The 72,089-nt window shown below is 44.9% G+C and overlaps 1 protein-coding gene across 1 annotated transcript; it reads left to right on the top strand.

The window, feature by feature from the left end:
• The first annotated feature begins 28,846 nt into the window (after window positions 1–28,846).
• Window positions 28,847–65,457, top strand: MKI67 (marker of proliferation Ki-67). Its single transcript, XM_073595733.1, has 20 exons — window positions 28,847–29,005; window positions 36,003–36,111; window positions 36,789–36,867; window positions 38,746–38,861; window positions 39,977–40,040; window positions 40,140–40,167; window positions 40,255–41,088; window positions 42,304–42,542; window positions 42,636–44,937; window positions 45,705–45,829; window positions 45,907–46,075; window positions 46,696–46,824; window positions 48,051–48,814; window positions 49,791–49,833; window positions 51,346–51,429; window positions 52,360–52,503; window positions 53,937–56,894; window positions 58,968–59,204; window positions 60,760–62,115; window positions 63,356–65,457. The coding sequence occupies exons 2-20, from the start codon at window positions 36,020–36,022 to the stop codon at window positions 63,463–63,465; spliced, it is 9,873 nt and encodes a 3,290-aa protein (XP_073451834.1). The 5' UTR covers window positions 28,847–29,005; window positions 36,003–36,019; the 3' UTR covers window positions 63,466–65,457.
• The last annotated feature ends 6,632 nt before the right edge of the window (window positions 65,458–72,089 follow it).

Raw genomic sequence — 72,089 nt, 5'->3', positions numbered from 1 at the left:
TTAAGCCTTGTACACACGGGTCAAATGTCAGGAGACATCGGCCGGTTAAAAAAAAAAAGCCGACATTCGGCCCGTGTGTATGTTGGTCTGTCTGACAGGAGCTGGCCATTTGGCTGGCTTCTGTTGGACGAGCAGGCTGAAAGACCAGCAGCTGACTGACTCCTGATCAACGCTCTCAGCCAATGGCGGAGAGTGCTGATTGGAGTGTTCTGGCAGGGAGATCACTGCACTAACTTTGCGTAGTTAATAAAGTGGCTCCGATCGGAGCTGAAAGTTAAACGCATAGTGTGGATAGATAGATAAAATATCATTTAGAATGAGAATTTTTAGGAAAAGTCTTAGGAAAATTTGCAGAACATTTTTGGACTTTACTGAATGATAATCACATACATGTTAGAAATGTATTCGTTTGAGAAACATTTTCCATCCTGCTCCTTCGAATGTTCTCATCACTATGGTCAAAAATGAACTTCAGTTTGACCCCACTAATGATTAGAAAATCAAACTTTCTGAGAACATTCTTTTCCTAAGAATTTTCGTGCAAAAGTCTACCCATCTATGGTCAGCTTTATCTTCACGTTCAATGATAATGGTAAACAGGACAAATAGAGAGGGTGAATCTCCCTAACGGGGCCACAGACAGCAATAAAAAAACCTAATTGGTTTTCTAATCCTTCTCCACTCTATCCAAAATGTAAACATTTTTTTTTACCTTCAGTTATACTTTAAAGCTCACCATAGATGGACAGATTTCCCTCAATCAAGCCCCTGGACTGAACAAGAGAAAATCAATTCCCCCATCCACTATAGCTGGCCATACTAGAAGAATTTAATTGGACAACGGTTTCAGAAACATTTGTTTTATTTTGAATTGTTATGCCCCGTACACACGGTCAGATTTTCCGACGGAAAATGTTCGATGGGAGCTTGTTGTCGGAAATTCCGACCATGTGTAGGCTCTATCGGACATTTCCATCGGAATTTCCGTCACACAAAATTTGAGATCTGGATCTCAAATTTTCCGACAACAAAATCCGTTGTCGTAAATTCCGATCGTGTGCACACAATTCCACGCATGCTCGGAATCAAGCAGAGGAGCCACACTTGCTATTGAACTTAATTTTTCTCGGCTCGACGTATGCGTTGTACGCCACCGCATTCTTGACGTTCGGAATTTCCGACAAGATTTGTGTGACCGTGTTGTATGCAAGACAAGTTTGAGCCAACATCCGTCAGAAAAAATCCATGGATTTTGTTGTCGGAATGTCCCATCGTCTGTACGGGGCATTAGTGAGGTCAAATCAACCCCCATTATTTGAAGGAACAGGGTGGATTTTTTTTCTAAAACAAATTCCTAACAGTGCATGTGGTTTTTGTTCAGAAAATTATATTCATTACAAAATTTAATCTTATAATCCAACAAAATTTTGAAGTACTTTTGAATGATACTTGTCAACATCATTAAATGTATTGAGAATTTTTGGATGGATGTTTGTACAAATATTCGAGCAAACATTCATTAGAAAAAACAGCTTTATACACATATGTATAAATTTAATGACCAGATTTCCTTCAATCAACCTGTGGGCTAAACAAGAGAAAAAATGAAAATTTCTTATCAAATACTAATTTTCCTTTCCTTATAGGCTCCATGGCAGCATATGTGTGGGTTAACCCCGCCTCCATAACTACCCTATAGGACACCTCTCCCATAAATCTTTGCTTTGGGCTACCAGCCATGTTCCGTAACTAGCCTACTCCAGGCATTGAGAGGGGACTCCTGCTGCCATGGAGCCTATCAGGAAAGGAAAATTACAGTAAGTATTTGATGGGAAATTTTCAGTTTTCCTTACAGGCTCCATGGCAGCATACGTGTGGGAAATAACTCGCCATACACACCCGGTTGAGCAAAGAAACCAAATTTATTGAACACCGTCAACTGACAGTACTTGCAAACCAAATTAACAGATGATAAGGCAGCTGGTTCAACACAGTAGTGAGACACAAATGTGTTGATAGAAGACCAGGAAGCCGCTCTACAGATTATTTCGGAGCGACATGAGAAGGTGCCCAAGAGGTCAAGATACTCCGAGTTGAGTGTGCTGTCACTGCTTCTGGAGGAGCCAAGCCCTTTGCTTTATAAACCCTTTGAATGGTCTGTACGATCCATGCAATGGATCTAACCGAAGCCTGCATCCCTTTGTTTTTACCGTGGAGAAGGATGAAAAGAAAATCCGATTGTCTAAAGGGAGCCGTGACTTTCAGGTATTGTTTCAGAGTGTGCCCCACATCAAGGGCATGGACATCTTGAATTTCCGTTGACCTAAAGATGGGAAGCACAATTTCTTGATTTTCATGGAAAATTGTGGTCACTTTAGGGTTTGACCCCAGCATGGGACTTAACACAGCTCTTTCTGGATAAAAAGTTAGAAAAGGCTCCTTCGAACCTAGGTTTCTGATTTCAGACACTCTTTTGCTGAAGCAACAGCCACCAGGAAGGTGGTCTTGAGTGTAAGATCTTTCACTGAGAGAGGCTTGTCGTGATCTGCTCCGAGCTTAGAAAGGAAATCCAGAACAAGAGGGAGGTCCCACTTGGAGACCCTTGGCTTCCTCTGAGGCCTAAGCCTGATAACACATTTAAAGAACTGGCGAACAAGGGAGTGATTGGCCCACTCCTGTGAATGCCGAGATGGCCGATACTTGTACCTGAAGTGAGCTCACTGCTAGGGACAGGTCTAGACCTGATTGTAGGAAGCTAAGAATGTCCTGGACTGCTGGAGCGTTACAAGGGTTAGGCCTGTAAGACATGTGGTCTGTGAACCTGGTCCATATAAGTTCATAGACCCTGTTGATGCTTTTCCTTCTGGCATTAAGGAGGCTCGGAATGGCCTCTTCTGGACAAGCTAGAGCCTCATGCCTTCCCCTCTCAAGAACCAAACCCTGAGGTGCAGGTGAGAAGGACAGGGGTGCAGACTGCAGAGTTGTGCCCTGAGATAGTAGATCCAGCCTGATTGGCAGGGGAGTTGACTGAAAGGAAGGGAAACAGACACAGATCAAAGATAAAAACCAATACAACATATACAAGCACTGCTGCCATGGAAGGCGATGTCCATCTTACCCCTCCACCTACGATCGCTTAAGCCAAAGAGAAATCCCATATACACACCGGACTTTATGGCAGAAAATGGCCGCCTGCTCACAGCTAGGCAATCAGGCCTGTACTCGCTCGCCTGCTGAAGGCCAGGCTTCCAGCTCTTCAGTGCTACTTTGCGTATACACTTCATACCCTGCTTAACAGTCAAGGTGTGACACCATGTCGCTCGGCTGATCCTGATCGCAGGGGAGTCATCTTCAGGTAGGAGAACCAACGACTTGGTCCTATGGAGGAGGACAGAAAAGGAACACGGCTGGTAGCCCAGAGCAAGATTTATGAGAGATAGGATAGTTATGGAGCAGGGGCTAACCCACATGTATGCTGCAATGGGAGCCTCTCAGGAAATAATAGAATTCCCCGTACCAACATAAAGCCTGGTATACACAAGAGACTATCGGATAAATGATCGTCTTTTTTTTTTTTTGCATGCTAGTCCCCATATAGAAAATAAAGAGGTTAATAAAGTTACGAAAATTCTTGTATGACAGAATAAAAATTTGGAAGTGAGGTAATTTATTGTAGTGTATTTTTTGGATGAAAACTGTACTGATTAAAGAAAATCGTACGAGATTTTTTTCCGTGCTTGTCCTTTTGGTTAAATTTCAGACGAACTGTCGTGATCGTCTCTCAAACGCTGTGTACTAATGATCAAATTATCATACCAACGCTTCGAAAATGGTAATCATGGTTGTTGTTTTTTTACTGCCAGTGACAGGAGAATTTGATGGAGCAGGATGGAAATCTTGAACAAACAAATTTCTGTGTTTGTTTTATTTTTTGGAAAGTTACAATCATTCAAAAATGTAACGTTAAAGTAGAACTAAATACTACCACGATTTGCCTTCACATATGCTGTTGCAATGTGCAATGCCCGTTGATACTTCTTATCTACATAATCAGTCAACAGTTACTAGCTACATCAGTTATTTATGGTTTGGCTTTGGCCGCAATTGGTACGCCACTTGCCGTTTTGATCATTGGTACATATATAGTTTTACTGCCATGCCTTTTATCTCATTACATGCTATCTCATTGTTATTTCCTGATATGCTGAACATCATTTTTCGACTGTTTGGCTAATCTCAGCACCTTTTTGTCATGGAATGTGAGAGGTCTGGGTACCCCCCCACAGGCGTTCCCAAGTGTTTAACACGATACTTAAATCCAATGCTCACCTGATATGTCTTCAGGAGACGCATTTGACTCCCTGAACACATTGATCACTTCAAGAAGCCTTGGCTGCAGTGGACAGGCCATTCCTGTTATTCCTCTTATTCTAGGGGGTATCAGTATTGGTGCACTGCTCGTTCTCATGGGAGTGTGTGAAGGTTCAGGCAGACCCCATGGGAGGTATGTCTTTATCCGGGCACAGCTACATGCACTCCCATTTGTGATTATGGGTATTTACAACCCCCCTCCTGCTAACTACAGGTGGTTAAAGAGGGGATGGTTTTTGCTGCAAAGTATCCAGAAGCCTATGTTTTATGTTTAGGTGATTTCAACTGCTCTTGGACCCGGTCATAGATAGACATGGTGACCCTCCGGCCACGCCGTCCCAGACATTGTCTGCTTTTGGTTCCTTGGTCTCTGAGTTCGGTTGGAGTGACTTATGGCAGGTTTCCAATCCCAATACCAGGGCATATTCATGGTCCATCCCCAGCAGAGGCCGTCTCTCGAGAATTGATTCGGCATTAGGTAATGATAAGTTTCTCACCAAATTGTCCTCTATCACATATCGGCCTAGGGGAGTGTCGGACCATTTGCCTTTGTCACTGTCGAATGATACTGGGGCTACTGGAATCCGCAGACCCTGGCGGGTTCAGCCCTTTTGGCTGTCCCTGATCGGGTCCAATGACAGGATACCAGAGGCATACCTTTCCGATTTGATATTCTCCACATTAACTCAGGAACAGGGGGAGGACTTAGATGCAGATATCACGGAAAAATGAGGTTCGGGAAGCAGTAGCGTCTATGGCTAAGGGAAAGGCCACGGGTTCCGATGGTCTACCCTTGGAAATATATTGCAGATACCTGGACACTCTTGCCGCGGTTCTGGCACAGGTCTATTCTACAGTATTTCGAGAGGGGAGACTGCCACCATCTATGTACTCTGCCACCGTGGTCCGTATTCCTAAACCTGAGAAGGACCCGGCTGATTGTGCATCATATCGGCCAATTTCTTTATTGATTATTGACTATAAAATACGAACAAAGATTCTGGCCAAACGCCTCAATGCAGTTGTTCTTAGTATAATTCATCCAGACCAAACTGGCTTTATGCCAGGAAAGTCTACCTCCATTAACATATGTTGGACGCAACTAACAGCTCAACTTAGAAAATTTCTGCCTGAGTCTTGTGCGCTGGCTTTGCTAGACACCGCAAAAGCCTTCGACTTAATAGAATAGCCCTTTCTTATGGCTGTGTTGCACTCATTTGGCACTAAATCAACAATGGGTCACTATACTTTATAGGGATTCCACGTCTAACCTTTTAGTCAATGGTCTCTTATCCCCATCTATACAGCTTCGAAGAGGTACCAGGCAGGGGTGCCCTCTGTCTCCGCTGTTGTTTGCAGTTGCTATTGAGATGCTGGCACTGAGATTTCGGCAGTCTCCTCTCTTTAAAGACATCACTATGGGTGAGAGAGTAGACACTATAGGACTATACGCAGAAGACATTATTTTATATCTGCAGGATACCTCTGCCTCATTAGGCATAGCAATGCAAATCATAGACAAATTTGGCACGTATTCGGGCCTTAAAATTACTGGCAGAAGTCAGCCCCGATGTCCTTTTCTTTGCAGGCCCTTCCATGCAGTGATCCTCCATGCTCTCTTAAGGTAGTGACCTTGTTTAAATATTTGGGAATCATCATTACCCTGTCTCCTTCAGAGGCTTCCCAAGCGAATCTGGACCCTCTGGTTACCATGATTAAAGCTAAACTTACTGTTTGGGCCAAACTTCCCCTGTCTGTGGCAGGTAGGATTAATCTCATTAAGATGATTCTTCTGCCCAAGTGTCTGTACGTGACTTCTCACATGCCTACCTCAGTACCTAAATCATTTTTTAAAACCCTGGACAAGGTACTTACATGGTTGCCAACCTCCCGTAGCATTTTTTACTGACAAAACATGGAAAATTTACTGGCAACTAGGGATGAGCTTCGAGTTCGAGTCGAACTCATGTTCGACTCGAACATTGGCTGTTCGCAAGTTCACCGAACAGCGAACAATTTGGGGTGTTCGCGGCAAATTCGAATGCCGCGGAACACCCTTTAAAAGTCTATGGGAGAAATCAAAAGTGCTAATTTTAAAGACTAATATGCAAGTTATTGTCATAAAAAGTGTTTGGGGACCTGGGTCCTGCCCCAGGGGACATGGATCAATGCAAAAAAAAGTTTTAAAAACGGCCGTTTTTTCAGGAGCAGTGATTTTAATAATGCTTAAAGTCAATCAATAAAAGTGTAATATCCCTTTAAATTTCGTACCTGGGGGGTGTCTATAGTGTGTCTGTAAAGGGGCGCATGTTTCCTGTGTTTAGAACAGTCTGACAGCAAAATGACATTTTGAAGGAAAAAACTCATTTAAAACTACCCGCGGCTATTGCATTGCCGACAATACACATAGAAGTTCATTGATAAAAACGGCATGGGAATTCCCCAAAGGGGAACCCCAAACCAAAATTAAAAAAAAAATATGACGTGGGAGTCCTCCTAAATTCCATACCAGGCCCTTCAGGTCTGGTATGGATATTAAGGGGAACCCCGGCCAAAATTAAAAAAAAAAAATGACGTGGGGTTCCCCCTAAATTCCATACCAGACCCTTCAGGTCTGGTATGGATTTTAAGGGGAACCCCGCGCCAAAAAAAAAAAAAAAAAACGGCGTGGGGTCCCCCCAAAAATCCATACCAGACCCTTATCCGAGCACGCAACCTGGCAGGCCGCAGGAAAAGAGGGGGGGACGAGAGTGCGGCCCCCCCTCCCTCCTGAACCGTACCAGGCCACATGCCCTCAACATTGGGAGGGTGCTTTGGGGTAGCCCCCCAAAACACCTTGTCCCCATGTTGACGAGGACAAGGGCCTCATCCCCACAACCCTAGCCGGTGGTTGTGGGGGTCTGCGGGCGGGGGGCTTATCGGAATCTGGAAGCCCCCTTTAACAAGGTGACCCCCAGATCCCGGCCCCCCCCCTGTGTGAAATGGTAAGGGGGTACATAAGTACCCCTACCATTTCACGAAAAAAGTGTCAAAAATGTTAAAAATGACAAGAGACAGTTTTTGACAATTCCTTTATTTAAATGCTTCTTCTTTCTTCTATCTTCCTTCATCTTCTGGTTCTTCTGGTTCTTCTGGCTCTTCTGGTTCTTCCTCCGGCGTTCTCGTCCAGCATCTCCTCCGCGGCGTCTTCTATCTTCTTCTCCTCGGGCCGCTCCGCACCCATGGCATAGGGGGGAGGCTCCCGCTCTTCTCTTCTTCTTTTCTTCTCTTCTGTTCTTCTTCATTTTCTTCTCCGGGCCGCTCCGCAATCCATGCTGGCATGGAGGGAGGCTCCCGCTGTGTGACGGCGCTCCTCGTCTGACAGTTCTTAAATAACGGGGGGCGGGGCCACTCGGTGACCCCGCCCCCCTCTGACGCACGGTGACTTGACGGGACTTCCCTGTGGCATTCCCCGTGACGTCACAGGGAAGACGTCACAGGGAAGATGAACTTCTATGTGTATTGTCGGCAATGCAATAGCCGCGGGTAGTTTTAAATGAGTTTTTTCCTTCAAAATGTCATTTTGCTGTCAGACTGTTCTAAACACAGGAAACATGCGCCCCTTTACAGGCATACTATAGACACCCCCCAGGTACGAAATTTAAAGGGATATTACACTTTTATTGTTTGACTTTAAGCATTATTAAAATCACTGCTCCTGAAAAAACGGCCGTTTTTAAAACTTTTTTTTGCATTGATCCATGTCCCCTGGGGCAGGACCCAGGTCCCCAAACACTTTTTATGACAATAACTTGCATATAAGCCTTTAAAATTAGCACTTTTGATTATTCATGTTCGTGTCCCATAGACTTTAACGGTGTTCGCATGTTCGAACGAACTTTTTTCCTGTTCGCATGTTCTGGTGCGAACTGAACAGGGGGGTGTTCGGCTCATCCCTACTGGCAACCTGAGAAATTACAGAACTCCTATTTAAAACTAGCACAGTGAATATTTGAACAGTATAAACATGATATGGAAACACCAGCTTTACCTATAACAAAGTAATTTGCTTGATTTACACTTACAAAGTCAACACAGCATGAAATTATCAGCCCCTGATATTTACTGGCAGTTGTAAAAAGAGAATCACAGATTTTTATAAACTGTCAGTAAATTTACAGGCGGTTGGCAACCCTGGCTACTTATCACCTTTATTTGGGCCACTCATAGGCGGAAACTTAAATTCTACACTCTGCAGCGCCCTAAGGCTGATGCTGGCATGGCATTGCCTAACTTATACTATTATTATTTGGATGGGCAGCTACCCCATCTGACAGACTGGTTGGGACCGCCTACGCTTACGGTGGTTGAGTCATATCTCGCCTATCTCCTTAAAATCAAACATCTGTTGATAGCACTGGAGGCACCTATGGCCACACTGGGGGAAAGACATATAAAATATTGACATTGGCCTGTACGGTGTGGAGGCAGACCAAGAAAATTTCAAATCAGTATTTTTAGTATGAACTTAACCACTTGATACCCTCGCTATAGCCGAAAGACGGCTACGTGGGCTTAGATTGCTGGGAGGGCGTACATAAATGTCCTCCTGTGCTTGTGCTGCCCGCGCGCCCCCTTTGGCCACGCTCTGCGATCACCAAGTCCTTGGGACTCGGCTGATCACAGATCGGAGTAAAGGGCTGATCCCGGCCCTTAACCACATGATCAGCTGCCAGCCAATGACAGCTGATCACATGATAAAAACAGAAGCCGATATCCAGCTTTTTTTTCCTCATGCTTACAGCCGATTACTGGCTTGTGTAAACGGGACATCAGTCCCACACACTGACAGCCAATGCTGCTAAGCGGTGCCACCTACCAGTGCCCACTAGTGCCACCTACCAGTGCCCATCAGTACTGCTAACCAGTGTCTACCAGTGCCACCTATCAGTGCTGCCAATCAGTTGCCATCAGTGCATCATCATAAGTGCCACCTATCAGTGCTGCCTATCAGTGTTTATTAGTGCCACCTATCAGTGCCCATCAGTACCGCCTTATCAGTGCCTATCAGTGAAGGAGAACATTTTTTTAACAAACTGAAAACAGTTTTTTTTTCAAAATTTTCGGTCTTTTTTTTGTTTAGCAAACTATATAAAAACCAGTGGTGATTAAATACCACCAAAAGAAATCCCTATTTGTATGAAAAAAATGATAAAAATGTAATTTGGGTACAGCGTTGCATGACCGCGCAATTGTCATTCAAAGTGTGAGAGCGCTGAAAGCTGAAAATTGGCCTGGGCAGGAAGGGGGTGTATGTGCCCAGTAAGCATGTGGGTAATGTGGAACTTTAGTCAGAAAATTAAGTCCTGCTAGATCCGTTCAGGCCAGCCCCTTTTTGCAGGTATAGCTATGTAAAACATTACAAATAAGTGTCTATACTGTTTATAATCCAGTAATACACTGTCTCACCCTGCTCTGCACATGCTCAGTTGCGCCCTATTTTTAGGCATTTCTGAGTTTGTAGAGACCGATCTGCTGAGTGCCACCTACTAGTGCCCATCAGTGCCGTCTCATCATTGCCTCCTTATCAGTACCCACCAGTGCCACCTCATCAGTGCAGCCTATCAGTGCCCAGCAGTGCTGCCTCATCAGTGCCACCTATCAGTGCCTATCAATGCCACCTATCAGTGCCCATCTGTGCCTCCTTATCAGTGCTCACCAGTGCCACCTCATTAGTGCAGCCTATCAGTGGACATCAGTGCCCATAGGTGCATCTATATCAGTGCTGCCTCATCAGTGCCACCTATCAGTGCCCATCAATGCCACCTACCAGTGCCCATCAGTGCAGCCTCATTGGTGCTTCCTTATCAGTGCCCACCAGTGCAGCTTATCATTGCCAACCAGTGCCGCCTCATCAGTGCAGCCTCAGTGACCGTCAGTGCCTCCTATCAATGCCCATCAGTGCTGCCACATCAGTTCCACCTATCAGTGCCCATCAATGCCACCTATCAGTGCCCACAAGTGCTGCCTCATCAGTGCCACCTATCAGTGCAGCCTCATCGGTGCTTCCTTATCAATGCCCACCAGTGCAGCCTATCAGTGCCTCCTTATGATTGCCCACCAGTGAAGCCTCATCAGTGCAGCCTATGAGTGCCCATCAGTGCAGCCTATGAGTGCCCATCAGTGCTGCCTATCAGTGCAGTCTCATCATTGCCTCCTTATCAGTACCCACCAGTGCCACCTCATCAGTGCAGCCTATCAGTAACCATCAGTGCTTCCTCATCAATGACACCTATCAGTACAGCCTCATCAGTGCCTCTTTATCAGTGCCCACCAGTGCCGCCTCATCAGTGCAACCTTTCAGTGCAGCCTATTAGTGCCCATCAGTGAAGGAGAAAAATTACCTGTTTGCAAAATTTTCTAGCAAACAATGAAAAGGTTTTTTTGGTTTTGTTTTTAAATTGTTGAACTTTTCTCGTTTATTTAGCAAAAAAATAAAAACCCAATGGTGATTAAATACCACCAAAAGAAAGCTCTATTTGTGTGAAAAGAAAAATGATACAAATGTAGATTGGGTACAGAGTTGCATGACCGCGTAATTGTCATTCTTTTTTTTTTTTTAATTATTATTAAATTTTTATTAAATTTGACATGTCCATTAAAACAACCTTCATAACATATATTTATATTTATCACAAAAAGTCAACACATCTTTATCTACTTCCCAATCCCCCCCCCCACACACACACACACACAAAAAAAAAGGGAAACTTTCCCCCCTCCCTCCTCCAAATATCTTATATTAAATGTGTTCCCAATTCATCCAAACCAAGGAGAAAAAAAACAAAAAAAAATTTTAAGAGGCTTCTATGTCCATTTCACTCTTAACACCCAAAACACTCAACATAACACCCAAAAAAAAAAAAAAAAAAAGACAAGGCTTCTATAAGCCATAATCCACCCCTTACCTATCTATAGTGAATATGCACCTCATCTTCCTTTAACCATATCTACTCCTTCTACCCCCCACCCTATATATCCATCGTCCTTTACCCTTCCCCCCTATGTGCTCTGTCCCCTCTTCCCATTATTAAATCCCACCTTCCTCAACATCAAGTGCATCACTCCTTCCCCCTACCTATATCCCTTAGAGAAATGGAAGAAAGAGGGGGAAAGGGAGGTGAAAGGGAAAAAAAAAAGCCCTCTCCTCCTTCCCCCCAGGGGCAACCGCATCCGAGCCCAGACACCACATGGCTTTATATATTATTACTCTACACGATCTCCATAGAGCATTGTTCCCAGCTTGCCCATATTGCCCTGAATTTTTCCTTTCTATCTTTAATTGCATGTACCCATCTTTCAGCCTCCACTATTAAATTGACCTCTCTCTTCCAGTCCAACAGAGTTGGACTTCTATCCTGTTTCCATAGCCTGGGTATTAACAATTTGGCTGCATTTAATAGATGTGGAGTAATACTTTTCTTATATGATCTAATAGACATTGGTGTCCAATGAAATAGAAAATTTAAGGGCGTTAATGCCATGGGTCGAGAGGGCAACCACTCTACCCATGGAGTGATCACTTCCCAAAATACCTTAATCCTGGGGCAGGACCACCATAGATGGAGAAAGGTACCCTTTTGCCCACACCCCCTCCAGCACCTAGCATCTGCGGTTGGGTACATTTGTGCCAGCTTTACTGGAGTCCGATACCACCTGGCTAGAAATTTATATAACACCTCCTGAATCTGTGAACTTATAGATGTAGAGTGTGTTAGGTCAATAATCTTTTTAATTTGTGCCCTAGAGAACTCCTGCTTTAACTCCCCTTCCCATTTTCTAATGAAAAAGGGAACTGTTTTATTTTGTGTCCCAAGGACCAGTCTATACATTTGCGACAGCAAATGTCTAACACTTGATATATGTACACACATAGATTTAAATACAGTAAGGGAGTTTAATGGCCTCATTAATGGTTTCAGCTTATTGAAAAAACACACCAATTGATGGTATCTCCACTCCAGCATAGGGACCTTTCCCAGCCTTAATGCCAAATCCGGGAGCGGGGCTAGCATTTCATGTGGGGCAAATTTGCCACATGTCGTGTCTCCATCCCTCTCCCATGCTCCCACCTCTTCTCCCGGAGGGAACCATGGGTACCCCTCCAATGAGGTCGGGGTGATATCCGGGGGGGCATAATCTCCCAGTTGATTTAATTTATCCCAGGTCGCCAAGGTACTTTGAGTTAAAGGTGATGACCATTTTGAAAGACCTCTATCTACACTTGGGATCCAAGGAATTCCCGTCAACTTCTTACCTGCCATTATCTGTTCTAAAGAGACCCATATTTTATTTGAGGAGTCATGGCACCAGTTGAAAATCCTCACCAAAGACATTGCCCTATAATATAAGACTACGTCTGGTAGTCACATTCCTCCTTCAGATTTACCTCTGCATAGAATGTCATGGGCCAATCTGGGCCGTTTCTCATTCCATATAAATGATATAAAAGCCTTCCGTATAGTTTTGAAAAAGCTCTGTAGGAGTATAATTGGCACTGTGTGTAGAGTGTAAATTATTTTAGGCAGTATACTCATCTTTATAGCACTCACCCTTCCAAACCATGTTAAAAACTGGCCCTTCCATTTCTGCAAGTCTCCTGTTATACCTGTCACTAAAGAGCCATAGTTTAATTCATACAAAAGTTTGGGATCTGATGTAATAATTATTCCCAAGTATACCAATGAATTTCTATTCCAGATGAACGTATAGGAGCCCTGAAAAATAGTCGCCATTGCTGGAGGTGCATGGCTGGGTAGAAGTATCGACGTCTCAAAATTGATTTTGAAATTGGATAAAATTCCAAATTTATGTACCTCTGTCATCAGGGCCGGTAATGTTGTCTGAGGGGAAGAGAGGTAAAATAATAAGTCTTTGGCATACGCCGAAACTTTATGTTCATCAGGTCCAATACGTATCCCCAAGATTTCAGTATTTTTTCTCACTCTACAAGTAAAGGGCTCCAGTGTTATAGCAAACAGCAACGGAGACAATGGACACCCTTGTCTCGTACCGTTGCGTATTTGAAAATAGTCGGATAATGTGCCATTCACCTTCACTCTCGCTCTCGGTGTCACATATAATGCCGATATCCAACCCATTATGTGATCACTCAGACCCATCCCCCTCAACACTTCAATCATAAACAAACGTGAACTTGCATTGCGCATGCGCGCTTTTAAATTAAACAGCAGTGGAGTCATTTTGCTGTCTAAGTGACGGTTTTTATTGTTACTGCATATTTGCACTTTACATGCGACCTCTGTAGTGCTTTTGGAAGCATTAGGAAGCATTTGGAATTTTAAATAAAACATTTTTTTGGTTCTCTGCACTATTGGAGTCCCCTTTTTTTTTCCTCTATGGTTCATCCCTGCTGGATTACTGGCCATTGGAGTTTTTCCTGGAACCAAGGATTTTCCCCTGAGTGTCTTCTGCTATTGCTGGGAAGCTGACATTGAAGGTGACCAGAGGGACATCGGTTGCGGTTCCAATAGGATATCAACACTGACCTGCTGTGCCTGTTTTGACCCCCCTGAATAAGGGCGGTCGCAGGCTTTCTGGTAAGCCTTCATTCTCTCTGGTGGTGGGCAGCACTATCGATTGGTCTATTGGATTTTCTTTGCACTTTACTTTGGACTAATTTTTCAAATTAGTTATTATTGCTTGGACTTTATCATAAGTTTTTGAGCACATCATTATTTGATGAAAGTCTACTCACTGGTGGTCTATGGATTGTTTATAATAATTTTTTGGTTGTTAATTATCATTAATATCACTATTTTGTTATTTCATTCACTCAGATTTATGTCCAGCACTACACTGATTATTATCTACTTCAATCATAAATGCCCAGTTCACCCTGTCAAAAGCCTTTTCGGCATCCATTGACAATGTCACTCTCTGGGCTTTATCAGGGTCGTGTTGCATCCAATGAAGGATGTGTAAGGCCCGGATGGTGTTATCCCTAGCCTCACGGCCCTTCATAAAGCCCGTTTGATCAGGGTGAACAAGCTTCACTATATGGTCCTGTAATCTAAGAGCCAAAATTTTGGCTAACAACTTAGTGTCAGAATTTAACAGGGAGATGGGTCTGTAGTTGGCGCAGTGTTGGGGGTCTTTCCCTGGTTTAGGGAGTATCGTGATATATGCCAGTAGAACTTCTGGGAGTAATGGATTTGAAGCATTGATCGAGTTGAAATAACTACATATTGGGACCCCTAATCTAGAAATAAATTTCTTATAATATAAATTCGTAAACCCAGGGCCGTCTTTACTATTGATTGGGCCCTGGGCAAAAAAAATTCTTGGGCCCCCCCCATGCAAATTGTCTCTCCACCCCAACATTCGAAAAAACAAAACAAACACGTAAACGTATGTATTGCATTGTATTCTGCTTGTACTGTCTGCCCTCATGTTGTAAAGCGCTGCACAAACTGTTGGCGCTATATAAATCCTGTATAATAATGATGGGGGGAAGAGATAGAGAAGTCCAGGATGATGGGTGGGGGGGGAGATATGGGAGTCCAGGATGATTGGGGGGGGGGGGGGGGATGGGGGAGTTCAAGATAATGGGGGAAGGGGGGAGATAGGAGTCCAGGATGACACACAGGGATTGGGGGTGTGTACTTTGAGGTGTTTGTATCATACAGGGCACAGAAAAAAATCAGCACAAGGGGCAGTACTTGCATATCCTCCTCCCTCCCGCAAGGTAACTATCTATTGGTCACCTCTGCACATCACTTTGCTTACCTCTGCTTCCTCATCCACAGCTCACTTCTGTATTCCCTGTCTATCTCTGTCCCCCCCCATACACAGCTCACCTCTGTACCCCTCTATCCACAGCTCACCTCTGTACCCCTCTATCCACAGCTCACTTCTGTATCCCCTGTCTACCTCTGCCCCCCCCCCATCCACAGCTCACTTCTGTATCCCCCATCCACCTCTGTACCCCCCCCCCATGTCCACCTCTATATCTTTCCGTCCACCTTTGTACCCCACATCCACCTCTGTGTTCTGCTCTTTACCCCCATCCACGTTCACTTCTATATCTTTCCGTCCACCTCTGTACCCCCCCATGTCCACCTTTGTACCCCCTATCCACCTCTGTAGTACCCCCCATCCATGTTCACCTCTGTACCCCCCCACCGCCTCTGTTCACCTCCGTACCCCCATGTCCATCTCTGTACCCCCCCATGTCCACCTCTGTACCCCCATGTCCATCTCTGTACCCCCCATGTCCACCTCTGTACCCCCCATGTCCACCTCTGTACCCCCCTATGTCCACCTCTGTACCCCCCCATGTCCACCTCCGTACCCCCATGTCCATCTCTGTACCCCCCATGTCCATTTCTGTACCCCCAATGTCCACCTCTGTACCCCCAATGTCCATCTCTGTACCCCCCATGTCCATCTCTGTACCCTCCATGTCCACCTCTGTACCCCACATGTCCATCTCTGTAACCCCCATGTCCACCTCTGTACCCCCCATGTCCACCTCTGTACCCCCCATGTCCATCTCTGTAACCCCCATGTCCATCTCTGTACCCCCATGTCCACCTCTGTACCCCCCATGTCCATCTCTGTACCCTCCATGTCCACCTCTGTACCCCCCATGTCCACCTCTGTAACCCCCATGTCCACCTCTGTACCCCCCATGTCCACCTCTGTACCCCCCCATGTCCACCTCTGTAACCCCCATGTCCACCTCTGTACCCCCCATGTCCATCTCTGTACCCCCATGTCCATCTCTGTAACCCCCATGTCCACCTCTGTACCCCCCATGTCCATCTCTGTACCCCCATGTCCATCTCTGTACCCCCCCCATGTCCATCTCTGTAACCCCCATGTCCACCTCTGTACCCCCCATGTCCATCTCTGTACCCCCCATGTCCATCTCTGTACCCTCCATGTCCACCTCTGTACCCCACATGTCCATCTCTGTAACCCCCATGTCCACCTCTGTACCCCCCCCATGTCCATCTCTGTAACCCCCATGTCCACCTCTGTACCCCCCATGTCCATCTCTGTACCCTCCATGTCCACCTCTGTACCCCCCATGTCCATCTCTGTAACCCCCATGTCCACCTCTGTACCCCCCATGTCCACCTCTGTACCCCCCATGTCCATCTCTGTACCCTCCATGTCCACCTCTGTACCCCCCATGTCCACCTCTGTACCCCCCATGTCCATCTCTGTACCCTCCATGTCCACCTCTGTACCCCCCATGTCCATCTCTGTAACCCCCATGTCCACCTCTGTACCCCCCATGTCCACCTCTGTACCCCCCCATGTCCACCTCTGTAACCCCCATGTCCACCTCTGTACCCCCCATGTCCATCTCTGTACCCCCATGTCCATCTCTGTAACCCCCATGTCCACCTCTGTACCCCCCATGTCCATCTCTGTACCCCCATGTCCATCTCTGTACCCCCCCCATGTCCATCTCTGTAACCCCCATGTCCACCTCTGTACCCCCCATGTCCATCTCTGTACCCCCCATGTCCATCTCTGTACCCTCCATGTCCACCTCTGTACCCCACATGTCCATCTCTGTAACCCCCATGTCCACCTCTGTACCCCCCCCATGTCCATCTCTGTAACCCCCATGTCCACCTCTGTACCCCCCATGTCCATCTCTGTACCCTCCATGTCCACCTCTGTACCCCCCATGTCCATCTCTGTAACCCCCATGTCCACCTCTGTACCCCCCATGTCCACCTCTGTACCCCCCATGTCCATCTCTGTACCCTCCATGTCCACCTCTGTACCCCCCATGTCCACCTCTGTACCCCCCATGTCCATCTCTGTACCCTCCATGTCCACCTCTGTACCCCCCATGTCCATCTCTGTAACCCCCATGTCCACCTCTGTACCCCCCATGTCCATCTCTGTACCCCCCATGTCCACCTCTGTACCCCCCATGTCCACCTCTGTACCCCCATGTCCATCTCTGTACCCCCCATGTCCATCTCTGTACCCCCCATGTCCATCTCTGTACCCCCATGTCCATCTCTGTACCCTCCATGTCCACCTCTGTACCCTCCATGTCCATCTCTGTACCCCCCATGTCCATCTCTGTACCCCCCATGTCCACCTCTGTACCCCCCATGTCCACCTCTGTACCCCCCCATGTCCATCTCTGTACCCCCCCCATGTCCATCTCTGTACCCTCCATGTCCACCTCTGTACCCTCCATGTCCATCTCTGTACCCCCATGTCCATCTCTGTACCCCCCATGTCCATCTCTGTACCCTCCATGTCCACCTCTGTACCCCCATGTCCACCTCTGTACCCCCCCATGTCCACCTCTGTAACCCCCATGTCCACCTCTGTAACCCCCATGTCCACCTCTGTACCCCACATGTCCATCTCTGTACCCCCATGTCCACCTCTGTACCCCCCATGTCCACCTCTGTACCCCCCATGTCCACCTCTGTACCCCCCATGTCCATCTCTGTACCCCCATGTCCACCTCTGTACCCCCCATGTCCACCTCTGTACCCCCCATGTCCATCTCTGTACCCCCCATGTCCACCTCTGTACCCCCCATGTCCACCTCTGTACCCCCCATGTCCATCTCTGTACCCCCCATGTCCATCTCTGTACCCCCCATGTCCACCTCTGTACCCCCCATGTCCATCTCTGTACCCCCATGTCCATCTTTGCACAAATGAATCCTCTTCCCCTTCTCTTCACCTTGTTCTTTCTTACCTGATCACACGGCGGTGCAACGAACACACACAGTCCCAGCCTATCAGACCCAGCACACAGCCAGAAAACTTCACTCGGCTGTGTGCTACACAGGTCTGCCAGGCGGGGGTGGGGGCGGGAGGAACACAGAGCGCCGCTCTCGCTCTGTCATTTACTAGGGTCCGCAGCTCCTGACGGAGGGAGAAGCGGGACGAGCGGGCTCAAACACATGAAGCCCGCAGCTGTCCCGCTCTCCTGTATAATGAATGTAGCCGCTTGGGAGAGCAGGGGGGATCGGCTCCCCCCGCTACTCCGCAAAAACTGCGGGCAGCGCAGGGCTTAAGTGGCAGCTGCTTTGGGCCCCACAGCAATGACAGGGCCCAGGGCAGCTGCCCCTTTTGCCCTGCGTTAAAGACGGCCCTGCGTAAACCCATCAGGCCCTGGGCTTTTACCTATCGACAGGTTCGATATTGCCTTGTTTATTTCAATAATGGAAATTGGTCTATCTATTTCCTCAATTACCATGGATGGCAGCGAGGGCAGCTGAATCTTCTATGTATTCTCTAATCTCCAATTTCTGCTGTTCCTCTCTGCCATTCAAGGAACCAGCCTGAATGTTGTATAGAGCCCCATAAAATTTATGGAACTCTGCCACTATTGCCTGAGTTTCCATTATCTTTTTATTATGAACTATTAGATTATGAACATGTCTGGAGTCTTGTTGTTTTTTCAGTTGTCTGGCTAAAAACCGACCACCTTTATTCCCTTGTTCGTAGGACCGATGAGCATAAAATCCATATTTATTTTTAGTTTTCTGATCCATACACTGCACCAACTTGCACCGCAGGATCTCCAGTTGCTGAACATCTGCTGGATCTAAGTGTCTTTTATGTTTAATCTCCAACTCATTAATCTCTTCCAGCAGATCTACTATCTCTTTTTGTTTTTCTTTTTTGATCCGCGACCCGTATTCGCCCCTAATCACTGATTTATGGGCTTCCCATACAGCCTGCTCAGATACTTCTCCAGGCACATTCATTTCAAAATATGTTTTAATCTTATGAGACAATGCCTCCACTACTCTGTTATCATCCAGTAATGATTCATTTAGCCACCAAGTCCTTTCTAGGTGGCCTGCAGAAACTGGTGGAAAGGTCACAGTTATAGGGGCATGGCCTGAAATTGTTATTGATTCTATAGTGAATGAGCGAATCCTTTCCAGGTAAAACTGGTCCACTAGGAAAAGGTCTAGACAAGAATAGGTGCCATGTACTTTAGAATAATAGCTATAGTCTTTATTCCCATTATGTGTCGCTCGCCATCCATCCACCAGATGCAAGGAGTGCAAATGTTGTTTTAGATGTTTTAACGCTTTGAAAGATATAGGGGTTTTACCTGTTGACGTATCTTTACTTGGGTCTAAGGTAAGATTAAAATCCCCTCCCAGAATCAAAAATCCCTCTCTGAACAAAAGCTACAGAGTTCTTACAAGGAATTTGACCGTTCCTGTATTTGGCGCGTAAATTGAGGCAAATGTATAACAATAACCATGCAACCTTCCCTTTACAAAAAAAAAGCGGCCTTCTGGGTCCGTTTGTGAGGCTATTAAAACCATCGGGCATGTCCTTTCCAAAGATTATTGTCACCCCCCTTGCCCTTGCAATGGGGGATGGTGCATGGTACCACTGATTAAACAAATGTAATGGCAAATTTGGAACTGACTCTTTTACAAAAAAACCCTGGGAATCTATCTCCCCATCCCTGAGGAGCCTACATTGGCTAACCATAAAGGATCGGATCACATTCAAGACCCTCTGCCTCACCCACAAATGCCTACATGGAAACGTGCCTCAATACCTATGCGAGAAAATAAAATGCTACATACCTAATCGCAGTGTTCGATCAACCGACCAAAACCTCCTCCACGTTCCCAAATCCCGCTACCAATCGAAGGGAGAACGAAGATTTGCAGTCCAAGGGCCACGGGTATGGAATACTCTACCGACCAATAGGGATGAGCCGAACACCCCCCGGTTCGGTTCGCACCAGAACCCGCGAACGGACCGAAAGTTCGCACGAACGTTAGAACCCCATTGACGTCTATGGGACTCGAACGTTCGAAATCAAAAGTGCTCATTTTAAAGGCTAATTTGCATGGTATTGTCCTAAAAAGGGTTTGGGGACCCGGGTCCTACCCCAGGGGACATGTATCAATGCAAAAAAAACTTTTAAAAACGGCCGTTTTTTCGGGAGCAGTGATTTTAATGATGCTTAAAGTAAAAAAAAAAAAGTGAAATATTCCTTTAAATATCGTACCTGGGGGGTGTCTATAGTATGCCTGTAAAGTGACGCGTGTTTCCCATGTTTAGAACAGTCCCTGCACCAAATGTCATTTTTAAAGGAAAAAATCTCATTTAAAACTGCTTGCGGGTTTAATGTCATGTCGGGTCATGGCAATATGGATGAAAATCAGTGAGACAAACGGCATGGGTACCCCCCAGTCCATTACCAGTCCCTTTGGGTCTTGTATGGATATTAAGGGGAACCCCGCACCCAAATTAAAATAAGGAAAGGTGTGGGGCCACCAGGCCCTATATACTCTGAACAGCAGTATACAGGCGGTGCAAACAAGACAGGGACTGTAGGTTTGTTGTTAAGTAGAATCTGTTTGTAATTTTGAACATTTTTAACGTGTTTAGCTCCAGCCAAAAAATCTTTTCTAAGCTTTTTGGAAAACATAGGGAAGGGTTATCACCCCTGTGACATTTGTTTTGCTGTCTTTCCTCCTCTTCAGAAGATTTCACCTCACTTTTTTGTCCCAATGAAAAATGTTTTTTGAAAATTTGGGTTTTTTTGTGGAACAAGGATTGGAAAGCATCAGTGGAAAGGAGAACTTGTTTTCCCATATTAACTCTTACAGGAGAGAATTTCCCTTCCTAGGGGTAGATTTCATCTCACTTCCTGTTGTCTCCTTCCGTTTACAAGTAGGAGTCGTTTGTAAGTTAGATGTTTGAAAGTAGGGTCCTGCCCTATATACTCAGCAGAAATTTGGGCCTTAGGTGTTGCTGTGGCCACAACACTGTAAGCCCTCACAGGGCCCTGCTGTGAAATATTAGATCAAGAATTGTAATTACATGCCCCTGTTGAACAGGAGCTGAAAAATTAGGCCTTAGGCACTGGTGCTGGTGCCACAACACTGCAACCCCTCACAGACACTCTAGTTGGAACGCAGGAACGAGCCCTGCTGCAAATTATTGCTTCAAAAATTGTAATTACACGCCCCTGTTAGACAGGGGCAGAAAAATTGGGCCTTAGGCACTGGTGCTGGTGCCACAACACTGCAACCCCTCACAGACACTCTAGTTGGAACGCAGGAACGAGCCCTGCTGCAAAGTATTGCATCAAAAATTGTAATTACACGCCCCTGTTAGACAGGGGCAGAAAAATTGGGCCCTAGGCACTGGTGCTGGTGCCACAACACTGCAACCCCTCACAGACACTCTAGTTGGAATGCAGGAACGAGCCCTGCTGCAAAGTATTACATCAAAAATTGTAATTACACGCCCCTGTTAAACAGGGGCTGAAAAATTGTGCCTTAGGCACTGGTGGTGGCGCCCAGAACCAAAAATGTTCTTACAAGCTATCAGCGTGATGATTGAGGAGGAAGAGGATAATTACTCAGGGATAGTCACTCAGCATCAGCATAGGCAGTCTTTGAAGGGATCTGAGATTTCAAAAAAAATTATTCGGTTACATCAGCATCAGGTGCTTGGTAGCTGGTGGTGATCCAAGACTCATTCATTTTTATGAAGGTCAGCCGATCGACCGAGTCGGTGGACAGACGCACCCTGTGATCGGTTACCACGCCTCCAGCAGCACTGAATGTGCGTTCCGAAAGAACGCTGGATGCAGGACAGGCCAGTAGCTCAATTGCATACTGTGCAAGCTCTGGCCAGTGATCCATCCTCAAGACCCAGTAACCCAGAGGATTTTCGGTGGGAAAGGTGTCCAAGTCTGATCTTGCCCCTAGGTATTCCTGCACCATGTAAAACAGACGCTGGCGATGGTTGCTGGAACCGATCATACCTTGGGGCTGCGGACCAAAAAATTGTCTGAACGCATCAGTCAGACGGCCACCTTCTCCACCGCTCCTTCTTTGACTGACCGAAGCCTCAGCAACACGTTGTCCAGAAACAGGAGTTTGTAACCTCCCAGTCTCTGGGAACGCGTTGCACAGACCTTTCTGCAAGGCCTCCCGAAGATGTTTCATCCTCTGCTCCCTCTGCGATGGCAAGATAAGGTCCGCAACCTTACCCTTGTAACGTGGATCAAGGAGGGTTGCCAGCCAGTATTGGTCCTTCTCCTTGATACCACGAATACGAGGATCCTTACGCAGGCTTTGCAGGATCAGGGAGGCCATGCAGCGTAGGTTTGCTGAGGCATTCGGTCCGGAGTCCTCTGGGTCACTAAGAACGACATGGTCCGCAGCCACCTCCTCCCAGCCACGTACAAGTCCATGTGTTTCTTGGGACTGATCCCTTAAAGACTGCTGCTGATGCTGAGTGCCAGGCTCCACCTCCATACTGACACAATCTTCCTCCTCCTCCTCTTCCTCCTCCTCCTCTTCCTGTGTGATCGGCGGGCACGCAGGAACACTGTCTGGATAAAGGGGGCCTTGAGAGCTAAGGAAGTCCTCCTCTTCCTGCCTCTGTTCTGCCTCAAGTGCCCTGTCCATTATTCCACGCAGCGTGTGCTCCAACAGGTGGACAAGGGGGACAGTGTCACTGATGCATGCACTGTCACTGCTCACCATCCTCGTGGCCTCCTCGAATGGTGACAGGACAGTGCATGCATCCCTGATCATGGCCCACTGGCGTGGGGAAAAAAAACCAAGCTCCCCTGACCCTGTCCTGGTGCCATAGTCGCACAGGTACTCATTGATGGCCCTCTGCTGCGTGTGCAGCCGCTGCAGCATGGCCAACGTTGAGTTCCACCTGGTGGGCATGTCACAGATTAGGCGGTTCTTGGGCAGGTTAAACTCCTTTTGGAGGTCCGTCAGCCGAGCACTGGCATTATATGACCGGCGGAAATGCACACAGACTTTCCTGGCCTGCCTCAGGACATCCTGTAAGCCCGGGTACCTGCCCAAGAACCGCTGCACCACCAAGTTAAGGACGTGAGCCAAACAGGGCACATGGGTCATTTGTCCCTGTCGGAGGGCAGAGAGGAGGTTGGTGCCATTGTCGCAAACCACCATTCCTGCCTTAAGTTGGCGTGGCGTCAACCACCTCTGAACCTGCCCCTGCAGAGCTGACAGAACCTCTGCCCCAGTGTGGCTCCTGTCCCCCAAGCACACCAGCTCAAGCACCGCATGGCATCTTTTGGCCTGCGTACTTGCGTAGCCCCTTGAACGCCTACGGAGCACCGCTGGTTCCGAGGAAGAGGCCATGGAGGAAGAAGAAGAGGAGGGGGTGGAGGAGAGAGGTGTGTCACAATCAGCATTTTGGAGGCGTGGTGGCGGAACAACCTCCAACACTACTGCACCTTGTCCTGCATCCTTCCCAGCTGCCAGCAGAGTCACCCAATGCGCCGTGAAACTTAGGTAACGTCCCTGTCCATGCCTGCTGGACCATGAGTCAGCGGTAATATGCACCTTACCGCTGACCGCCCTGTCCAGCGAGGCATGGACATTGCCTTCCACATGCCGGTAGAGAGCCGGAATCGCCTTCCGTGAGAAAAAGTGGCGTTTGGGTACCTGCCACTGAGGAACCGCACATTCCACAAACTCACGGAAGGGGGCAGAGTCTACCAACTGAAAAGGCAGCAGTTGAAGTGCTAGCAATTTTGCCAAGCTAGCATTCAACCGCTGGGCATGTGGATGGCTGGGAGCAAACTTCTTTCGGCGGTGCAGCAGCTGGGGCAGGGAAATTTGCCTGGTACAATCTGACGTCGGTGTACCAAAAGCAGATTGCCCACAAGTACTTGGTTGTGACACACCTAATTCTACACCTTCATTCCTCTCACTGCAGGTCTCAGAGAGGACTGAAGGTCTAGTGGGGTTGGAAATCTCAGCTGATGAGGAGCAAGGAGAGATCCTCTTTGTTCTTTGGTGTGGGTCTTTTAGATACGCTTGCCAACGAACTGCATGGCAGGTCAACATATGTCTGGTCAAGCATGTGGTACCCAAGCGGGAGATATTTTGGCCACGCGAGATACGCTTGAGACATATGTTGCAAATAGCAGCGGTGCGATCTGATGCACTCGTCTCAAAAAAGGCCCACACCAAAGAACTTTTTGAATAACGCGCAGAGACTGCAGCGCCCTGCACATGTGGAGCTTTGGGGTGTGATGCAGTCAATGTGCTGCCCTTAGGCTGGCCCCTGGAGGGCATCCTGCCTCGTTGGTGATGTGCTGCCGCCTCCTCCTCCTCCTCCTCCTCCTCCTCCTCTCTCCTATCAGGCACCCACGTTGAGTCAGTGACCTCATCATCCCCTCCCTCCTCATCACTGGAGCAAACCTGGCAGTATGCTGCAGCAGGGGGAGCATGACTGCCAGATTGCTGTCCTTCTTGGGCACCCCCTCTGTCCGCGCTCATGTTACTGCCTTCATCGAGCTCAGTATCGTCATCAGAGCCTTCCAAACGCTGGGCATCCTCCTGGAGCATGTACCCAACACTGTGGTCAAACAGTTCGAGGGAATCCTCATGAGGACATGGTGGAGCTAGGGAAGGAGTCACTGATGACATTGAGCTGAGGGAAGAGGCCGCTGCTTTGCCAGACAAAGCACCCTGGGCATGGGTGAGAGAGGATGAGGAGGATGAGGACGGCTTGGTCATCCACTCGACCAAGTCTTCCGCATGTTGCGGCTCAACATGGCCAGCTGCCGAAAAAAAGGCCAAGCGTGTCCCATGGCCACGTGCTGATGAGGATGCACCGTCTCCACGACCAGCACTAGACACAGAGCCTGCTTGCCCTCTCTTATTGGCTTGTGACTGTCTGCCTCTCCTTCTTGGCCTTCCAGACATACTAATGGCCTGTAGCTGCACTAAGCTGGGATAGAACACCTGTAATTTTCTTCAAGTAGCTTTATATACTGTAACCAGACAAGCCTGCCTGTCAGTAGGAAGATAACAGGAACGGATCTAGCTGAACACTGTGAGCAGGACGCACTGTACTAAATGTAAATAGTCTAGCTGCCTGACCGTGGTACTAATAGGATCAAATAGAACACCTGTAATTTTCTTCAGGTAGCTTTATATACTGTAACCAGACAAGCCTGCCTGTCAGTAGGAAGATAACAGGAACGGATCTAGCTGTACACTGTGAGCAGGACGCACTGTACTAAATGTAAATAGTCTAGCTGCCTGACCGTGGTACTAATAGGATCAAATAGAACACCTGTAATTTTCTTCAGGTAGCTTTATATACTGTAACCAGACAAGCCTGCCTGTCAGTAGGAAGATAACAGGAACGGATCTAGCTGTACACTGTGAGCAGGACGCACTGTACTAAATGTAAATAGTCTAGCTGCCTGACCGTGGTACTAATAGGATCAAATAGAACACCTGTAATTTTCTTCAGGTAGCTTTATATACTGTAACCAGACAAGCCTGCCTGTCAGTAGGAAGATAACAGGAACGGATCTAGCTGTACACTGTGAGCAGGACGCACTGTACTAAATGTAAATAGTCTAGCTGCCTGACCGTGGTACTAATAGGATCAAATAGAACACCTGTAATTTTCTTCAGGTAGCTTTATATACTGTAACCAGACAAGCCTGCCTGTCAGTAGGAAGATAACAGGAACGGATCTAGCTGAACACTGTGAGCAGGACGCACTGTACTAAATGTAAATAGTCTAGCTGCCTGACCGTGGTACTAATAGGATCAAATAGAACACCTGTAATTTTCTTCAGGTAGCTTTATATACTGTAACCAGACAAGCCTGCCGGTCAGTAGGAATTTAACAGGAACGGATCTAGCTGAACACTGTGAGCAGGACGCACTGCACTAAATGTAAATAGCAGGAACGGATCTAGCTGAACACTGTGAGCAGGACGCACTGCACTAAATGTAAATAGTCTAGAAGATAACAGGAACGGATCTAGCTGAACACTGTGAGCAGGACGCACTGCACTAAATGTAAATAGTCTAGAAGATAACAGGAACGGATCTAGCTGAACACTGTGAGCAGGACGCACTGCACTAAATGTAAATAGCAGGAACGGCTCTAGCTGAACACTGTGCGCAGGACGCACTGCACTAAATGTAAATAGCAGGAACGGATCTAGCTGAACACTGTGAGCAGGACGCACTGCACTAAATGTAAATAGCAGGAACGGATCTAGCTGAACACTGTGAGCAGGACGCACTGCACTAAATGTAAATAGCAGGAACGGATCTAGCTGAACACTGTGAGCAGGACGCACTGCACTAAATGTAAATAGCAGGAACGGATCTAGCTGAACACTGTGAGCAGGACGCACTGCACTAAATGTAAATTGCAGGAACGGATCTAGCTGAACACTGTGAGCAGGACGCACTGCACTAAATGTAAATAGTCTAGAAGATAACAGGAACGGATCTAGCTGAACACTGTGAGCAGGACGCACTGCACTAAATGTAAATAGCAGGAACGGATCTAGCTGAACACTGTGAGCAGGACGCACTGCACTAAATGTAAATAGCAGGAACGGATCTAGCTGAACACTGTGAGCAGGACGCACTGCACTAAATGTAAATAGCAGGAACGGATCTAGCTGAACACTGTGAGCAGGACGCACTGCACTAAATGTAAATTGCAGGAACGGATCTAGCTGAACACTGTGAGCAGGACGCACTGCACTAAATGTAAATAGTCTAGAAGATAACAGGAACGGATCTAGCTGAACACTGTGAGCAGGACGCACTGCACTAAATGTAAATAGCAGGAACGGATCTAGCTGAACACTGTGAGCAGGACGCACTGCATTAAATGTAAATAGTCTAGATAGAAGATAACAGGAACGGATCTAGCTAAACTGAATACAGTGTATATATATATATGCAACACCTGGGATGCATATATATACACAATACACTGTAAGTGCAGCTAACTGACTGACTGTTCTGCCTAATCTATCTAACTCAAATCAAATGACACTGTCTCTCTCTCTATCTCTCAGCACACCGGAACACACACTACACAGGGCCGCCGTGCAGGCGGCCTTATATAGTGTGGGGTGTGTACTAAATCCCCTGAGCCATAATTGGCCAAAGCCACCCTGGCTTTGGCCAATTACAGCTCTCTCTACTGACAACGCTGTGATTGGCCAAGCATGCGGGTCATAGTGCATGCTTGGCCAATCATCAGCCAGCAATGCACTGCGATGCCGCAGTGAATTATGGGCCGTGACGCGCCACACGAATTTAGCGCGAACGGCCCATAACGTTCGCAATTCGGCGAACGATCGAACAGCCGATGTTCGAGTCGAACATGGGTTCGACTCGAACACGAAGCTCATCCCTACCGACCAACATCCATATGGAAGAAAACCATCAGGAAGAAACTCAAGACCTACCTCTTCTAACCAGCTGGACCCACAGGACGGACCAAGCGCCTTGAGGCGATTCAGTTCGCATGTGCAGCGCTATACAAGTCAATCATTCAGTCACAAAATGCGTCTCTTACTGGAAAGCCACGTCCACCCTATGATGGCGGAGCTCCTGCCAGAGACGACCCCTTTTCTGGGGTGAACATAAACCTCTTATATTATACAATATCACTTTTATTGGGCCTGCGTAGTTGTCATTCAAAGTGTGACAGCGCTGAATAAAAAATCCTGTTCTTTAACAGGGAGCATCCATGCCCCATTATTACTCACTTGGGTTATTATGGGTAAAGTTTAGTGTACAGGTGAGCTGATGTAAGCTGGTGAAGACTTGCACCGTGTAGCAGACAATTGTCCTTTGTGTGTATAACATCCATCTTTATTCCCATCCTGGTCCTGCTCTCCCCCCTCCCTCCATGTCACCTCAGTAGACAGGTTCTCTTGTAATGACAATAAAGATGTCTGTGCACTCACACCCCTAGTCCTCCACAGGGGGACATGTGACAACACACGGGGGGGCATTTGGGAGAGAGTTGTCACCCCCTAACAATGAAGCACATTGGCGGCGGGGTCTGTGAGGTATTCTTTGTATTATATGTGAGGTGTCTGTGTATTTGGATACATTCTGGTGACAATTCTTTGCACTAGCTAACAAGGACGTCCATTTTTATGAGAATTGTTGCGTATGGCGGTGAGAGGCATGTTCCCAGACATGGCCGTGTGAGTGGGAAAGCCGTCTACGGGCTCCCATTGGCTCGGCGTTGCCGCCATACTGAGAACACGTCTCTTCCACCTCGTCGCCTTTGTTTGGGGAAACTGCGCGCTATTTTTTCCCTCCCCGTCCCCGCCCACGTCGCCGGGTATTGGCCGATCCCGCGCCCACGTGACGCCACGCCTCCAATCACACATCTTCGCGCTGCTTTTCGAACACTTTTAAAACTTCACGTCTTGAGGCGGTATCCCTGCGCCGGAGGAAATAGTTCGCTCGGAACCCGTACAACTTCGCACTGCCAGCTCCGATCGGTGGAGAGACGTCGGAAACGGCGGGATATAACGTGCAACGGGGAGTCTGGAGCTGTCGCCGGTCGATTTTGCGGCTTGAACCTCAGCCGGTAAGTGGAGAGGCGGAGTGATCCGCTCGGCGCCCTGCGGTCGGGGCTCTGCGCCTGCGCACTGCTGACTACGCGGAGGCGCCGAAGTGCCAGTAACGGACAGCGGCCAGCTCGGCGGGGCCGGATCCGTGTGTGTATGTGAGCGGCGTGTGTACGGGTGAATGGAGTGAGCGCTCCGCCTCAAGGAATCCCTCCTCCGTCCTCAGGTCAGTACTCGAGGCCTTCTCTGTGTCCGGGGAGCCCGGGGAGAGGCGCAGGCTGCCAGCCCGCCAAATTCTCCAAGTGTCAGCTCCGGGCTGTTGGCGGGCTGGAGGCCGGCGGGTTTAGGATGGAGAAGGTTTAGGAGCAGAACGCTCTTGGTGGGTTGGTTGCCAGGGGTTACATTGTTCTCTTGGGGGGGGGGGGGGCTGCCTAGCTGCAGGGGTTTGGTTGCTAGGGGTTACAGCAATGGTGGGCTGTCCGCGCCACTGCCTGTGTGCACTTGCGTTATTGGGGGGCTGCCCTCGTCACTGCCCGCATTTTATTGGGGGGCTGCCCTCGTCACTGCCTGTGCATGTTATGGGGGGGGGGGGCGGCTACCACTGCCTGTGTGCCCTATTGCCTTTTTTGGGGGCTGCCCTCACCCCTGCCTGTGCATGTTATTGCTTTATTGGGGGGCTGCCCTCACCACTTCCTGTGCATGTTATTGCTTCATTGGGGGGGGGGGGGGCGGCTGCCCTCACCACTGCCTGCACATTTTATTAGGGGGCTGCCCTTACTACTGCCTGTGTGCCCTATTGCCTTTTTTGGGGGGCTGCCCTCATCACTGCCTGTGCATGTTATTGCTTTATTGGGGGGGGCTTCCCTCACCACTGCATGCACATTTTATTGGGGGGCTGCCCTCAGCACTGCCTGTGCATGTTATTGCTTTATTGGGGGGCTGCCCTTAATCCTGCCTGTGTGCCCTATTTACTTTTTTGGGGGGCTGCCCTCATCTCTGCCTGTGCATGTTATTGCTTTATTGGGGGGGGGCTTCCCTCACCACTGCCTGCACATTTTATTGGGGGGGCTGCCCTTACTACTGCCTGTGTGCCCTATTGCCTTTTTTGGGGGGTTGCCCTCATCACTGCCTGTTATTGCTTTATTGGTGGGGGCTGCCGTCATCACTGTCTCTGCCTGCTATTGCTTTATTGAGGATTTGCCTGCACTAGTGTCCTTTTTGAGGGCTGTCCATACCACTGCCTCCAGAGCTCATTTTCTGTGGGTTGGTATGTGGTGGTCACGCTGGGCACATGCCGCCTCCATGTCTTTGTGGGTGATTGCCAGGCGCTTAGTGTTAGCGGAGGAGATGGCTGCAGCTGTTAGGGAAAGTGTCGGTGGGGTTCTCTGCCTGGTGTTATGTTCCCTCCTTTTTTTTTTTTTTTCCTCTGCTCAGTTTTGTTTGTTGCTGATTTTTTAACCATCTGTTACATGGGATAAGGACATTGGGCTTGTTAAATGCTTGCTGCACGTGTATCTGTGTTCACCTGTCCCACTCTATTGACCTGCTAACATGCACATGGCACTCAGCCATCGGCCTGCTGTGCATGCTTGTCAGCTGGGAATCTGTTTGCACAAGGCTTGTGTAGATGGGTGCTGGAATCTTTGCAGCAGATGTACTGTGCTGCAACGTAGTAGTCCTACCCAACATATAGACAAAGCAGTTCACTATAAGGCTCGGTTCACATTGCCATGACCTGAAAGTCCAGGTCGTGCAAATTACTGTGCAACTTTGCCTGGCGATTTGCTAGAGACTTGAGTGACTTTATACCTAATACAGGAAGAGTGTTACTGGCCAGTTGAAAACGGGGGATTGCTAAGCTGCAATATTACATTTTTGGGCTTCATACTGCTTTAACCACTTAAGAACCAGAAGGCTTTGCCCCTTTAATGACCAGGCCGTTTTTTTGCAATATGTTGCTGCATCGCTTTAACTGACAATTGCATGGTTGAATGATGCTGTAACAAAATTGACATTCTTATATTCCCACAAAGCTTTCTTATGGTAGTATTTGATCACCTCTGCTGTTTTTTTTTGCACTATAAACAAAGGGTGACAATTTTGAAGAAAACTTAACCCTTTTTTTTTTTTTTTTTTGCTATAATATCCAAAAAAAAACAAAACAAATTGCTTCATCAGTTTAAGCCAATATGTTTTCTTCAGTTTTGGTAAAAAAAAAAAAAAAAATTTGCAATAGGCGTATATTGGTTAGCGTATAAGTTGTAACGTCTACAAAATAGGGGCTAGGTTTATGGCATTATTTTTCTTTCTAGTAATGGCGGCGATCTGCAGACAGATTAGACACTTTTTTGGGACTATTGACATTTTATACAGCAATCAGAGCTAAAAATTGAACCTATACAACCCCTTTAAGGCTACTTTCACACTGAGGCACTTTACAGGTGTTTTAGCGCTAAAAATGGCACCTGCAAAGCGCCTCTCCTATCACTCCAGGGTGAAAGCGCTTGCAGGACGTTAAAAAAAAAAAAAAAAATAGTTCTGCAAGTAGCATCTTTGGGGCAATTTAGGAGCGGTTTATGCACCGCTCCTAAAGCACCCCCACCCATTGAAATCAATGGGCAGTGGCACTACAAGGGGACTATTAACCCCTTCATCGGCCGCTAACGGGGTTAAAAGTGCCCACTAGCGGCCAAAAAGTGCAGCTAAACGCCAGTAAAGCGCTGCTAAAAACAGCGCCACTTTACTGCCGATGCCCCATCGCCTGAAGTCTGAAAGTGCCCTTAGCGTTCCCTATGGAGGTGTTTCTAATTGGGGGGGGAGTGTACTGCCTGGAGGAGAGAGATCGCTGTTCCTGCTCATTAGGACCAACAGATCTCTCTACTCGCCTGTCAGAACGGGGATCTGTTTACATACACAGATCCCTGTTCTGGCTCTCTGTGGAGCGATCGTGGGAGGCTGGCGGACATCTGCTCTGTGGTCGCGCGCTCCCTATTGCTCTTAAAGCTACCGATGTACTTGATCAGCTCCATTAGATTTTTAAGGAACTAGAAGTTCATGAAATGGGAAGAAATCTCTTCCTAAGTTGGATCACTGCCCTGTGCTGATGTAGATTCATACGTCTTCAACACCATGGACAGCGTGAGCACCGATTCTCAGAAAAGGGCTAAACCTATTCAGAGATTGTGAGATATTGTAAAAGTGAATGATTTCATACTAGTGACATTACTGCCAGATTTTACTATTATATCACTATAGAAATGTTAGTTTTGAGTTCACCTGTTTTCCCTGAATTGTGATAGGATATCTTTTTATTTGTTTTGTTTTTTTTTTGTTTTTTGTCTGCAGGTAAAGCTCAATAAACAATCAGCACTCACTGAGCTGGATAGGGCCTTATCAGTCACATGCTCTGTATTGCCACTGCTAAGTCTGCTACAGCTCTGTGTCAGATCTGCTAAGTACTCCTGTCACTGACGTCAGTATTTTAGTTGACACATTTCACAAAGATTTTAGAATATTTTAAAACCATTTACTCAGGTCTTTGTCCCTGAAGAGGTTTTCTTGTTAAATTTGTTTATTGATATTTAAAGTGTAGTTCCAGCCATTTCTGTGTTTGTTAAAAGTCAGCAGCTACAAAAGGTGTATTTTAATACACACACACTCCCCTGTCACCTCATGGTCCAGCGATGGCAGCCACCCGAATCCTCGGTTCTCTCCCCTGCATCACTAGTGTGGGCACCCGGCTGTGACAGCTTGCGGCATCCCAGCCGGGTGCGCATGCGCGAGTCCTGAGTGGCCCAACTTGTCCCAGAAGATGGGAGAGGAGATCTTTCGCTTGGGTCGCCTAGGCGGCAAGAGCGGAAGTGGGAGCTGGCTACCTATCAAAACTAGGTACCACCCAGAAAGACATACCAAATGGGGCATGTCAGGGGTCCTTACAGCACGAGTTCCATTTTTGGGTGGAACTCTACTTTAACAGCCGTGCCATAGCTGAATGACGGCTACAGCGTGGCTTGATAACTCTGAGAGGGTGTACTGTGACGTCCTCCCAGGATCGCACCGCTGAGTCTGAAAGACCTGGCGCATCACCGTAAATGGCTGACAGCGGACACTTACCTAGTTATCGCTCCGTCATTTTGAAACAAGCTGGCTTAGCTTTTCCCTCTCTCCGTACCAATCGGTACAGTAGGAAAGGGGGAGAGATCGGGTGCAGCAGCGCTGTGGGCTGGATCTGTAGTTTCCCACAGCGCTGCTTTGTGCCCTTTCCTGCACTCAGTCATCCCATCCCCCGCTCAGCCATGTAGTTTGGGGTGTAGTTTGTGGTATGCATATGCTGTGTGTGAGAAATAACCTGTTAATATGACAGTTGTGTGAAAAAGAAGAAAATCTGGGGGTTTAAGTGGTTAAGTAAAGCAAAACCTAGTGTTTCATATGCAAGGGAACGGTACATGGGGGAGCAGATGTCGTCCCATATTTATAGTGTAAATACAAAGCTGCATAAGTTGAGAACTAGCATTGCAGTAACTGGGAAGGCTTGTCCCTGAATAATACGTTTATTATCGTATTGGCTTACATTCACACTAGTGTAGCATGCAATGATGTGCCTTTTTATCATGCAGTTATGAAACCTACAGAAAACATGTTGCGCTTGCAGTGGAAGTGCGATTTTGAACACACAAAAGATACATGAGTTACTTTGCTGCATTTGGTCACATATATGGCAGCCCATTGAGATGAATGGTGTGTCTATCCACCACTCGTTGTGCCACACTACAGTAATGTGAATGAGGGCTGACATTACATAGTGGAGCTATAACCCCCCCCTGGACACCAGTGCTAATGTGTTGCTTAAAGAGGAGTTCCAGTCTCCTGTGTAAAAAATTAAGTCAGCTGCTATAAAAAACTGTAACTGCTGAATTTTAATAAACAGCCACTTGCCTGTCCTACAATCCAGCAATGGGATCACCCTAGCCGATTTCTCCTCCTGTTGTCCCAGATGACAGCATCTTAACTTTGGGCACCCGACTGTTAGAGCTTGCAGCTTCACAGCTGGCTGCCTACTGCACATGCGCCAGCTGCACTGCATATTGTTAGCTTCTGGGACCTGTGACATGTGAGGGCCTCCTGGATTGGATACAGTTTGATTGAATAGCTTAGGTAGGTCCAGGGGGGTTTAATTTTAATCGCTAGTAAAAAGGCTCGATTTAAATAATTTTTAAAGTGCCACTGTCAACTCTGTCCTGCAGAGGCGGCTCCTCTGACCTGCTGTTGACTCACCGACCATCCCATTCACTTTAATGGAATGGCTGGTGATGCAGTAGTGACACAACAAGGTGAGGGACGTAGCGGCAGCAGGTGAGTGGATGCCCGCTAACAGGCGCTGCCATGATGAATCTGAAATGACAGGTGCTCTTTAAATGTAACGACCCCTTCTTGGTTGTAGTTAGATTTTTTTAAATATTTGCAAACAAAATGAAGGTTTCCTGTTTAGAATAATAAGCTGTCAGGTTAGTAAAACATCAGAACCCATACAATAATCATACAGTTTGTAGTGTACATAGATTTGCAAAACGATGGAATAAAGGACTATTCCTGAACTTTGTTTTATCTCATGGTTACTGTGAAATTGTGTGACTGCATCAATGCAGTTCATGTTATCTCAGCTTGCAGAGCTTGGATTAATTGAATGAGTTTACCAAAAATGTAAATATTGCAGAATATACAGCCTCATGCTAAACTAAATTGTATCTTAACCCTTTTATTGTCAGAGCCGTTTTTGCACACTTTTTTAAAATCAAATTTTTCTGAAAGTAGACACCCTAGAGAAGAAAAAATGAGTGGTAGTTCCAATCTTTTATCACACGATATTACCGCAAAGGTCTAGGAAACGCAAAATTTCAGTAAAAAACACACTAATGTGAATCTTAGGGCAAATAAATGCAATGAATTACCCACAATATAAAAGACAAGGTTGCGCTGCGTAAATAGATGCCCAATATGCCAAACCTTAAATTTTTGTGTGCCCATGAAATGGCGGCAAACTTCAGTACCCTATATTTTCAATAGGCGATGCTTCAAAAGCCCCCTGTAGTATCAGTAGTGTTACGGAGGAGGTCTTGTGTTAGAATTATTGCTCTCACTCTGCCGTACGTAACATGTTTATTGCAATTGACCGTTTTACATATGGGCGCCCTGATGCATGTGTTTATGCTTGTGGGGATTTTATCTATTTGGGTGTAACTTATTTTTATTTATTTATTTTTGTGACAGGCTTTCCTTTGAGATATGCATGTCTCTGCTGTACTCCACTGAATTTTTTGCAATGCACATTTTATTGAAAAACATCCTTTCCCGGCAAAGCAAGCTGGGAACATCGAGAACTTGACCCAGAAGTGACTTTAGATGTCGCTTTCCGGGTCATGAGAAGTGCGAATGTGTGTCCGCTCTTTTCCCCTGCACCCGCCATGGAGCGATGGGCAAGCACAGCCCCACTGCTGTCCAAAGTTGGGCTTTAGTTTTTTTTTACCAGATGGGGTAAAGGAAGGGAGCATCAACATCCTACGACTATTTGGATTGTTTTTTTGACAGCAGCATCAGCACAGGTAAACTGGATACCTCCGGCAGGAATGTTTTAGTCTTTCACTTGTCTGTTTATACATCCCCCTAAACAGTAACCTGTCCCCAAGCTTGCTCAGTCAGTTACCCCTGACAGCTCCTGTACTTTCTTTTAAAACATTTGCCTCAGTGAGCTGAAATCTGCTTCTTGTTTCTGTACTTGGCAGTTGGCACCTTACTCTGCTTAGTTTTATGAACCCCATATGGCTGTTCTCATGGCTCGGCTTCTATTGCAATTTGTAGTAAAAGCTTCGGTTTGGAGTGGTTGCAATTTTCATGAGGGTATAAAATACTAATGAAGCTTTGTTTTGTCAGTGGCTCACCTTGTGTCACACAGTTACTTTGGTGTTGATTCTTACCAGTTTTTCACATGCTGAAGCATTACTTTGTGACATCACTTGAATTGACACATTGGGGGAGATTTAAAAACTGGAGCATACAGAATCTGGTGCAGCTGTGCATAGTAACCAATCGGCTTCTAACCTCACCTTGTTCAATTAAGCGTTGACGATAAAACCTGGAAGCTGATTGTTTACTCGTGCAGAGCTTATGTATGTGTGAACTAGATTAACTATTTTTTCCTTTTTTTTTTTTTTTTTTTTTTTTTATAGGTAAGAATATTTTAAAGATGCCTTGCCATGGTAAAATCATTGTGATAAAAAGAAGTGGCGTAGATGGAACACAATTTCCACTGACTGCAACCACATGTTTGTTTGGAAGGTGAGAATTCATATTTTAGCCTTTATTTTCATTCTAGTTTTAATGCATATTATTTACTTACACTGCACACTTAGTTACTTAATAATGCCCATCCTCTACCCCATTACTAAGGCTGAAAGACTCATTAAAACAGTTGGCTGCATTTGTTTTTTTTTATGCGCATTTTTTTACATGGACTTGACTAACAAGTCAAAGCTGTGCTCCAGCTAACACTTAAAAAAAAAAAAAAAAAAATTCCTTGGCAGTTCCTTTTTTTTTTTTTTTTTTTTTTTAATAAAGCTTTCACATTAAACCTGGTCATTCCAAGCACCCCTGTCAGTGCTAACTAGTTTTATCTCAACCCTCTGCTACCTTTGCTAGACAGTTTGGACTGTTAAATGACCTATTTGCTGGATTATCAAGTGAAAATAAAGGGGGGGGGGGGCCTTTAAAGGAGTGCAGCTACCACCTCCTAAGACTTGGTAAACAGCAATATAAAGTTTTGTGTTTAATATTACTAACTCTTCTTACTCAGTGATTTGTCATGGATGCCTCATGTCATAGAACTGAATTCTGCTGGCCGTACCAGGCTTGTAACAATGCAGACATGAATTGCTATGACCTGATGCACACAGTTTTGCTGATATCAGGATAAGTATTAAAACTTTTTTTTATTAATTTTTTTTTCCCTTGTGTAGGAAGTCAGAATGTGACATCCGCATTCAGCTGCCACATGTCTCCAAAGAACACTGTAAAGTTGAAGTTAAGGAAAAAGAGGTAACCATTTATCCCAAATTAATGTTAAAATATTTTTATTTTTTTGACTGTACAGTGGTACCTTGGATTATGAGCATAATTCTTTCCAGGAGAATGCTTGTAATCCAAGCGACGTTTCCCCATAGAAGTCAATGGAAACCAAGATAATTTGTTCCACATTGACTTCTATTGCATGCAATACCCCATGGTGGCCAGAGAGACTGATGCACTCAGGAACAGAGTGTTTCCAAGTATTTCCAAACAGCTCAGGACCGATGGGCCAAATGCGGTACTGCACACTGCAGAGGCTTGAAATCTGCTCGTATTGTGAAACACTCGTTGCTTGCAATCTGAGGTTCCACTGTATATGTATGTATTCCTTTAACCACCTCCACCCAACACATAACCCCTCCCCCCCCGGCCTATAGAAGATTGACGGCCGGGGATTGTTTGTTATCCTGACTGGGTGTCGTATGACGTTCAACGGGATAGCATGCCTGTGTGCGATCGCAGAGTGTCAGTCTGACACATTGCATCTCCGATTGTGGTAAGGAACGTCTGACTGAGGCTTATTATCACGTGAACCAGGAAGTGCCGGTAAACGGCCTTTTTTTCGGTTCGCGCTGACAGGGAGAGCCAATTGGCAGCTTTCCCTGTTTTGGGGGGGATCTGTGCTGGTAATCAGCACAAAGATGCTGATCAGTGAAAGTAAAAAAAGGCACATTTTTGGATTGTGCCCAGAAAAGCAATAGAGGGGAAATCTTCCTATGGGAGCACTAGTTCTGGTGACCTGGGAAGGCCCCAAGGATTTCTTATTTGTCAGAAAACAATGGACGAAGAAGAAAAAAAAAAAAACCTGAAGGCTATAACCCTCTCTTACTCCAAGGGGGTGCGGAGTTTTGCCTCTAGTTCTACTTTAATGAACTTTGCATATGAAAAGCAAGCTTGGAGTATTTGGTTGGTGCTCTCAGATATTTTTGAGGGGGGGCTTGCAGGATGCATGCGCCTCTAAGTTCACCTTTGGGACAATTTTTCATGTCGCACTTATATTTAAACTGAGCACTCACCAGGTCAGTGATAACAGGCCATGTGTATGCAGTTATTGGTCTATGGGTTTCTATTGCTTAAAGCGGAGTTCTGCCAAATTATTTTATTTTATTTTTTTTCAGCTACAAATACTGCAGCTGCTGACTTTTTTTAAAAATATGGACACTTACTTGTCCAGGGCGCCCACAATGTCAGCACCCACAGCTGATCTGTCCCTCGGCTCTTGGGTGCTGCCGGCGCCATCTTCGGTAAGGGCTTCACTTTCTGGTTCCCTACTGCGCATGCGCGACTCGCACTGCGGGTTCCCACTGGTCCCTGCTGTCTCCTGGGACCCGTGTGTCTCCCAGAAGACAGCGGGGGGGGGTTTGGGGGCAGTGCCGTAGATACCCGTGGGTGACGCTGGTACCTATGCCCAGAAGTGGGAGCAAAATACCTGTATTAGACAGATATTTGCTACCCACCCCTCCCTCCTGAAAGGTGCCAAATGTGACACCGGAGGGGGGAGGATTCCGAAAAGCGGAAGTTACATTTTTGTGTTGAACGCCGCTTTTAAAGAAACCTTAGTACAATTAAACTTATTGTCGGTCTAATAGTGGGGCTGTATAATTCTTTAAATGACCATTAACAGCCTTGCTTCCAGTGCTGAGAGAAATGAAAATCCAGTGGATTACTTGTCTGGCAATATAGAATGCATAGAAGTACTATTCTGGGTGTCCGGTTTAAGAAAGGCAGCATTACTAGCTTCAGAAACTGAACCAAACTTGGCTTATATTTAGAGATAAAAATATTTAATTTTCTCATTCCGCATAATTTTTTAATTTTTTTTTTTTTTTTTTTTTTTTTACTATGTAGGTGTTTGTCACCAATTTAAGCTCTGTGAACCCAACTCAGCTGAATGGACAAGCTCTTAAACAGCCTGTACGCCTCAAACATGGAGATATAATCACTATTATTGATCGCTCTTTTAGGTAAGTTGTCCATCTATGTGTGGCCATCCCTGTCTGACAGGACTCAATTGGTAGATTCAGTTCTGATGGACCAGACTGCTGGAAAGCTTTAATTATATCAGCCGCTTTAGCACTGATCAGTGTATTCTGATAGCAGAGGAGTCCCACTGTCAGTACAATATCTTGGTGGGGAGGAATCTTCCATCGCCTCGCTTATGTGGATGGGGGAATCCTTTGTGTTTTTTTTTTTTTATTCTTTTTTTCTGGACAAATCTGTTAATGCCAGCTTTAGGGTCCATTCATAAAAGAATTGCACAGCCATTTGTGCAGTGAATCTGCATGTGTATATATTCTGTGGTAACAGGGCAAAACTTTTTTTTAGACCATTTTTTCTTTTCTGAACAAACGTATTATAGGCAGTAGTAAAATACGGCGTTTTGGCCACTAGATGTCGAGCAAAGGAAATGTATGTCTTTGTAACAAGAGATAACAATCTGAAAATTCTGGTGAATGCTGGAGGGAATTGACAGCTGTAACCAGTGGTTACTTTTAGACCCAGTGACCATGTTCAATAGAAGGCAAATTAAGTACATGTACCTAAAGGGGGCACTTGGTGATAAAAAAAAAAAACCTGGCAGAGGTTCTCACCCCTCTATAAAGTGAATTTTACATGCTGTACAGGTTTTCTTCAGCTCTTCATGTGTTCTGTAATATTGAATGACAAGTATTGCACTATAATTTAATTTAGGCACCTGCACTGCCTCAAAAGGTCAGGGTGGTATAGTAGTGCATATGTGACACTCGACATGAAAGCTTGCGGACCTTTTAATGGCTTTACAGGCTTGGTTCACACATGTTCTCTGCAGCCTGCGTTTACGTGAGCACACAGAATTGGCTGCTCTACCAGTGAGAAATGCAGTAAAAAGGACTCTGCACTTTTTTTTTTCTTAAAGTCGCAGGGAAATTGCATGATTTTGCACCATGCGATGTCCCGAAAATGCACCGTTTAGATGCGTGGTGTGCCATTAACAATGAATGGGAGCGGGATCAGGTACTAGGCCCGCAACCACCTGCAGAAGTATGAAGCTAGCATTGGGCAGAAAAGTAATTTTGGGGTTTTAATTTTGTGTTTACAGATTTGAGAGTCCTCAGCCACAAGGAAGGCGGCGATCTGCAGGACTTGATTCTGAAAACTTTAAGGTATGTTCATATTTTTTTTTTTTTTTTTTTCTCAGCTGTGTGTGTAATAATAATAATAAAGTATATAACTTTTTTTTTTTTTTTTTTTTCTTCCTTCAGTTATTTGTCAGCCAGTCTGAAGACACAAGTAAGATTTTGTTTTTTTTAAGTATAACTAAAATTATGTTGTCAATCACTGAAACCTTTTATTAAAAATGTCCATGTATTTTTACAGATGAAACCGTGCGGATAGAAAGTATAACCAGCAAAGTCCAGAGAAAATCTGAAGGAAATCTTACCAGAGCAACTCATACTCGCCGATCGCTGCAGGCCAGTTCATCAGAGGCAAAGAGAGACCATTCTCCTTTCGGTGAACTCTATAAAATGCTTAAAAGCGAGGTAGAGCCTAGGAAAAAAGGAACCAGTCAGACCCCATCAAAGGAAAGCTCTCCAAAAAATGCAAACATTAAGAGGAATTTACAGGCTGAAGAAGTTTCTCCAGCCACATCCAGGCGCAACTCCAGAAGAAGTCAGTCAAGTGACAGCGCAACAGTTCAAAGCAAAGATACAAAGGTGGAACGTAGATCCGTTTCTGCTGACCCGGTCAGGGAACAGTCAAAAAGCCCCTCTAGAGGGCCAAGAACCTCCCTAACCAAACAGAAGCAAGGCAGTGCAGTGGGAGTAAATAGTCCTGTCATTTCAAATAAATCTGTGCAGAGCACCCCAACACATGAAGAGGCTGCCCAGAGTCCAAGGAGAAGGTCCGGCAAACAAGTATCTGGTTCTCAAGAACAAGAGGCTTCAGTTTCTCCAGGGAAACAATCTCCAAGAAGATCTAGAAGTTCTGGGGGAATCCAGACGGATGGTCTTGTGCCCTCACCAGCTGGTTCTAGCCATCTGAGAAGCAGAGGTCAGTCCGTTCCTCAGCCATCTGGTATAGAGAACCAAGAAAATTCTCCACTGCCAGTTCAGTCCCCTCGGGGGAGACGAAGTGGATCTAAAGATCAGACTAAGGGATCACCATCTAAGCCTGTTGAGACTGAAGAAAATGTAAATAAACCTGTCCAAGGTAAGTTGGTGTGTTTCTTTCTCAAGGCTTCACTGCTGGTTTACCTTACAACAAATGGCGGCGGTGGCACCTGAGAGCCAATTCAAAAATCGGCTATGGTGGACACCGTGAGATCCCTGGACAAGTAAGCGTCCTAATAGTAAAAGTCAGCAGCTACAGTATTTGTAGCTGCTGACTTTTCATTTTTCATGAAGGAGCCTGGAGCGCCATTTTAGTCCCAGTTTTAAGAACAATTGAACAGCTATATGTGGTTTCCAGCTTGCATAATAGTCTTTGGCTACTTTTCGACAGACTTAACATGACTCCTTATACCCAAATGCCAAAAAAAGTGGCCCTTCAAAATAACTTGCTCACCTTTCCCGCTGCCATGTTCTGCTTTAGTAAAGAGAATTTGCCAGTTAAAGAATCTTCAGACTCTTCTGGGAGTATTGGATTCCTGCTCCCTGTGATGTTCTAATGTTCAATCAGCTGGGCTTTGTAAATCACTACTGTGTGTGGGTTTTTTTTTCAGTTTGCATTTATTTTTTCTCTTCACAATAGAAGCTCTTTGCAGTTGCAGCTTTAGTTTACGATTTGGCTTTAGCGACAGGCACTTTAGTGTACAGTGAGTGACTGTTAATTTGGGCAGCATTGAGGAAAGCAGGAATAGATCATCATTGAAATATTTACACAATCTTCAAGCATCAGTCAAGGTCCCTGTGTACAACCTATATATAGTTATAATTTTTTTGGACTAATCTTTAACAGTGTTTTCTTTTGTTTCAAGCATAGCACGAGTGTGTAAAAGTATTTGTATATACTGGAGTGCTTAGTGGCTCACTTCTAAGTTCAGTGCCCTTGGGTATGCTTAGAATGTCATGAGAAACATGAAGGATGCTATTGCTTTTTATGCCTGTTGCTTGGCTGTTATGCTAGTGCTTTTGATGCCATACTTCACTTTTTCCACATTTTGTGAATCGGATGTGAAATGCACACATAACTGGGCAATCGGCACCTTTTTAGGAGGTAGCCAGAAATGGCAGATCCCTTTTTTTAACCACTTGTATTTTTTAATGAGATGTCTAAAAAGTATATTGAAGTTTATCATAGGCTTTGCAAAAAGGAATAAACTAGTGATTGCACCTGGTGTTTCATGTAGTTGGAATACAGACTTGACTATTTCATGTTACTTTGTGAATTGTTTTAGCTACAATTTCAATGTTTCTTTTTCTTTAGGACTTGCAACAAAATCTCCACGAAAACGAAGAAGTGATGAACTTGGCCTGGCTGAACCACCCCTTAAAAGGAAGAGAGTCTCCTTTGGTGGACATTTGAGCCCTGAGCTTTTTGATAAAAGGCTTCCTCCAAATTCTCCTCTTAAGAAGGGAGCAACTCCTGCTAGACGAAGCTTGTCACTCAATTCCCCACGTGCTGTTATTCGAAAGAGTTTTGGCTTAAAGCAGACTGTGATAAGGGTAAACACAGCTATATATTACAAAGTATTTAAACTTGTTAATAACCTTTTGCATTGATGTAATTTTATTTATATTTTTTTCCCCCCATTTTAGGAAGTTTTTGAAGTGTCTGCTACTCGGCTTTCAAGCTCTCCATTAGTTAAATCAACAACACCAACTAGGAGAATGTCAGCCTATGCAGCGGCACATAATCTATCATCTGGTGCAGTCACAGCAGAGACCTTGGTGTCCTCTCCAAAAAGGAGATCCTCAGCTGTTAACAAAAAGTCACCAAGTAAATCTTCACCCTCTAATGCCAAAACACCTGTTAACCAATCTCCAAACAAAAGATCTCCATCCATGGCTCTGACCATTACACCACTTAGAACCTCTCCGTCCACTAGGTCACAAGTCATTTCTCCATCCAAGACTCCAGAAAAATCTGAGCTCACAAGTTCTGCCAAAAGGTCCTCTGTCTCAAAATTGCCAGATTCGGCCAAAAAGTCACCAGTAAAATCTTTGCCTCCCACCCCTGTTGGGAAAACTTCAGTGACCATATCCACAACACCATCCAAGAGATCTCCTTCCAGATCTCCCATACCAGTGAGGAAGTCCCCAATAAAATCTGAAACCTTTACACCTGCTAAATCATTCACCCCAGGCAAGCAGTCGCCAGGAAAATCTCCATCCAAAACTCCTGCTAAGCTGTCCACCCCAGGCAAAAGGTCACCAGCAAAATCCCCATCCACAACCCCAGGCAAGAGGTCACAAGGAAGTCCTCCTTCCACAACTCCAGCTAAAAAATCTTCCAGATCTCCCATCCCAGTGAAGCAGTCACCAATAAAACCTGAAGCCACTACACCTGCTAAATCATCCACCCCAGGGAAGAGGTCACCAGGAAGACCTCCATCCTCAACTCCAGCAAAAAAATCTGTTAAGTTGTCCACCCCAGGCAAGAGGTCACCTGAAAAATCTCCATCCAAAACTCCTGCTAAATTGTCCACCCCAGGCAAGAGGTCACCAGGAAGATCTCCATCCAAAACTCCTGCTAAGCTGTCCACCCCAGGCAAGAGGTCACCAGGAAGATCTCCATCCAAAACTCCTGCTAAGCTGTCCACCCCAGGCAAGAGGTCACCAGGAAGATCTCCATCCAAAACTCCTGCTAAGCTGTCCACCCCAGGCAAGAGGTCACCAGGAAGATCTCCATCCAAAACTCCTGCTAAGCTGTCCACCCCAGGCAAGAGGTCACCAGGAAGATCTCCATCCAAAACTCCTGCTAAGCTGTCCACCCCAGGCAGAAGATCACCAGCAAAATCCCCATCCACAACCCCAGCCAAGAAATCTCCCAAGTTGCCTACCCCAGGCAAGAGGTCACCGGGAAGACCCCCATCCTCAACTCCAGCTAAAATTTCTCCTGCTAAATTGTCCACCCCAGGCAAGAGGTCACCAGGAAAATCTCCATCCAAAACCCCTGCTAAGCTGTCCACCCCAGGCAGAAGATCACCAGCAAAATCCCCATCCACAACCCCAGCCAAGAAATCTCCCAAGTCGCCTACCCCAGGCAAGAGGTCACCGGGAAGACCCCCATCCTCAACTCCAGCTAAAATTTCTCCTGCTAAGCTGTCCACCCCAGGCAAAAGATCACCAGCAAAATCCCCATCCACAACTCCAGCCAAGCAGTCTAAGTTGGCAACCCCAGGCAAGAGGTCACCAGGAAAGTCTCCAGCCAAAACTCCTGTTAAGATGTCAACCACAGGCAGAAGATCACCAGCAAAATCCCCAGCCAAGAAATCTCCCAAGTTGCTTACCCCAGGCAAGAGGTCACCAGGAAGATCTCCATCCAAAACTCCTGCTAAGCTGTCCACCCCAGGCAAGAGGTCACCAGGAAGATCTCCATCCAAAACTCCTGCTAAGCTGTCCACCCCAGGCAAAAGATCGCCAGCAAAATCCCCATTCAAGAAGTCTAAGTTGGCAACCCCAGGCAAGAGGTCACCAGGAAAATCTCCTACTAAATTATCCACCCCAGTCAAAAGGTCACCAGGGCGACCTCCATCCACAACTCCGGCTAAGAAGTCTCCTGCTAAATTAACCCCAAGCAAGAGATCTCCAGGAAAATCTCCTTCCACAACCCCTAAGAAGTCTCCTGCCTCAAAATCTCCAACATCTGTCAAGTCACCAGCCTTCTCTCCAGCAAAGCGTTCTCCATCTACACCATATACCAAGGGGCGATTCTCAATTTCTCGTGTGGGTACACCACCCCAGTTTGTACAGAGTGTTTCTGAATCAAAGACACCAAAGCGGACTCGGAAGTCCTTGACATCAAAGAAAACACCACTCCGAAGAAGCAGAAAACTTGAGGCCTTTGAAGCTATTCGTGCCAGACGACGCAGTGGTGCCTCAGAGGCCAACTTGTTTGGTAAGGTGTTTTTTCCTTGATGGGTAAAGGGTTTTGATTTTATACAAATGTCATATTGGATAGGGCTAGAATGTCACCTTTTTAAATCTAAGCGCAAGATTAACTGCAAACTACAACTGATGTGTATGTGGACTTTTTTTTTTTTTTTTTAAAGATTGTCCACCCACTCCTGAGATTCAAACAGGCAGTGCATCCAGGTTGGTTACCTATTTGCCATTAGGTTGACCGCTAACCTTGCCTCCTTTCTATACTGTTTTAACCCTTTTACTGCCAGTTGTTTTTGCACTCATGCTTAAAAACCTTAGGCCTGAAGATTACATTAAACCCTCAACATATTTTCTGAAAGCAGACGCCCTAGAGAACAAAATGGCAGTAGTTCCAATTTTTTTATGCCACACCATATTACCACAAAATTTCAGTTAATACACCAAGTTAATTTTAGGGCACACAAACTTAATTATTTACCCTATTTTTTTTATTTTTTTTAATATGAAAGATGAGGTTGCTCCAAGTAAACACTGACCATGTGAAACCTTAAATTTGCATGCACCCGTGAAATGGCAACTAACTTCAGTGCCCTATATTTCTCTAAGTGTGTCTACAGGACAGCCAATGAGACCTAGAGCTCCTCCTACCAGGACAGGAAACGTGTTAACCCCCACCAGATAAAAGGGCGGTCCTCCAGGCCCCATGTTGGTATTAGTGTGCAGCATTGACTTTTCACACAACTTTTTAGTAATGTATTTTTTTTTTTTTTTTCTTTGCAGTGGTTAAATCATGGGCTGATGTGGTAAAAATTGGTGTTGCAAAAGCTCAAAAGAAAATTGATAAACCTTCCCAGAAGACAGTAGTGGCTACTAAGAAGATTACAAAGAAGAAACCCAAGCCGAAGGTACTAGTTTGCCTTCTTTTAGGGCCTGTGTTTAGTTTATTGTAGTTCTGTGTAGCTCATGCTTTTTGTGCTTCTAGACTCCGAAACGAGTGAAGGATCTGGCCAGCACAGGCCATGCAGAGTCTCCTGCAACTATTCTTATTGGAAGAGCTCACACAAGACGATTGACCTTAACCGGATACGTACCAAAGGTGGTCAGAAATGAGGCTGTGAAAGTGATCCCTGCTCACAATGAAAGCTTTACTGGTAAGTAAATGTCTTCCAGACGGCAATGCTATTGGTCTTGGATGGTTATTGTAAGTCCAGTGCCATCTTCTATTGATGCCCTCCTTTATATAAGGGTACTGTATAAATAGTCTGATATGACACAGCAAACTAGGTCAATTACAACCTGAAGTTTTGCCACATAAGGAAATGCAATGTTTTGTGATCTTACAAACTCATTCATAAAGGCAGCAGTCACTGTTGCCTTGGGCATGTGAGCTGCGGATAGACCTTAGTCTTCATTGCTTGTTTTAAGATGTCACTTCATAACCTCACTTTATCTGATCTATATACTGCTTGAAGCACTTCTAACCAGTCATTTCTGTTCTAGTCTAAGGGTTAACACCATAAACTGGTTTCTGTGGGTGCCCAGTCCTTGTGACTCAGTTGTAGCTTATGTTTGAAATATAAACGCCTAACTAGCTTCCTTTTTGTTTTAAGATTAGACCAGGCAAGGGTGACGTGCTGTAAATAGTGGTTTATTTTTATGTGGGCCCCCCTCAAACTTGTGCATTCTTTACAGATTAATTTGAACCTGGTAATAGGATATTTAAGCACATTGATTTCAACATTGGCTATAACAAGGTTTGTTTCCATTTTAGGTATAGCTGAGTTATTCAGCACACCTGTGAATGCAAAACAGCGGAGAAGTAGCAGAGTTGATGGTTCTAAAGCAGGCACACCAAAGTCAACAGTTGAAATGTCTGTTATGCAGACACCAGAGGAGGCAGGTGAGTTAGAACTGGTATAGTCTGTAGCCAATCCATAAATTTGTTTACTTATCTGAAACAGGTTCTGCTCTTGCACTATTTTTTGCTTTGTACTTTACTAGCAAGCAAATTGGTGTAGTCTGGTTTGTCACTATTTTCTTTGAGGCTAGAACCTCACATTTGTGAACCCACAATATTGAATTTGAAGAGCATGTACACCCTAACAATTAACTTGTTTGCTTCCTTTAAAGGAGAAGTCCAGCTTGAGCTTTTTAGGCTGGACTTCTCCTAAGGTTTGCGTGAGTGCAATTAGTTTTGCACTCCTGTGACCCGTTTTCAGCAGAGAGTGGTCTGAAGTCTGCTCTTTGACGTCACCAGGATCGGTCGAGGCAGCACGTCATCCCGACTTAGGAAGTCTGAATCCGCCATACTTCTCTTAAGTCTGTTAAGTCTACCTTTTTTGAAAGTGTTTGATCTGCAAGTTAAAAAAAAAAAAAATTATCTTGGCAGGAATCCAGTGAGCTGATAACATCCTGCTATCTGAGCCTTACTGTTATCAGTTAGCATTGATCCTATCTGTGGACTACTGAACACCTCCATTCTATGTTAGAGTAGAGTGGTTCTGTGGTTATAAAACATGTTTATCTAAGGGTGATCATACTGCTGCTCCAGATACAGTAAATGAACACTGTAGTCTCTACGATGGGTGACCACCTTTCCCCAGGTGAAATTATTCAACTGACTGGGCAAGATCACAATCTTTAAATGGTTTTTAAAAGCAATGGATTAATGCGGTAGTAAACTGCAAAAAAAACAATTGTGCCCCTACAGGATAATGTGCTAGTATGCACCACAGTCTTGCACATTATGACACTTGCCTTAAAATAAACTCTCTCAAGCAGCACATTCACCACTGCCAAGGCTTCCATCTTCACCCGGTCTTCCTTTCGGGTTCACAGGCTTCAGCCATTTGGCTGAGCTGCAGTGACATGGCCGCAGCACAGCGATCTGAATGGATGGCAGTGTCCATTCAGAGGCCAGTGCACCAATGATATCAGCTGCTACTAAACTAAATATCTCCTAAATGGTGCACTTTTAGGAGATTTACTGTAGCTACAGATGAGCCTAATTGTAGGCTTTCCTATAGGTATAAATCAAAAAAGGCGGACTTTACTACTGCTTTAAGAAATACTGATAGAATCGCTTTAACTTTGTTTTTTTTTTTTTTCTTATCCCCCCACCCCCAGATGAAATGGTGGTTTCACCATTAAACAGTCGTCCTACAACTCAACGAAAGCGATATGGCAGAGATGCTGTTTCTAGGCTTCTGGAGGTTTCACTGTCGCCACAATTGAGTAAAGTTATTAGTACCGTGTCTGAAAATGTTGAGCAAGAAGCTTCAAAGTCTACTAGCAAAAAACGGAAATCATTCGGGCTTACAGGGGTGAAGCGCATTATGAAAACCCCAAAACAAAAGGGAAAACCTATTACCGATCCACATGCACTGAGGAAACTTTTGAAGACTCCAAAAGAAGCCGGATCCACTCAAACATACACCCGTAGATCAGCTAAACTTGAAGTGCTTGGCATTGCACAACTCGTGAAAACCCCTAAACAGAAGGGAGAACCTGTGGAAGACTTTTCTGGTGTCAAGAGAATCCTAAAGACTCCCAAACAAAGGGGAGAACCTGTGGAAGATTATATTGGTATCAAGCGCATCATGCGCACGCCTAGGGAGAGAGGACAGCCAGTGGAAGATATGGTTGGAATAAAGCGTATCATGAGAACTCCCAAAGTAAGAGGGCAACCTGTTGAGGATATGGTTGGAATAAAGCGCCTAATGAGGACACCCAAAGTGAGAGGGCAACTGATTGAGGAAATTGACCTAAGTCGCTTAATGAGTACACCTGCTGAAAGCACCCAGTCAGCTGAAAATACCCGTCCTATAGAGGAGATTTTTGGCATAAAAAACCTTGTGAAAACGCCTCCAAAGAAATCTGCAGCTGAACAGGTAATTCTTGTTGGCATTCTGCAATGCTGACAATCTGTTAAAGCCGGGATGAAGGTGCAAAGTTTTTTAGGCTGGCTCTTTATTGCAGAAGTACTGTGAGGTTGATTAGCTAAAACTGGAGAGTGCGAAATCTGGTGCCAGCTGTGCATGGTAGCCAATCGGCCTCTAACTTGTTCAATTAATTTTTGACAAAACCTGGAAGCTGATTGGTTTCTTTGCAGAACTGTACCAGATTTTGTGCACTCCGGTTTTATTAAATCAACCCCTATGTCTCTGCAGTGAAACAAGCTTACCAGTTTGTTTGGAATCTCATTTAGAATGTACACCAAGCTGAACTTTAACAGCTCAGTGTGTATTCTGCACACAACGGAATGAACTCCTGTGTGTGGGAGTTGCATCATTTGACTAGTCAAGACCCCCGAAGATCTGGCAATCTGACAAGTTTGGGGAGATGTTGATGAAGGATCTTTTTATTGTTGGTGCAGAGGTAAGTATTTTCAGAGTTTAGTTCTGTTTTAAATGCTAGAAGAAAATTGGTACATTTTACAGGATTCTTTTTATGTACAGTGGTGGGAAGCGTTTATTACTGCTTACTTATGCAGTTTCCAGTATTGTCTAATGTCTACAGTCGTTTCTTGCATCTTTTGTGAACCCTTATAGAGAAACCACCCACTCATAATCCAAGACCCTTTTTGAGGGGCTCACTCTTTGACTTGGATTTAGAATACATTTTATAAATCTAACATTGTGTGGAAGCCCCCAAAGTTCCAAAATGGACAGGAACTCGGGCAGGGAGACCTCCCTCCCTAGACTTCAATCTGATGTTTGAACTATTCAACATACTATGCTTAATGGAAATATTAACTATCTGCCAGCCTCATTGAGATGTTTGTTTCTCCCTGTTTATGAATTGATGTCCTATTCGTGTTTTGGCACAGCTGGTTGAGCTTCAAATAACACCTTCTCTTGTTTCCAGGCTTTGACTATTGATCCCAGAAATGCCAGTGAAGTTTTAAAATGTAAGTATACTTTATAGCTCGATATGGTTAAAGAATTTGCTGTTTGACTGTTGGCCTGCTCAGGGAAAATATTCTATGGTGTGTGTGGCTTTTTATAATGGCTAGCTGTGTGACATTTTGAATTATAATTTTGAATTGTTCTTGACAGATTTGTCCTTTAAGACTTTCCCTGCTGCAGTAAAATTAACCAGATCTGAAATCTACTTTCAATGTAGAAAGCACAGCTTTAGAATCATGTGGTAGCTGGTCCCGTGGCTAGATGTTTAGAGAATGGATCATGTAAGAAAAAATATTAGTCCAGCTTATGCAGGAATCCTGTGATTAGGTGTTAAAGTGGAGTTCCACCCATTTAAAAGTGAGCATTCCAGTGATGCGGGCACCCGAAGCCTCTCTCCTCTCCGTGGCACTGTGGCTTCACAGCTGGGCGCACACTGCATGTTGTGATCGGCTGGGCAATCTTTTGGGACCTGTGATGTGTCCCAGAAGATTGCGGAGGGGGCGAGAGGTGAACTTCCGCTCTGCACTAGGATAGGAAGTGGGAGCTGGGTATTCATAAATCCTTCATTTTATAGTCCATATAGATTATAGCAATGTGATAGGTTATGTAACCGTAAAATGTACCTCCGCAAATGGATTAGAAGCAAAATCCAGCAGGAGCTACAGATTATAAGAGGAGAGGCGCCTCTAAGTTTAGCAATATGTTTACATTTAATGAAGGAACAACATTTAGCAAGTCACGTGGTTGATTTAAACAGGCATCCTGGGTAAAGTTGTCCAGACACTGTTCTCTGCACCACCGGCTCTCACTGCTGTCAGTCTGCAATCGTGCAATTTGAAAGCGAGGCTTGAAGCGTTCGTAGAAAGGATGATGTCAATGGCGGTGCAGAGGATGGACTATGTGGGCAGCTTTACCCCTTGCTAAACTTAAAGGGGCCTCTCTTCTCTTATACTCTGTAGCTCCTGCTGGATTTTGCTTCTAATCAATTTGGTTTGTGGATTGACATTTATTTTACAGATACATAACCTATCACATTGCTATAATCTATATGGACTATAAACGGAAGGACTTATAAATAGATGGTTGGGGAAATTTGTTTTGATATACAAGTGCTTTGGATTACAAGCAAGTTTCCGGAACGAATTATGCTCGCAATCCAAGGTTTTACTGTGTGTGTATATATATATATGTGTGTGTGTATATAGATATAGATATAGATATAGATATAGATATAGAGATATATATATATATATATATATATATATATATATATATATATATATATATATATATATATATATATATATATATATATATAAAATTTTTTTTTTTTTAATTAGTATGTTTGGGGGTTCTATGTAATTTTCTGTCAAAATAATACCGATTTTAACTTTTAAGCATCAAGTGTCAGAAAAAGGCTTAGGCATGAAGTGGTTAAAAGAAATTGACACCTGTTCCTCTTACTAACATAAATTGTGGTTTTTTTTTTTTTTTTTTTTTTTTTTTTTGTTTAGCTACTGGAGCAAGCTCTAATACACCTGCAAAGAGAGGAAGACCTTCCAAGCGCCTTTCCCTTCCAGCTGAAACTGATACTGCAGGTATGGCACCTGGCTGATGTATTTTATTTCCTGTGAGAGAATTATTCAATACATTTGAAGCCCGTAAAATCCAGGAAAGATTGCAAATTGCAATAAAAAAATCTTGTTCTATCTGCTCTACATGGCAAAGTTATAACAACTTCAGTGTACTTTTTTTTTATTCAGGCCCAATATTGAAATGTAGATGTTTAGAGGTTAGTAACTGTGGCTCAAGAAATTGCTTAGACTTGCACAATTCTCCACTGAGAATTCCATTGCTGGAGAAGTAACAAATGTTTATCCTTTTGATTTATACGGATGTTGGATAAAGTCGAACTATTGCTAAATACACAGTTGAAGTACATTTTAATTATTTTATCTGGCAAAATAATTGAAAGCTTAGTCTTGTGATTTGGTTGACTGCATGGTTTCAGCCTCCTGTGTCAAACTTACTGTATTTGGTTATGGTTAAGCTTTTACACTTTCCAAGTCCCCCTGGAATTCCCTCTTAAGCTTCTGATGTCTAATGTGTTAAAACTGACGACACTCTTATTTTGCAGTAGAACCTAATGCTAAATGTATAACTTTCCACTCGATCTAATATCTTCTCTGAATGTTATGATATAACTAAGTTCTAGCAGCTTCTATATTTCCCTGAAAGAAGGCTTCATTTTATACTTTTGTCTGTGAATTGGAATGAAACTTTGGATCTGTAATTTCATGTCAAGTGCATTCCTGTGTGTTTTTTTTTTTTTTTTTTTTTTTTTTTTTTTTTTTTTTTTTTTCTGGGTAAATCCTCTTCCAAAATGCATTTCCTTAAAAGTCCCCTCTGCCATCCCTAACATGCAGGGAATTTGGAAACTATCGCGGAATACTTAGATCTTTACAATATTTCTTCAACTTAATGGCATATATTTTATCACCCTCTAATCTTGGTGTCTTTAAATACAGTGAATGAAGTACAGAAAACTATGGCTGTGGCAGAGTCTGAGATTGCACAGGAATCTGGTGTACAAAGTATCAGTGAGGTTATTAAATCTGCTCACAAAAAGAAAGGCAGACTATCCAAGAATTTGCCAGCCCCACTCGCATCTGGTGAGTTAATCATAAGGTGCTGAATTTGTATTTTTAGCAGTGTATCAGTACTAATGATTTGGGTAGATGAAATGCATGGTTTTTCAATTTACAAAGAATAAGTGCATGTAAGAGTGGATGCAGCATTGGTTCCCTACCTTCAGTGTTGGTGACTGTCATTGGCTCTGCGCTGTTCCTCCAGCGTTCACTTGAGCACTGGGCTGGGGAGAGGGTGAAAGCTTCTTAGCAGTGCATTAAGAGGCTGAGTCTGCTGCAGGTCAGGCACCTGGGTGGATCCCAACATTAAGGTCTGGATCCCTCCAATGCCTAGATCAGCTGAGCGACCTCAGCTGACAGCGGCTTTAGCCTGCTGTTTGCTGAATCTGGTTCACGGGAATGCAAAATTTAAGTTCGCTCCTGTGACCCTGAGATGTAGGATCAAAAGAGCTTTGGCTTCTTTCTCCTTTTTAAAGTGGTTGTAAAAGCCTAGTCATTACATTTGTATTAAAGGGTCTGTAAAGACTGTGCCCACAATCACTGCCAGTTTCTTTCCTAGGATAACATGTACTATAGTGTGTGTTGTGGTTTGTTTTTGTTTTGTTTTTTTGTTTTTTTTTTCCCTCTAAATCTTTCCTCCAATCAGCTCAGTGTCTCAGAGCTGTAACTGCAACTTCCTTCTCTGTACTCTTAACAAATGCGTAAGATTCTTCTTATACTTTGAAGGGGTGTGGGGAAGAGGGGGTTGATGTTGGACCCCTTTCATACTGGGGCGGTGCAGACTTTAGTGCTAAAGTGAAGCTAGTTCTAGCAGCGCTTTACTGCTGTTATAGCTGCTGTTTTTCAGCCGCTAGCAGGGTGCTTTTAACCCCCGCTATCGACCGAAGAGAGGGTTAAGAGCACTCGTGTTGTGGCGCTGCTGAAGCACTTTGCAGGCGCTTCTTCAGCGCTGCCCATTCATTTCAATGGGCAGGGTGTTTTGGGAGTGGTCACCTCAGATGCTGCTTGCAGGACTCCCTCCCCACCATGTCAAGTCATGTGAGCTGGGTGTGAGGCCAAGCCTCGCTTTGTGTCTGTGGACACACACAGCCTGGCTCAGGAGCAAGCCCGCTCATGCCGCCCCATAAAAAGCGGCTTCCTATGGTGGTGCATGGAGAAGAGGAAGAGGAGCCAAGAGTGCTCGTGGGGGGACCCTAGAAGAGGGAGTTCGGTGCTGCTTTGTGCAATACTATTGCACAAATTGGGTATCTAACGGGTTATTTAAAAAAAAAAAAAAAATGCTTTCATATTCTTGGCTGGTTAACTAGGGGGTTGGGTGTATATGGAGGGAGATATCGCTATCTGTGTTTTGTCCAATTATTGCCATTAAAGAAATGTATGAATTGTAAAGTTTGAGTATTGTCAGATTTCTAAATGCTGTGCGCTTGAGACTGAAAATCTTATGTTTAATATTACAGAAATGCCTAAAGAATCTGCTGCCATTCTTGAAGCAAGTTCGCCTTCTCTAAGAGGAAGACCTAGAACCACCCCTGAAGTACCAAAGGAGCCTCAAGCTTCTGATGGTGATGTGACCTCACCTGTGCGTAGAGGAAGACCTAGAAGCACTGTTCTATCTCCTGTAGCTGACAGCGTAACTTTACAAGCAGATGGGGGAGCCATTTCACAAATACAGTCCGAATCTGTTTCTGATGTGGTAATGTCAGCTTCACGTAAGGGAAGACCAAGAAGTGCTGCTGCAGATCCTAAGGAATCTGTTACTGAAGTGACATCACCTTCACGAAGAGGAAGAGCTAGTGCAACTGCAGCAAAAGAGAGCCTTCCTGCTGAGGAAATAACTTCACCTACTCGTGGAGGAAGACGTAGCGCTAGTTTGAAAGCGGCAGAAGAATCTCATCCAGAGTCTCAGGAGATTGCATCACCTACACGTAGGGGAAGGTCTAGCCTAACTGCAGCAGGAACAAAAGATCTAGCTCCTGCTTTGGAGATCACATCACCGTCACGTAGAGGTAGACCTAGCACAACTTCAGAAGTTGCAAAAGAACCACATTTGGATTCCCATGATAAGATCATTTCACCTAAACGTAGGGGAAGACCTAGCGCAACTGAAACTCATAGTGAGTCTGTTCCAAATGAGATGTTGACTTCACCTTCTCGTAGAGGAAGATCTAGTACAACTACAGGAGAAGCAAAAGACTCTCTTCAAACTGCTCCTGAGAAGATTACTTCACCTGCACGAAGGGGGAGACCAAGTTCCACTGCAGAAGCTACCAAGGAAGCTGATAAAACTGCTGATGTAAAGATGGCTTCTCCGTCCAGTAGTAAAAAATCAAAGGGCACTCCTGAGAAACTTAAGGAATCTCATACAGTTTCTGATGCCAAAGTAACGTCACCATCACGCAGGGGAAGGTCTGTAGAAGCAGCAAAGGAATCTGCGCCAGTTAATGAAGTGGCTTCACCAACACGCAGAGTAGGAGTCCGGATCACAGAAACGATACCCAAGGAATTGGACTCTGCTACAAATGAAAACGTTAATACTAGAGGGAGACCCCTGAGGGCAGAAGATCTTTCCAAAGAATCTGCATCTGTTGCAGCAGCAACGCTACAGAGTCGTAGAGGAAGATCCATAGACCCTGTAGAACTACCCAAAGATGCTACTAAAGAACCAGTCTCTGAGGTTGCTTCATCCCGTAGAGGAAGGCCTAAAGCCTCTACAGAAGTACCCAAAGAGTCTGCAATAGTAACTGAAGAAGCACCTACAACTCGCAGAGGAAGAGCAAAAATCCCTGCAGATGTTCCTGAAAAAGTTACCGATGTATCTCAGACACGTAGAGGAAGGGCTAAAACTGATCTTCCTGAAGAGCCTGTTTCTTCTGCAAGTGAAGACCTAACATCTGCACGCAGGGGAAGACCTAAAGCTGCATCCGTGATTAAAGAGCCAGTTCCAGCGGAGAGTGGTGACGTAACCTCTCCTGCACGCAGAGGAAGAACAAAGATTGTAGAGGAACATAAAGAGCCTGTTCCAACAGTAAATGAAGTCAGCTCTCCTACACGCAGAGGAAGACCTAAAACTACAGATATTCCTAAAGTGCCTCTGCCAGCAGTAGATGTGACTTCTCCCACCCGAAGAGCAACAAAGCTTTCAGAGCAACCTAATGAGCCTGTTCAAGCAGCAAGTGATGTAGCTTCCCCAGCACGCAGAGGAAGAGCTAAAGCTGCAGCATTGGTTAAAGAGCCTGTTCCAATGGAAAAAAGTGATGTAACCTCTCCTGTACGCAGGGGAAGAACAAAGGTTGCAGAGGAGAAAAAAGAACCTACTTCAGCAAGTGACGCAACCTCTCCTACACGCAGAGGAAGAGCAAAGCTTTCAGAGCAACCTAAAGTGCCTGTTCCAGCAGCAAGTGATGTAACTTCTACACGCAGTGGAAGACCTAAAACTAAAGATATTCCTCAAGAGCCTGTTCCAGTAGCAGGTGATGTAACCTCTCCCACCCGCAGAGGAAGAGCAAAGGTTGCAGAGGAGCAAAACGAGTCTGTTCCAGCAGAAAATGTAACCTCCCCTATACGCAGAGGAAGACCTAAAACTACAGATATTCCTAAAGAGCCTGTTTCAGCCGCAGGTGATGCAATCTCCCCCACCCGCCGAGGAAGAACAAAGCTTTCAGAGCAACCTAAAGAGCCTGTTCCAGCCGCAGGTGATGTAACCTCCCCCACCCGCAGAGGAAGGACAAAGCTTTCAGAGCAACCTAAAGAGCCTGTTCCAGCCGCAGGTGATGTAACCTCCCCCACCCGCAGAGGAAGGACAAAGCTTTCAGAGCAACCTAAAGAGCCTGTTCCAGCCGCAGGTGATGTAACCTCCCCCAACCGCAGAGGAAGGACAAAGCTTTCAGAGCAACCTAAAGAGCCTGTTCCAGCCGCAGGTGATGTAACCTCCCCCAACCGCAGAGGAAGGACAAAGCTTTCAGAGCAACCTAAAGAGCCTGTTCCAGCCGCAGGTGATGTAACCTCCCCCACCCGCAGAGGAAGGACAAAGCTTTCAGAGCAACCTAAAGAGCCTGTTTCAGCCGCAGGTGATATAACCTCCCCCACCCGCAGAGGAAGGACAAAGCTTTCAGAGCAACCTAAAGAGCCTGTTTCAGCCGCAGGTGATGTAACCTCCCCCACCCGCAGAGGAAGGACAAAGCTTTCAGGGCAACCTAAAGAGCCAGTTCCAGCAACAAGTGATGTAAGCATACCTACACGCAGAGGAAGACCTAAAACTACAGGCATACCTGAAAAAACTGTTCCAGACATTGTGGCAATATCTCCTACACGCAGTGGAAGACTCCAAAATAGCGAAGCAAGCAAAGAATCTCTTCCAGTTACTGCTGAGGTCACGTCGCCTAAACATAGAGGAAGATCTGCTAGGTCTACAGAAAGTAAGCCTTTTCTTTTTACTTAACCTTTATTAAAGTAACTGTTCTGGTTTTTCATTGCTGGTGGATAGGAACAGATCTTGCTTGCTATGGGCAGCATAGTTTTCATATCTTTAGCGCTAAAATAAACATGTAAAATGAACTGACCCCAGCATAAAAGACTAATCTCCTGAGCTGAGGTATCTGCAGGAACCAGCACTTGGGGAGTGTTCATTTCCTGTTCCCCTGCTGTGCTCTGTGGTACTCCAGCTGATCCCTACATAACTACTAGGCACAGTATTGACATGGGGGTGTAAGATGCTGTCACTGAGCCCAGCATGGCACCACAATTCCCCATCACTTTGTGGAGGGCTACTATATTTTCCATGCTTTTTCAGAACAGTGACTGAATTATATATAGTAAACTGCTAAATACATAAAAGTGTATTTACAGTTTTATCTGCAAAAGTATCTGAAACTTTGCCAGCCAGTCCTGTGTCCATAAAGTTCATTTTACATTATTTCTTGGGCAAGCTCACTGTGAGGTGTTCCAAGAAGCTGAACTAAGCAAGTTTGAATTCCTGAAGGGTAAGCTCCTCTTGTTTGCATCGCCCACCCTCCACTGCCACATTTGGCAAATCTTTTTTTGTGGGGAGGTGTTGGCAGGTACCCTCCAGGAACAACAAAACCCTTATATTAGCATCCCCTGCACTACAATGGTCAAATGCTCATTACAGTGGTTATAAAGGGTAAAGTGTGTTTGTTTTTTTCCTCCTTAATGCTTTCTCATTAAGGTAAAATAACCTTTCAAAAGTTGTTGCACCCCCCACCCCCGGGAGTCTCAGTAGCAGTAAGAGCTGTTCTCTCCTGCTGCTGTCAGTCCAAGCCTGTGAGGAGGGAGTTGGTGGCATGACCAAGTCTCTGTGTATCTATAGGCACTCGGCCTTGCTTTGGATCAAGCGCACAAGAGTACCCACATAATAAGCAGCTTATTATGGGGCACTCTGAGAATAGGAAGAGCCAGAAATGGTAGCATAAGTTGCTGGCTGCCCTGTGCAAAACCATTGCACAGAGCAGGCAAGTATAACACCTTTTTTAATCCCTTTCAAGTCTTGGATGTTGCAGACGAGAGCTGTGTTCCTTACCCAAAACCTGCTCTGGCACTGTTCTTACCCTGAAGCTCTGGTATGTGGATGGAGTCTTGGTATTGCATACAATGCAAGGCTGTTAACCCTGTATTGTGAGTTAGGCACACAGGGGACGGGAGGCTGTGGAGGACTGGTTCTGGGGAGTCGGGTAACTAATACAGCATCACCCTAGACTTAAAGGGGTTGTAAACACTCAAGGTTTTTCACCTTAATGCATTCAGGTGAAAAACCTTCTGTAGTGCAGCAGCCCCCCAGAGCCCCCTTTTTACTTACCTTAACCCCTCATTGGCTAGATTGATAGCAGCAGGAGCCATTGGCTCTCGGTGCTGTTAAATTCAGTGACGTGATGACTGCTGTCTGTCAATGGACGCAGCAGCAGGACTCGGGAACATGCTTACATGAGTTTCCCCATGTAATGCGGTTCTCCGTGGGGGCACTTGAGAAGAGGAGCAGCCAGGAGTGCCGCTGAAGGATGCAAGACAAAGAGGATCAGGGGCTGCTCTGTGCAAAACCCTTGCACAGAGGAGGGCAAGTATAACATGTTAAAAGAACCCTTACAACCCCTTTTAACTAGCATTTAATCCTTGCCATTTGGGCACCCCACAAGATTTCTTTTTAAAAAAATTTTCTCTCGTCAATCTGGCTATGCAGTAGAGAAATTGAAAAAATTCAACTTTTGCTTTGCACAAATTCAGTGGCAGTTTTTTTGTTTTTTCCTCCATTTAAGTGAGGAGTTTTACATGCACTTTTCACTTCTAAAGTGAACAAGAGTTCATTTAAGATTTTGAACAGTGGTTTGGTGTTCACCAGGTAAAGCATAGGGAATTGAAAGCAGTAACACAGACCATGATCTGATGGACAGTCTGTAGCTTTTGTTCAGTCTGATGGCTTGTTTTGTATTAAACTGACTTTTTTTTTTTTCTTTCTCCCTTTTTTACAATATCTTTAGAAAAAACAGACGTTTCAGAAACGCAGGATGATGCAAAGATTATGGCCAAAACAGATAAAAGATCCGTCCATCGCCAGACTGCTAAAAACCGTAAGCAGAATATTGAAGAGCTACCACAAGCAGCAGATGTGTCTCCGCCAGTGGAGTCAAACACCACATCTGTACAGTCGCCTGCTCCACCACGAAGAGGCAGAGGAAGAAAAGCTGTGCAAAATGAGCCGCCTACAGCTGCTGGAGGTAAACTTGTGTCCATGTTTTCTGTTTTATTGCACCAATATGCTCAGTGTGAAGAGGTTGTGCTTGATGGGAGCCTGATCCCTCTTCGTGTTTTATGTATTCAAGTGGTAGGAGTTTGCAAACAAGGTGTATGTCAGGGGTATTGCATAAAATTCATGGAGGTCCAAATAGTCAAAATTTTCTTCCAGCCGAGGTCCGACTCGCAGTCTTGTGCGATGACTCTGATTCTTTAAATCACAGCCCAGGTGTGCAGGCACAACAGTCCATTCATTTGAATAGGTTGCTGTGCCTGCTTTTTCTGCTGGGGAAAAAGTCCTAACACCTTTTTAAAAATACAGCCGCATGGAAACGTCATGGTGCTGTGTTTTGTACCATGCAATTTCCATGTGTGGAAATCTTCCCCTTCACATTTCCCCCACCACAGCATTGCCCCCTTCACTTTTCCCCCACCACAACCTTGCCCCCCTCCCCCACCACAGCATTGCCTTGCCCACTCCCCCCGCTCCCCATCCTTCAGTTCCATGTATCTTCTTCCCTTCACTCTCCTAGCTTTCACAGAGCAGGAGGTGGGACAATCCTAAACTGGAGGCACAAGCATTAAATGTGTTTCCTAGGGAATGCTTCTAACTGTAGGGGAAGGAGACCGATCAGTGTTCCTCCGTTCTGGGAACACAGATCGCTCTCCTCTGAGCTGACAGAACGTGGATCTGTGTGTTACACACAGAGATCCACAGTCTGGCCCGGTTAACGTGCAAATTCGCGGGTGCCTGGCGGACATCGCGCGCGCCCCCTAGGAGGCCGTCATATGATGTCCACCCAGGATGGGAGATCCCATCTGTGGACGTCATTTGTCTATGGCCGGGTAGGGAAGCGGTTAAAGAAAAAAAAAAAAACAATCCTTTACAATTTAACCACTTGCCTTCTCTGCACTTTTATCCCCTTCCTCCCCAGGCTGATTTTCAGCACTGTGACACTTTGACAATTGCGTGCAACACTACCCACATGAAATTTTCTTTTGGTGATATTTAATCACCACTGGGTTTTTAATTTTATTTTTTGCTAAACTAATGGAAAAAAGGCAGGAAGTTTGGAAACGCACAAACATTTTTCATAGTTTGTTATAAAATTTTGCAAATGGGTAAGTTTCCTCCTTTACTGATGTACGGTGGCACTGCCCTGATAATCTGTGCCGATGTCCAATCCTTCCGTAAATCCAGTGCGCTTCGATCTTATCTGTCAGCTGATAATGCTGCATCAGAATCCTAAACAGTTCCTTACCCCATTGGCCACTCTACTGCAGAACACCTCCCCTTATGTTCTATAGTCAAAAAAAGGAAGTGTGGCCTTGGGTGACAATGGTGCTCCTTCGTAAGTATAGTGATGAGTAGTCACCTAGGACAGATGGTTTCTGACAGGATCACCAGAACAATTGGCAGTGGTGTGTGTGTGTGTTTTTCATGCAGGTTTTTTAAATGACTGCTATAGATAAAGTGTTATTTGGGGTTTCTTTGCTAACTCCTGTTGTGTTTTTTTTGTTTTTTGTTTTCTCTTTTAGATGTTGCTGACCCTAAACCAGAGGAACCTAAGTTGGGGGCAAGACGCAGAGGCCAGTCCAAGAACTTGAATGAAACGTCGCAGGAAACTGATGTTCCTGACCATGTAAAGAGTCCAGTAGCTAAATCTGATAAAAGATCATCCAAGCATCAGAAAGATATACAGCCTGAACTTCCTGTTGAGCCAACTAAGAACATACGTGGTAGGCAGAGCAGAACTGCTCAGAAGGTTGACTCTGCAGAGACCAGCATATCAGAAGTTACTAAATCCACAGAATCGCCTCAGAAGAGAATTCCTGCAAAGGGGAGGTCCAGAACAAGAGAAACCAGCGATGTGCCTGTTGAGGTGCAAGAACAGGAATCTAGCCCTCCAGTACCCAAACAAAGAGGAAGAAGAAAAAATGAGAGTGCAAATGAGACTACTCAGGTGCAAACTGAATCTAGAGCCACCCGAGGTAAGAGGGGCTTAGCCGACGAACAACCTCAACCAGTTGAAATGAAAGGAAAGAAGACAACAAGGGGCAAAGCTTCAGCCGAGCAGAGTGTAAGTGAAGAAAGGCTTTCAAAAACAAAATCTGTACAATGGCACCCTCTGCTGACCACTGATGAAAATGCAAAAGGAACAGATGAAGTTGAAGTCGCTACTGAGGCTCCTACCCGTGGTAGTAAGTCTAGGGGTAGAACGAAACCTGACACATCGGAGCCTGTCCCTGCTAAAAGATCCCGTAGAGAAAATCCTGAAGCCAAATCTGTACCTACAGCTATCTCCGAAGCCAATACTGCATCCAGTGTTGCTGATGTTTCTGCTAGTAAAGGCAAGAGAGGCAGAAAGCCTGCAATACCTCAGGAAGAGGTGGAGGAAGACAAACGTTCAGATAAACAATCTTCCTCGGAGACAGTGAAGTCTTTGGGTAAACAAGCGTTACCTCCAACTCGAGGAAGAAAAGCAGCAGCATCTAGCAAAGCTTTGGACAGCGAGAACAATGAAGTAGATACTACTGTTGTGTCAGCTTCAAGAGGAAGGAGGGGGGCTGCAGCCAGCATTGCACCTGCAGAGAGCACAAACCAATCCCCAGATAAACACAAAACCCAGAAAAAAGCTCCTTTGGCTAAAAAGAGCAGCAGTGAAGCAGAAGAGGGGGCAGCAAAACCAGCAAGAGGTGTAAAAAGGAGAAATTTGGCAAACGAAACCCCAAGCAATGACAATGCCACTGCTAACCATGCAGACACAGAGAACGTCCCTTCTGTCCATGGAAAAAGAAATGCAAGGAATACAAAGGCAGAAAAAGACCAACCCACTAAAGAATCATCAGTAGAAAAACGAATGGTCAGTTCCCCAGCAAAAAGAAGGAAAACTGGTAAGGAAGCATTTCTACATATGTATACAGGTGGGGGTTGGAGATAGATAGATAGATAGAGAGATATAGATATATATATATATATATATCTATATATAGATATATATAGATATATATATATATATATCTATCTCTCTCTAATTACACTTTTTAAAACATGCAGCAATGACCCATAGCAGCTAGTAAGATTCATTAGCTGAGTTCAGTAAATTGGTTCACTATAAATCGCTGCACCTTACAATTTCTTTCTGCACTGCCTTAATATGTGGTGTGCGTTTGTTTCTGGGTGATCCCTGTAGAGGCCCCTTGAATTTTAGGCTGGGTTCACACCGCATCCAATTCGCATGACAGGAGAATGATTGGCTCTCAATGCAGCCAGTTCACACACCTCCGGGGCAGCTGTAATGTGCACAGCAGAAGTGTCTTTGGCTTTTTCAGGTCTGAATTCAGACTTTAAACGCTGAATGGGGACGCATCGGGCCCCCCTGCTGTGCCCTGCCTTAGGCCAATGCTGCACGTGGGACCTTGATGTCGGCCCAAGTTAAAATGAAGCCCCTCCCCTTCACTGATTCATGTTGCTGTCACATGCCAGAAACTCTATTGTTCACTAATGGCTGTGCCTCCCTGCATTAAATGGGTTTTGCCAGGGTCTTAAAATTGGCAATATGTGCTACAATATAATGGTTTAGGTCAGTGGTTCTCAGCTCAGGGCCCACTAACAGGCCAGATTTTATGTATTACCTTGGGGAAGATGCAGACTAGAATACTGCAATCACTGAGCAGCAAATGATATCACCTGTGTATTTCGGTTATCTTGCAAACCTGGCCTGTTAGTGGGTCCTGAGGACAGGGGTTGAGAACCACTGGTTTAGGTGATGATTACATTTTAATCTGTCACTGCCCATTCAGTCTTATACCTCGCCATTCATCGTCTTTGTTGCGCTCCTTCACAGCTACTTTGCTCTGCCACAAATCTCTCCAAATATCTTGAACTTCCCAGTATGAGGGGAGCATGGGGTATACATCTATAGCCAAATCGATACCCCAGTGCTCAGATTCCAAGTGTTGAAGATTGCTGGGATCTGGGACATGTGTGTGTGTGTTTGTTTTTTTTTTTTTTTTTTTTTTTTCATTATTATTCCTTTCAGGACAGGATAATGAATTAAGCCACATGATCAATATAGTTAGTGAGCTCTTTTTGGGGTGTTTATATAATGTGTTCTACGTTTTTCTTTTGCAGAGACTGCTACCAGTGTGACTACAACAAGAGGGAAATCAAAACAGACGTCCGAACACGTAGAAGCAGCTGTAGTAACAAAAGGCAGAGCAAGCACACGCAGCAGAAAGTAATCCAGCAATCCACCCGCTCTACAGATTTGTAAAATAGATTATATATTCTCACCTAGTGATAGATCAGTTAAAAATCTTTTTGTAAGTGGTTTTAAGAAATCTTAATGTTTTTAAATTCTATAGCACTGCTTTTTTTTTTTTTTTTTTTCTTCGAAATTGTACATTTTTTTTATATTCTAAATTTTTTTTTTTTTTTAAATCTTATTTTGTCATAAAAAGCTTACGCATAATAACTGTGACTGGAAATTTGGAACGGCTTTTTCTTTCCCAGATTCATTTAACATGGTTTTATTTGCTATGTATTAGGTTGGTGTACATGTCAGATAAGTTACCAGTCTTTTTATATATTGTTATGTGTGGTTTATAATAAAATATTGGAATGATTCTCGTCACATTTCTATTTCCCGTTGCTCCAATGTGATGCTGCGAGATTGTATTCAGATCATTCCATTCTCTGGCTGTCTGTATTATAACTTTTGAGCCAAATCACAAATGTCTTAAGTATTTGTTGTGGACCTCATATCAAAGTATTTAATTCTTTTTTGTAATATATCTAAAAGCATTTTGTTTTTACCACAATAGCTGATAAAGTGTGGTGTTAATGTGTTTTTTTTGTTAAGCTGTTTACTGCTGTGTGATGGAAAGCTAAAGCACCATAAGAATTTTTTTTACAAAGTCCAAAAAAGATATAAAAAAAATCCGTCCAGATTTATGTAATTGTGGCAGCTTGTGCTTTTTTTTTTTTTTTTGCCTTTTTAAGCGTTTCGAATCTTACAACTCGATACATTTCTGAAGGGTCGAAAAATGTTAGCGAAACTTTACTTTTTTCCCCCATAGGGTAGCCATGTTGTATTTTTGAACTTATTCATGGGCTGCAGCCAAGGAAATGGTTTTACATGAATGTTTTTAACATGAAGTGCCTCAGCAATTTTTATACACATGATTAATTCATAGTACAATGTGGCTACTTTGTGGTTTTTAGATGAGCAGTGTTCAGATCTTTGATTTAATATTTTGTGTGGGTTTTATGTGATCCCCCTACAACTGGTGGTTTAGGGTATTTTATACTCTTCTGCATGAAATCACAGTACCTACAAACGGTCTGTCTTGGCCTTAAATCAGCCACAGGCTATTCAGCAGAAGAATATTTTTTGTATTACTTTTGGCCTAAACATTTAGTGTAATTTTGAGAAGTGACCCAAGTCCAGTATGGGCACTTACCTCTGTACAACCAATGCTCAGTTGGTTCTGGGCCATGTTCACAAGCGCCTTTAGGCGGATCTGTAGAGAAGTCTTGATGTTTTCAGGCATGGATGCAGAAAGGGTAAATGTAGTCAGGACCCAGAAAAATGCAATCTTGGCAGGAGTTTTACTGGTACAGGATACAAAAAGGGCAGAGGCTCATAGGAATGTAAGATCTCCCAACTACTGTGGTGTATTTTTATAGCAGCCAGTCTGATATAAATTTACTGTAACCAGCAGCTGGTAACTTGATTGCTGGGGCTTAAGATGGAGTAAACTGGTGCAGGATGTTGCAGCTTGTATTCAACTGTGGCTGATAAAAGCCGGGGACCTCTCGAATATGTGAATTTTTTTTTTTTTTTTTTTGTGATGCCTTGCTGAAAGAAAAAAATTGCCAACTTTTGGTAAAAATAAAAACTTGCAAGCCTAGTTAATGGTTAGGACTTGGCCAGCTCATGCCATTGCCACCATGGGTGATCATGCAACTTGTAGTAGCTCTGACGCAGTTGGGTTATAATTCAGATTTCTGCTGTAAGATCGAAACCAGTAACATGAATCGATTTTAAAGCCTTTCATGAATGTAAAAAAAATAAAATAGGTGGAACTCCACCGGTAAAGGATTGTACAGTCTTTTGTATCAGAATGTTGCATTTTGTGTTTAATGCCAAATTTTACATATCCTGTAAGACGGATTCTCTATCAAACATGATTTGTAAACGCTCAACAATAAATTATATTTTCTGGATTTCAGTACGTGGATTTTTTTAATACACTGATTTTTAAAAAAAAAAAAATATTTATTCTATTTTTTTTCTTTTTTTTTTTTTTAAATAATGCCTAGCCACTTGCCTGGTATTGCCTTTTTTTTTTTTTTTCTAGTAACACTTCCACTGATGGTTTGTAAAGTTGATTTTATGTACTAATTCATACAGTGGTGTGGAAAATTAGCAATCAATGTACTCTAATCAGATAAGTGAATGCTGCAAGGTGATTGAGCCTCCTTGATGGGCTGGGGCCAGGAAGTTCTAAGATCTCATTACTTGCAATATTAAACCCAAAACCATAAATGTAATATTGCAGCTTGCCAATCATTAAAAGCAGAGTTCTGCCAAAAAAAGAAAAGTCAGCAGCTACAAATACTGCAGCTGCTGACTTTTAATATTAGGATACTTGCCTTTCCAAGGCGCCTGCGATGTCCTCACCCACAGCCGATCTGTCCCTCGACTCCTGGATGCAAGCACCGGCATCTTCAGTAGGGGAATCGGGAAGTGAAGCCTTGCGGCTTAACAGCCTGGTTCCTTACTGTGCATGCGTGTCCTCACTAATCCCTGCTGTCTTCTGGGACCTGTGTCAGCAGGGGACAGAGGAGGGCATAGATTGCTGTGGAATCTGCAGCAATCTATTGCTGGAAGTGGGAGCAAATACCTGTATCTACTGGACTGGGTGTCGGTCATTTAATTCTCCCCCCTCCCTCTGTTTTTACCTGGTGATCCTGGCCAGTAACACACCTGTATTAGAGTGCCTACATTCTGGATGAGGGACCACAGGGGCACCTTTGGACAGCAGCATTGTTAGTTTAGGGGACGGGAGTGTTAAATACACTAACAAATTGAAGCCAAATGTCAGCCAACATTTTGTAAGCAGTTACAGCGTTTTTGTTCCTAATGGGATAAAGGTTTTGCATAAAAGCTGATCATTGTAAGCAGCCATCACGTTTAAGAATTGGTAAGCTGCAAAATGTTTTCTTTTGTGTTGGTTTTTTTTTTTTTTTTTTTTTTTTTTTTTTTTTTTTTTTTAAATACGGTTTTGAGTAGGGTTGCACCGATAACACTTTAAGACCCAGTACAAGTACCGATACCTTTTTTGTGTCATGTTACAGTGGCACTAATATGCATTACTGATGACACGTGGACTCTGTCAGCAGTTTATTTATTTATTTTTTTTTTACACAATGCGTTTGGGGGGGGGGCTGGAGTGGACAGTGTCAGTGTGTGGGTTTTTTATTTTTTAATGTTACAATTCTTCTTCTTTATCAGCCCTGGGGGGGGGGGGGGGGGGGCTTTGGTGAGATATCAGGGGTCCTAACAGACCCCCTGACATCTCCCTTTTGAGACAAAGAAAGGGACTGGGGACAGATTCCCCTATCCCTTTCTCAGCACCCTCAGCTGCACTGGAGATGAATGGACAGGAGACAGCGGCTCCTCTCCATTCATACACTGAAGTATCGTAAACTTAGTTTACGATGCTCAGCTCTGAATGGACAGTCAGTGATCACTGACTCTGTTCATTTGGATTAGGAAGGGGCCGACAGATTTACTGGCTCCTTCCTCCGCTCTCCATCCTGAAAGACTGACACAGGGGACTGGAGGACCGGAGGAGTATACAGGGACAGTCGGGGTGATCGGTGGGGGGAGTTGCAAGCACCGATCACCCCTGTATAGATTTCAATGAAGCAGCTGGAAGCCGCAGGGGGGAGAGGAGGAAAAGCGGCTGTTAGCTATTTTATTGAAATCTATGCAGGGGGGGATCGGTGCTTGTAACTCCCCCCACTGTCGCACCAATCACCCCTGACTGTCCAGGTATCGGATAAAGCATCGGAGCATTTGCAAGTACTTGGGCAAATACTCTGTATCGCTACTGATACTAGTATAGTTATCGGTGCAACTCTAGTTTTGAGTCCTGTCTGCATTTTTTTTGAAATTTTTAATACATGGTAAAATCATCACTTTTGTTAGACAATTACCTGGAGCCCCTAAGCATGAAATATTTTGTGAAAGCAGGGTGGAAGGTGGCCCTTCTCACTATAGCATGTGTGATCGAGTGGTTGTAGAGCAGTGGTTCTCAACCTGGGGGGTCAAATGATTTGCCAGGGGTTCCTGGATCCTAGGCTGTTCCTGAAGCCTGTACTGCTCTCACAGCCTTTCTGTGGCCACCCAGCTGAGCTGTTACTGGAACCCGCGGCCACCCACTCAGCCTCTTCGTAGCCACCCATTCAGTTCACCACATGGCTGGGGGGCAGAGACTGGAGGTCATCTGACTGGTGAGAAATGTGAAGTGGCAGGGGCTGGAGGAGACCCTATCCTGATTTTTGGCATATATGTCACTGCTACGAGACATGACAAAGTCGGACACAGTGAATAACACTACCTGTGTTTATAGTTGCCAATAAAAGTTTCACTACAGTTCTCAGATCAACAGATGACCTTGATCAAGAGTACCTAAGTTGGCTGATCAGAACTCCCTGCCACTCATCCCAACTCCCCACCAGCACTGCCACTCATCCCATTCCCCCCCACCAAGGAGTAAGGCCCCTTTCACACTGGGGTGGGAGGTGCGTCGGCGGTAAAGCGCCACTATTTTTAGCAGCGGTATTTGGCTGCTAGCGGGGCGATTCTACCCACCACTAGTGGCCGAGAAAGGGTTAAAAACCACCGCAAAGCGCCTCTGCAGAGGTGCTTTGTTGGTGGTAAAGCCGCAGTGCCCCTTTGATTTTAATGGGCAGGAGCGGTATACACACTGCTCCAAAGATGCTGCTAGCAGGACTCTTCCCCCCCCGCAACCCCCCCCCTTCCTGCTAGCACACCGCTCCAGTGTGAAAGGCCGAATACTTGGGAGAGTAAAAGGGTGAGTAACAAAGAATAAGGGTTGGCTAGAGAGGGGTGGGGAAAAAAAAAAATTTAGGATAGAGAGATTAAAAGGGAAAGAAAGGAGAACAAAGAGTGGTACATACTAAAATGTACCATAAGGGGTTTTATTTCTGTGAGAGTGGAAGGGACTCTCCATTTAATTGCATGTAAATCCACTTCTCTGAGGATCTAACATTGTTCCTGGAAGGCCTATGTTTTATGTTTGGTATGGGCTGTACTTTCAGGCTTTCAAGGGGCATACATATTGCATCTGATTTTCCAACTATCACATGCCTTGAGGTTCTGAAGTGTCGGGGCAGGAGAAACGCCACCACAATTACTACATTTTGCAAAGTAGGCCCTCCAACCCAGTGGTCATCAACCCTGTCCTCAGGGCCCACTAACAGGCCAGGTTTTATATATTACCTTGCGGCGATGCAGACTAGAATACTGCAATCACTGAGCAGCAAATTATATATTTCAGGTATCTTGCAAATCTGACCTGTTAGTGGGCCCTGAGGACAGGGTTGATGACCACTGCTCCAACCTATTAGCAGCATGATGGATCTTTTTAGGATTATATTTTACCACAAATTTTTTTTTTTTTGGCAAAAGGAAGAATGAAAGTGTGTGGGGGTTTTGTTTTTTCTTAACCAAAACACTATACATCAATAGGATATGTAGCACCCTCCCAGATAGGCTGCTAGGTTTGGTTAGGCAAATTTGGGTCTGTGGCTCTCCTGTACTCAGAACTGCATGTGATTGCTTTAGGCTGCTCTGACCTCTGCAGGCTGTAAGTTTAATTGCTTCCCCGTCTTCTGGAGCCTTCTAGATAATAGTGGGGGAGAGTTAAAATGAGCAGTCTGACTTTTTATGCAGTCCCAGGCAGAGGGTGTCCTGTTGATGGCTGGGAGAGTGTATCAATAGTTTGGAGACTCAGTGGGAAGGGCTCTTCCCCCAGGAGGAGAGTTGTGCTTGAGTCTGTAGGGAGACATCCAAGCCCCAAGGACACAGTACAGACCTAAGAAAAGGATCCTTGTGACTGTTGCTGCTGGCAACCCCTGGTGCATGTCTGGCCCATTGTTTATGGTGTCCCAGCTTTGTCCACTTCATGCCCCACTGCTTAAGGGACTGTTCTGAGAAACAGCTGCAAAGGGAAGTATGTCCTTGGATTCCTGTTTAGTGTTTTGGGGTATCCAATTGTGTCCCTAAGCACATCCAAGTTACCCTGCAATAAACTTGAAAAAGGTAACACCCCTAGACTGTTTACTGAGCCAGAGGAGTGAATGTTGCTGCTTGACTGGGACACAAATCCACTGGCCTTTATGAGGGTTAGTGCTATAGCTATTTCTCTCACAAAGCATACTTAAAATGACCTCTCAAAACACTGCTATGCTTTTTGAGTATGGGGATACCACATATGTGAGATTTTAAGAAGCATGGTTAGTCCTTTTTGCTTTCATATTTTTTTTTTTTTCCCCCCACAGCTGATTTTGCTAACACACAGTATGGCCCCTACTTAGAATTACACCCAAAAACCTGTTCTGTTAGGTGGTATCCCTATACTCCGCTTATGTGAGAGATTTGTTAGTATCCTAACCACAGAGGGGCCCAAAATTCAAGGAGCAATTTCAAGCTTTTAAGGGGCATGGGTGGCTGAGCATGGATGGTTGAGTATGGGTGGGTGGGTATGGCTGGCTAGCTGCAATGGGCACTACACATCCAGCCCACAGCGCTGCTGCCACTGATCTCTCCCCTCGCTCTGTACAGAGATGGGAGAGAGGAACCAGACGTGATGCCGGTTTGTTTACTAGTGATCGTTCCGTCATTTGATGGAGCGATCACATGGTAAAGGGCCACTATCTGCGGCAGTTTCCCGTGATGGAACGGGATTCTGGGAGGATGTCATAGAACGCCCTCCCAGAGTTATCCGACCGCGCTGCAGCCGTCATTCAGCTATAGCGCGGTCGGCAAGTGGTTAAACTCTGACATTTACTGTTAAAGCAGAGTTCCACCCAAAAATGGAACTTCTGCTTTAAGTACTTGTGACCCCCTAACATGCCACATTTGGCATGTCTTTTTTGGGGGCTGAGCGGATACCTAGTTTTCACAGGTACCCAGCTCCCACTTCCTCTCCTGGCGAAGGAAAGGAAGTTCACCTCTCCCCCCTCCCTCCTTGTAATCTTCTGGGACAGGTCCCAGAAGATTGCCCGGCCATACATGCAGCCCAGCTGTGAAGCAGCAGCCGGGTGCCCACACTTGCAATGCCGGCGCCGCAGAGAAGCGAGGTGAGTGTCTGTTTATTAAAAGTCAGCAGCTACACTTTTTGTCACAGGTGGACTCCAATCAAGTTGTAGAAACATCTCAAGGATGATCAGTGTAAACAGGAGGCACCTGAGCACAATTTTGAGTGTCATGGCAAAGGCTGTGAATACTTCTGTACATGTGTTTTTTTTTGTTTTTTTGTTTTTCTTTAATACATGTGCAAAGATTTTAACCAAACTTCTTTTACATTGTCATTATGGAGTATTGTTTGTAGAATTTTGAGGAAAAATAATGAATTTAATCTATTTTGGATTAAGGCTGTAACATAAATGTGGAGAAAGTGATCACTGTGAATACGTTCCAGATGCACTGTAAATTATTCATATAATTTCCTGATTATCATATTTTTGGAAGCCCTGAAGCACCAAGACAAACCCACAAAATGACCACGTTTTGGAGAGTAAATACCTTAAGGTATTTTTAAGAGGCTTAATGAGTCCCTTAAAGATTTTATAAGTTTTGGAAAACGCAGAAAGAAAATAGAAAAAAAAACAAAAACTATAAGCTGTAAATTAACCAATTCTGCTCCAAAGGTTTTACCCCCTTTATGACCAGGCCATTTTTTTTTTGCTATTTAGCATTGCGCTACTTTAACTGGTAATTGCGTGATCATGCAATACTGTACCCAACTAAATTTTTTTTTTTTTACACAAATAGAGCTTTTTTTTGGTGGTATTTGATCACCACTGGGGTTTTTTACTTTTTTAAACAAAAAAAAGACTGAATATTTTTGGAAGGCCCATATTTTTTACTTTTTGATATAAAACATATCCAATAAAAAAAATCCAAATAAGTGTATATTGATTGGTTTGTGTGAATGTTATAGCGTCTACAAACTATGGTATACATAGGATTTTTTTTTATACTACTATTATAATGGAACTGCGACAGCCAATCTGACACAGGGGGAAGGCAACTGACAAAAAACAGTGACACTAATTCAGGGATAATACTATACACTGTCACTGTACTAATGACACTGGCTGGGAAGGGGTTAACAGTGATCAAAGGGTTCAACCTGTGCTGCTTTTTACTAAAGATTTTTTTTTTTTTTTTAAATCCCTGCTTTGCAGGAATAAGAAACAGATAATTCCCTCTGTACAGAGCCTGAGTTCAGGGCTGTGATTGAACACAGCCAATCAGCAGGTCCGTGCCATGAATCGTTGAGGGTGTCAGCAGGGGCCACAAATGCGTGCGCCCTAACCCCAGAAGCAGGCAGCGATGTACAGTCCTGCCACTTTGGCTGCACGTCCACAGGTGGTTAATAAGACATTTTTCACACACAGCATGGGCATACTTAGAATTTCACCGCAGAACACATTCTGCCAGGAGGTACAGAAGGGTGAACAAAAGATTTTCTGTGGTTCCAGGAGTGCAGTTGTCTACAGGGGATGGCTTAGACTGGTGTCACAAAAAATGTGCTCAATAAAC

Source organism: Aquarana catesbeiana, linkage group LG08, assembly GCF_042186555.1.
Source record: "Aquarana catesbeiana isolate 2022-GZ linkage group LG08, ASM4218655v1, whole genome shotgun sequence".
NCBI lineage: Eukaryota > Metazoa > Chordata > Amphibia > Anura > Ranidae > Aquarana > Aquarana catesbeiana.
The sequence above is the reverse complement of the archived record's forward strand: the minus strand, read 5'-3'. Positions and strand labels throughout refer to the sequence as shown.

Bases quoted from the DNA above. Each gene is read 5' to 3' on its own strand.
- MKI67 (XM_073595733.1), top strand. From the start codon at position 36,020: ATGCCTTGCCATGGTAAAATCATTGTGATAAAAAGAAGTGGCGTAGAT. The intron at 41,089-42,303 runs GTAAGTTGGTGT...CTTTTTCTTTAG, and splicing joins TGTAAATAAACCTGTCCAAG to GACTTGCAACAAAATCTCCA. The intron at 49,834-51,345 runs GTAAGTATACTT...TTTTTTGTTTAG, and splicing joins TGCCAGTGAAGTTTTAAAAT to CTACTGGAGCAAGCTCTAAT.